Here is a 72,089-nt window from a genome sequence, read left to right as displayed (position 1 = left end):
AAGAAGTAACGAAGTAGATGAACAATTATCTCCATTTTGCATATCCATAATGTAAAAATCAGCCGGAAAGATTAACTGATTCACTTGAACTAACACGTCCTCCACGACTCCCTTCGGATATATATTGGACTTGTTTGACAATTGAATAGTAATCTTTGCCTCTTTTAAAGGTCCAAGATTCAAATAATCATAACCATCGGCTGACATAACACTTATGGATGTTCCCAAAGCAAGCAAAGCACGCTCGAATCTTCGTTTACCAATAGTAATTGTCATTGTGAAGCCACCCGTATCTTCACACTTTGCAGACATCTTCTTTAGTAACATATCTGTAGCACTTTCCCCCACCTGAGTAATTTGATTAGCAATCAACTTATCCTTCCTTGTATACAAATTCTTCAAAACCTTGGCATACCTGGGTACAATTCTGATGGCCTCAATAAATTGAATGTTGATTTGTATCTTGCTGAAAATATCCATGATCTCCTTGTCTTGAGCTTGATTCTTTGATTTGGAAAAACGACTAGGGAAAGGAGGTGGTATGGTAAAAGTGGGAACCGTGTCCTTAGGTTGGCCGGTTGAGGTTGGCTTTTCCTTTGGGACAGTTTCCTCCTCTACTTCCTTTTCGACTTCGTTATTAACCACTTCTTATTGCTTTGGATCTTCGTTTGTTTCCCACTTCTTAAAGTCACTGCACTGAGATGCTCTCTTGGATTCACAAAAGGTTGTGATGGCAATTATGTTGATGTTTGTGCTTTTAGTGAATTCATATCGGTTTCCAATTTCCCAATCTGTACTTGCAAGTCTTTAACGACAGCATCATTCTTTTGTTGATATAGTAGGTTTTGTTGAAATACAACCTTTTGCTCTTTGGACGTTTCATATTTATTTAGCATCATAACTTTCATCATCTATTTTAAACTAGAGCTTTGATTCTGTTGTTGAGGTTGTGGCTGAAATTGTTGTTGAAAACCACTTTGTCTCGCATATGGATTAGGAGATGCAGCTTTCTTGTTGGCATAACTGAAATTAGGATGATCTTTCCAACTTGGATTGTAAGTATTAGAATATGGATCATACCTTGTCCTAGGATTAGGGAATAAAGCATTAACCTCGGCCTCCTCTTTATATAGTGGAGCTACTACAGAAGTTATGCGATGAATCCCCTTCTCAATTGTACTTAACTGGTGATCTGTATTCGGAGACTCCCCCATCTCGCTAACCCTTCTGACATTTGAGTCATGTCTTGTATAAAACTGTTGTGCATTTGAGGCCATACTCTCAATCAGACTAGTTTCTTGCGAGATTGTCTTCTCAGTGAGTGAACCACCGGCTGATGCATCAATCAAATTCCTATGTTATGGAAGTAATCATTCGTAGAAGTATTGAATAATAAGTGTTGAGGATATATCGTGGTGAGGGCACCTCGCCAGCAACCTCTTGTATCTCTCCCAGTATTCATAAAGGGATTCCCCAGTAATCTGTAAAATATCACTAATCTCTTTACGATCAGCAGCCGCCTTAGAAGCAGGAAAGTACTTCTCCAGAAATAGCTTTTTCATCTCAATCCATGTTGTAATACTCACTGGAGGAAGGTAATACAACCATTCTTCTGTTGAGTCCATTAATGAGAACAAAAAATCTTGTAGCATAGCCATGTCTCTGTCTTCAACTCCTTGCCTTAGACTTGTCATCTTGTGTTGAAATACTTGAAGACGACGGTTCGGATCTTCACCAGGATGTCCCTTGAACTTAGGTAGATGATGAAGTAGATTCGACTTCAACTCCACTGGGTTAGTGATTGTAATGCACAGTGGTTGCGAATCTAAGCATGGAGATGTCAACTCTCCTAGCTTCCTCTCCACAGGTGGCGGTAGTGGATTATTGCCTCCGACCATCTCTGTTGTAGACGGTTCTGGTTGCAACTTCTTACTTGCTTTAAGTACCGTTCCTTTACGAGTTTGAATTCCGCACCTCTCGTAATTCCAATCCTTCGATGCCAGAGATTAATTACCTAAAACAAAAATCTAGAAAACAAAGTTAAAAACTGAAAAGAAAATCCAAAAACAAAATAAAACTAAAAAAAAACAACTAAAGCTACCGACTACCCCACGGCAGCGACGCCAAAATTTGATGCGTGTCGTGAATGCAATCAAATTAAATCAGTTATTTCCACACAATTAACTGGTAATATAATGGAAGCAAGGATCGTTCCCACGAAGAGCATGGAGTTTAGTTGTAAAAAAGGTCACAATTGGGGGGTTTTGTTTTTAGATTGTAAACAAAGTAAATAAAGCAATTGAAAATTGAGTTGCAAGAAATAGGGAGAAATATGATTAGGGAATCCTTCTTCGTTACTAAATAGTCATCAATGTAGCATATTCACTTATTCTTTATCATTCACAGATTATTATCAACCGTAGGAAAGCAGCTAGCGCAGTGTATCCTCAAAATTCCTTAAGTCACTGGACACCGAAGCGCTCGAATGCCAGATTCTATTCTATAAACCACCTAGAAGTAGCGCACTCTAAGTGTAATTTGGTCGAATGCTTTATATTTTGTGAATTTAGGTCAATCCTAGTAGTTGAACTCTTAGCGCAAGGTTCACTTTCTAGTGTTGTTTCTACTTGCGATTGCTCCACAGAATCCCTCTGCAAGGTTTCACAATTTCTACTCGTGTAGAGAATTATTCAATAATTACGGATATCCTAATTCTCTATTAGCATAAGGTTAACTAATAAACTAGTTCAGTTGGACACCTAAACAATTTATCAATCAAACATAAAATTAATTATTGTAAAAACAAACAATAATCATGTGAAGAGTTAAAATAGATTTATATGCAAAATTGAATCATATATTAGAACTTAGAATTTATCCCCAGTCACTAAGAAGTTTAGCTACTCATGGGATTAGTGAAACCCATAAGATACATATGATAAAAATAAGAGAAATAATTACGGTGATGAAAATAGCTCCAAAACCCTAGGTTTCTCCTCTTGTATTCTCCTCTCCAATGGCTTGATAAAAAGTTAAAAGATATCCTAAAAAATATTAGAAGAGTCTTTTATATAGTACCCAAACTGTAGGTGCGCACGTGTGCCAAATCCCGTGTCAAACAGATGCCAAAACATTGCGAAACTCGTGTAAAATAGAAAAACCCACGTCCAACAGCCTTTATAGGCTTCGCATGAACAGTAAAGCCCAGCCCAAATCAAAATTCTCAGCTTCAATTAGCTTGTCAGTTTCAGGAGACTGACAGCTTATTTTTTTCTTCTTATTACAGCCAGGATATTATGTCCGTGAGTTATCCTGTATCTTTTTCCCTTTCTTATATTGTAAATTTGTAATCACGGCTAGGACTTCCTAAACGCAACTTCTCCTAGATGTTTCGCTACTTTTTAACCAGTTTTACGGCTGAAACTTTCCAGCCGAAACTCTCCTGAGTTTCACTCCCAAATCTGTCACTCGAACTCCATCCAGACTCGACCTCATATTCGCCATACTTTGTTTGTTCTCACCTGCCGGCATTCTTCTGTATTCCTCCATATATCCATCACCGACAATTATAGCAGCAACTCCTCTCCATGTTCATCACATACGTCACCAAAGCCATTAAACTCGAGCTCTTCATTCCATTCTCTGTTCAACTCGATCTCATTGCCATCAACCATCTCGTAGATCTTCTTCTATCCTCCTTATCACTACTGTCCAGCAACGTCATCTTTATCAACTGTCCATAAGACCAACAGAAATCACTCGACCCAACTGCAGTTCTCGTCATTACTTCCATCTCACACTGGTTATTCTTCTTTGTTTTCTCTCGACTGCGGACAAGCATCACCATTCACATATAAACACAGCTTAGCTCCATGTCCATTGTTAAGCTCCTCCATCTTCAGCGTATCACTCACCATCCATGATTCAACCCCTTATCAGTCCTCCCATCGAACCTAGTCTCGATCTCCTCCTTCGAGTTCACCTTCATTACTGATTATCATCAGACCATTCCTTCTTCTTTACTGCCAGTTCGAACTGAGTTGATACCCTTCTCTGTGAAACAATGGCAGTAACCAGCTCTAACCACGAGCAACAACACCTTTGTCCGCATCGTCAATGGCTGCAGTTCCATGCGCTAACTCGAACTCTAAATCCAGCTCCAATCATCACAGCCACTCAACCACTCCTTCGTACTCTGCCATCACAGTTCGTCATCAACTCTGCATGAACCCTGAAATGGTCGTGATTGCATGATGAAGAAGATGATAGCGGCAACCCCTTATCCATCTAGCAGGTGCTCTTAGTATTTAGCTTCCAACTGTCAGTATTCCAAGACTGACAATTCAGTTTCTGCATCATTCTTCTTAAACTGTCAGTTACGGGGAACCGACAGCTTAACTTCTCGTTTCGCCCATAACTTCTTCATACATCGTCGGAATGACTCAATTATTTCTCCGTTTGCTTCGTCTTTTCGTCCTCTTTAAGGTGATAGTAAGAATTCCTAGTGTTGAACGAGTTCTATCTGGTCTTTGGCCCTGCTCCACTTGCGGCTAACTTCTTTTATTGCACAATTAAGTGCCAATTCACTTCTTTTGGATGATTCACCTAGCAAAACATAAATATATGCAAAATATGCACTTAACAATATCTTAGTACACTTCCAAAACCCAACAGAAATTCCCGGACCTATACCTTACGCAAGTACGCGTATGATGGATGTCGTAGGCTCAACAAATTAATAATCTTATTTCCACACAATTAATTGGTAATATAATGGAAGCAAGGATTGTTCCCACGAAGAGCAGTGAGTTTTAGTTGTCAAATTGTCACAAAGGGGGGTTTGTTTTAGATTTGAATAAAGTAAATAAAAGCAATTGAAAATACTAAATTGAGCGTACAATAACAAGTAAATCAATAAGGAGAGAGATATGATCGAGGAATCCTTCTTCGTTAATAAACTATTAATGAGTTAATATATTCATCTATTCGTCATTAATCATAGATTACCAACAACCGCAGAATAACAAGTACGCTTAGCTATTCCCAAAATTCCTTAAATCACTGGATAACAGGTTCACTTAGTTACCAAATTCTATTCGTCTGAACCACCTTGAGGTACGCTTACAAGATGTTATTTAGTCGAATGTTTCAGGGTTTGTGAATTTAGGTTGATCCTAGTAGTTAGACTCAGTACGCTCGGTTTACTTGCTAAGGTTGTGTTTACACGTGATCTCTTTACAGAATCCCTCTGCAAGGTTTCATGTTTTCTACTTGTGTAAGGAATTATTCAACAATTACGGATATCCTAACCCTCACTAGCAATAGATTAAACCAACAAATATATTCAGTTGGCCACCTAAACAATCTATCAATTAATCATAAGTATTTTAATAATAAACACAAACGATAATCATATGAAGAAATCAAAATAGATTCATATATTAAATCAAATCAAGTTTGCAACTAAGAATTCATCCTCAATCAATAGGTGTTTAGCTACTCATGGATGTAGAAACATCCATGATATACATATAAGAAAAGTTTAGAGATATCATTACGGTTGAAGAACCACTCCAAGCCTTACAATTTCGTGATATCTTAATGATGTTTCATTCATGACCTAATACCTCCTTATATAGGTTTACATTGCTTGGCCTTCACGTATTGAGTTCGGTTCAAGAACCCGACCCACAAATATGAAATAACGACCCCAAACGTGACCTTAGGCCTTCCAAGGTGTGAATACATGTTTTACTACTTGCTAAGTATGCCTACCAGTACGCATACTACAAAATCCAGCAGAAATTTTCGGAATTAAAGTATGCGTACCCGTTTGCGTACTTTACTGTCTTCGGTATTCGATAAAAAGCTTGTTTTGGCCACAACTTCTTCATCCGAACTCGGAATGACCTCATTCTTTTTTATCTTTCAATTATACTCAAGATGGTGATGATAAATACTTAATTTGAATGAGTTAAGATCGGTCTTTGGCCCTTCTCTTGATTTTGAGCGTTTTGCTTCTTTTCGTCGCACTTCTTCCACTTCTCTTAGACTTGGGAACTTGGATACTTGGAATACTTCTGTTCCTAGATCTTTTCAGCATTTTGTAGCTCCTTTTTGGATGATTCACCTAATAGAGGCAAATAAGAGCAAACAAGAGTAATAATACGAAAATATGCAATAATAATAGCTAAAACAAGTATGGAATGGACACTAAAATCATATGAATTACGCACTTATAAAATTCCCCCACACTTAGATTTTGCTATTCCTCGAGCAAACCGAATAAAACTAATCCTAAATACAACAACTCCATGTCGTTGAGAAAACGGTTAAACTGAGCATGTATAACAAGCATTTAAACCCCTAGGTGTCCCTAGTGGACGAGTTATAGTCTCGTGAGGGATTACAAGAGGTATACACACAAAACCTACAATTTCTCGCCTTGGAAGAATCACTAAGGATTCATAAAATAGTATCCAAATAATTAGCTTTCATAAGTTCTTTAGCTACAAACATCCTACATACTTCCAATCATCACATACAAGTAATTACTTACGTGTGACATTCAACCTGATTGCAAAACTCTACTAAGATAGTCATCGTAGTTGTTGCAATGTTTTCCACAACACTCACATACTGAAATCACGTGGATAGATAAGAAAATGGAAATAGAAAAGTGAAGTGCGCAAATGTTGATTGAAGTGAAAGATGTTACCCACAATACTTGTATGATTGTCGTCAAAGGATTCTTATTTATAGCGCAATAGTTGAGAGAAGCACTCATTTAACTCGACCACATGATTAGATACTCTAAGCGCATGTTCTTTTTCAGAAAGTATGTGATAGTTGCCTTGGATCTTGCGTTCCATGCTTGTTTACGCGACGGAGACAGGTACAACGTTTCACACATACTGCTATCTAAGCGTCAAGAACCTCATCAATAGTCTTTTTGACTTGCTATATAATGATGATATGATTTTTATTTTCATCGAATACATGATTACATATTCTAAGAGCATGTTCCTTTTCAACAAATACATGATAGTTGCCTTGGATCCTGCGTTCCACACTTGTTTCGGCGACGGAGACAGGGACAACGTTTCACACGTATTGCTATCCAAGTGTCGATAAATGAAGAGGACCTTATATATATATATTTATTTATTTTATTACTTTTTTTTCTGCTCACTCTTTTATGAGTGTAAGACAACTGTCTATGGGGATTTTATATACTCAACCAATGATTACCTTGCTACAACATCCGCGGTAGTATCAGGATCCCGCCAAATCACTTTAGAAAACATTTAACTGCAAAAATAAAAAGAAAGTGATTCAGTAGTGATTAATTGCGAGGATGACTCTTTCAAACGACTACCATAGCTGAGTTTCACATTCAATTATGAACGTATATATTTAAGGATTGTAGAATGATAAAGTGGAACTCAATCTATAGTTGTAAGAACTGTTTCAACCTTAAAAAGGTTTAGAGTGTCATCCTAAATAGCTCATAATTAACTCCAAAAAAAATGAAGTCTCAAGAATGCAATAAATCAAAGAGTATTATTTTTTTTACGTGCATATGCATATAGTATGATACTAAATGCTCCCCACACTTAAACTCAACATTGTCCTCAATGTTCAAAACCGAAAATTCTGATTTCTGACATAACAACCCTGAAAAACGCGAAAACTGTACCAATGGGTAGGGAATTAAGAAAAATATCCGAAATGAAAGTTGTTAACCTATTTCTTTTATATAAGATGTCAAAATTTTACAGTGTTTCGATAAAAGTTCTTACATTTATGGCCTCCGTACTGACTGACATGCAATCTGAAAAAGTTCTGGAAAAATACCAAAACTCAAATGTCCAGGCCAATCGCTCCAACTTAACAGACTCCAAATTCAGATTTTATTTTTGGAAAATAAAGGTGAGTCTTTCCTCTTTAAAAGTTAGGATCAACCACTCAAATCGGACTCCGTTTGAAGTCTCGAGAGCTATTTTCGTGACAAGTACGTAGTCAGAATTTTCTGACGAGATTTCGTCAAAACTTTCATTATAGATATAGGACTTTGTAAAATTTAAGATGGGAATGCAAGATATAATATGAAAAACTAAGAAAATTAAAAACAAAAGGGATATAGATACAAAACCGATGGGTTGCCCCCCATTTAGCGCTTAGTTTAATGTCCTCATCCCGACTTGGCATTCATTCCATTACTCCTCCAGAGGGAGCAAATCTTCAAGTCTTATTACTTCTACATTCTCCTTAGAGAAGTTTTCATAATAAGGATTCAAAATATGGCCGTTGACTTTGAAAATTATTCCAGTTTTCATACTAGTAATATCCACTGCACCATAAGGAAAAACATTAGTAACAACATACGGTCCAATCCATCTGGACCTTAGCTTCCCAGGAAATAATCGAAGATGAGTATTAAATAAAAGAACTTTTTGACCCACGATAAAACTCTTTCGAGAAATCATCTTGTCATGGAAAAGTTTCGTCTTTTCCTTGTATATACGAGAACTCTTGTAAGCATCATTGCGTATCTCCTGTAGCTTGTTTAGCTGTAACTTCCTTTGTTTCCCCGCATTGTCATAATCCATGTTTCACATCTTTATCGCCCAGTATGCCTTGTGTTCAAGTTCAACCGGAAGATGACAAGCTTTTCCATAAACCAACCGATATGGAGACATACCAATCATTGTTTTGTACGCCGTTCTATATGCCCAAAGTGCATCATTAATCTTATAACTTTTTCTGTGTAGTGTTCACGGTTTTCTTAAGAAGGGATTTAATCTCACGGTTCGAGATTTCGGCTTGCCCACTAGTTTGTGGGTGATACGGCGTACCAACCTTGTGTGTTATGTTGTACTTCTTGAGTAGAGCATGGAAGGATTTCTGAAAATGTGAGCCTATGTCACTGATAACCACTCTTGGTGCACCATGTCTAGAAAAAATATATTCCTTTACAAACTCACAAACAACTTGAGAATCATTAGTAGGGGTGTCTTTAGCTTCCACCCATTTTGAAACATAATCCACAACAAGAAGTATATAAAATTTTCCATTAGAATTGACAAAAGGGCCCATAAAATCAATTCCCCATACATCAAAAATTTCTACGGAAAGAATTGGTGTGAGTAGCATTTGATTTCGAGCACCTAGATTGCCCGTTCTTTGACATCTATCACAAGATTTGCAAAAAAAATATATGCATCCTCAAATAGGGTAGGCCAATAAAATCAAATTTCAAGTACTTTGAAAGTGGTACGTTTAGAACCAAAGTGACCACCACATGCATAAGTATGACAAAAAGTAAGAATAAATTGAAATTCAGAATTAGGTATGCACATGCGTATGATTTGATCAGAACCGTATTTCCACAAGTAGGGCTCATCCCACACATACTGCTTGGCTATTTTATTAAGCTTAAGCTTTTGAAAATTAGACATTGTACTAGGTACTTGTCTTGTAACCAAGTAGTTCACTATATCCGCGTACCAAGGTGTTGAATCTTCAGCTGAGAAAATTTGTTCGTCTGGAAAACGATCTTGTAAAGGAAGTTCTTCTTCGGAAACAACGAGTCTACTAAGGTGATCCGCAACTGTATTTTCAACACCTCTTTTATCCTTTATTTCATAATCAAATTCTTGCAATAATAGAATTCACCGTATAAGTCTTGGCTTAGCTTTTTTCTTCTTTAATAGGTACCTAAGTGATGCGTGATCAGAATACACAACCACTTTGGAACCCACCAAATAGGATCTAAATTTTTATAGTGAAAATACTATAGCCAAAAATTCTTTCTCGGTGGTGGAATAGTTGATTTTTGTGCTTTTAGTAAATTTACATCCATAGCCAATTGTCCCATCTGCATCCTCAAGTCCTTAATGGACATTTCATGTTGCTAGTGATTTTATTGAATTGTTTCCTTTAGACTCTGTATTGTAGATGCGACACCCTGCATGCTTTGTATTAACATGTTGAACTTATCATCGATAGAAGTTCCCTGCTCTTTAGCTTGTTGTGGTTGTTGTAAGTGTTGTTGAAAACCACCTTGTCTTTCATATGGATTGGGAGCTGATGCTGGCTTGTTAGTGTAACTAAAATTAGGATGATCTTTCCAACCAGGGTTATAAGTATTTGAGTATGGATCATATCTTGGCCTCTAATTAGGGAATAAACTATTTACCTCGGCCTCCTCATCGTATGGTGGAACGACTACTAAAGCTATACGATGAATTGCCTTTTCTATGGTGCTTAACCGGTGCTCTGTATTTGGAGAATCTCCAATCTCGCCCACTCTCCTGACATGTGAATCGTGCCTTGTATAAAATTGTTGTGCATTAGAAGCCATACTTTCTATCAAACTAGTTGCTTGCGAGATTATCTTCTCAGTGAGTGAACCACTAGCAGCTGCATCAATCAAATTACGTTGCTCTAGAATTAATCCTTCATAGAAGTATTAAATGATGAGTGTTGGGGATATGTTGTGATGGGGAAAGCTTGCCACTAACTTTTTGTACCTATCCCAGTATTTATAGAGAGACTCCCCAGTAATCTGAAGAATACCACTAATCTCTTTACGAACATACGTTAGCTTAGAAGCAGGAAAATACTTCTCTAAAAATAGACTTTTCACTTCAGTCCATGTTGTAATACTCCCTGGAGGAAGGTAACACAACGATTCTTCTGCTGAATCTATTAAAGAGAATGAGAAAGCTTGTAGTATTGTCGTATCACTGTCTTCGGTACTTTGCCTAAGACTTGTCATCTTCTGTTGAAATTTTCAAAGATGTCGAGTTCGGATCTTCACCTGGATGTCCTTTAAACTTCGGTAAATGGTGAAATAGATTCGGCTCCAGCTCCACTGGGTTAGTGATTGTCATACACAGTGGTTGCGAATCTAAGCATGGAGATGTCAACTTTCACAACTTTCTCTCCATAGGCGGAGGAGGTGGTGGTGGATTTGTGTCGTCTACCATCTCTTCTGAAGGAGGTTCTTGTTGCGTTTGCTAACGTGCTTGTAATACCGTTCCCTTACAAGTTTGAATACCACACCTCTGATAATCCAATCTTTCGGTGCCAGAGATTAAGTACCTGAAAATAAAAATCTAGAAAACGAAATTAAAAACTAACAAGAAATTCTAACAACAATAATAAAATTAAGACTAAAACAAATAACAACTAAAACCACCGACTTCTCCCCGGCAGCGGCGCCAAAGTTTGATGTGTGTCGTAGGCTCAACAAATTAATAAGCTTATTTCCATACAATTAACTGGTAGTATAATGGAAGCAAGGATCGTTCCCACGAAGAGCAGTGAGTTTTAGTTGTCAAATTGTCATAAAGTGGGGTTTGTTTTAGATTTGAATAAAGTAAATAAAAGCAATTAAAAATATTAAATTGTGTGCAATAGGGAGAGAGATATGATCGAGGAATCCTTCTTCGTTAATAAACTATCAATGAGTTAATATATTCATCTATTCGTCATTAATAATAGATTATCACCAACCGTAGAATAACAAGTATGCTTAGCTATTCCCAAAATTCCTTAAATCACTGGATAACAGGTTCTCTTAGTTACCAGATTTTATTCGTCTTAACCACCTTGAGGTACGCTTATAAGATGCAATTCAGTCGAATGTTTTAGGGTTTGCGAATTTAGGTTGATCCTAGTAGTTAGACTCATTACGCTCGGTCTACTTGCTAAGGTTGTGTTTACATGTGATCGCTTGACAGGATCCCTCTGCAAGGTTTCACGTTTTCTACTTGTGTAAGGAATTATTCAACAATTACGGATATCCTAACCCTCACTAGCAATATATTAAATCAACAAATATATTCAATTGGCCACCTAAACAGTCTATCAATTAATCATAAGTATTTTAATAGGAAACACAAACGATAATCATATGAAGAAATCAAAATAGATTCATATATTAAATAAAATCAAGTTTACAACTTAGAATTCATCCTCAATCAATAGGTGTTTAGCTACTCATGGATGTAGAAACATCCATGATATACATATAAGAAAAGTTTAGAGATATCGTTACGATTGAAGAACCGCTCTGAAACCCTAGCTTTCGAACCGTGTGATGTTTATCCTCTCCAAGCCTTACAATTTCGTGATCTCTTGATGATGTTTCATTCATGACCTAATACCTCCTTATATAGGTTTACATTGCTTGGCCTTCACGTATTTAGTTCGGTTCAAGAACCCGACCCAAAAATATGAAATAACTACCCCAAACGTGACCTTAGGCCTTCCAAGGTGTGAATACACGTTTTCCTACTTGCTAAGTATGCGTACCAGTACGCATACTACAAAATCCAGTAGAATTTTTCTGAATTAAATTATGCGTACCCGTTTGCACACTTTATTGTCTTCGATATTCGATAAAAATCTTGTTTTGGACACAACTTCTTCATCCAAACTCGGAATGACCTCATTCTTTTTGCATTCTTTTTATCTTTCAATTATCTTCAAGATGGTGATGATAAATACTTAATTTGAATGAGTTAAGATCGGTCTTTGGCCCTTCTCTTGATTTTGAGCGTTTTGCTTCTTTTCGTCGCACTTCTTCCACTTCTCTTGGACTTGGGCACTTGGATACTTGGAATACTTCTCTTCCAAGATATTTTCAGAACTTTGTATCTCCTTTTTGGATTATTCACCTAATAGAGGCAAATAAGAGCAAACAAGAGTAATAATACGAAATACGAAAATATGCAACAATAATAGCCAAAACATGTATGGAATGGACACTAAAATCATATGAATTATGCACTTATCAGCGTACCGGTATGTTTACTTGGTACCCGGAATTCCACAACCACAAGTACGCATACGGGTATGCATACCATAGTTCCGGTCATGGGTTACATATATGCAAGAATGCATACTATGTTCATAATCCAATAGTTCTAAACTCTATTTCAATCATTGAAACTTTCTTAGAGGATGACAATATCCGTTTTCACATACTATTAGCATCAAAGGAATTTTTAAGATATTAAAATAATCATAAAGAAACATTCCAAGTCTACACCAAATGATTGTATCACACAAACCATGTAAGATGTTACTCGACAATTTTCACATGATTATCTTTTGACTTTCGTCAAGAATATAAGATGAACTTGGTTGAAGCGAAAGCTTACCAACACATATTTCGAGAAATATGTAAGCGAGTTAAACTCAGCTCGAAATCTCAAATGTGCATAATCGAATACTATATAGTAATACGACTTTTATATCAATATAGGAGATAGAGTAGAAATTGACTTTCCAAGTGACATATGAGTTTTAGTCTCCATATACCTTTTGTTGATGAAGTTCCACAAAATCTCCTTAGTAGTTCTTCGTCTTCAATTGATGAACGTCGTGAAGTCTAATGCTCAACTACACAATCTATCCTAGTCCGAGATATTACTATAAGTAGATTAGAAATCAAGACTTATAGTTTTGATCACTAACATTGACAAACAAGCTTGAGATAGCGGCGCTTGCGAGTTCGACCGAGCAGTGCTCTAACGATTAGCTAGCATACCGGATACTTAACTAATACATGTTTCAGAGATATGTTTTGCTTGCTAGAAAAACCAAACAAAAGATTCTCAAACATTTTGGTTTAAGATCTCTCCTTGAGTATCAAGGAATATGTTAATAAAACATAAGATTTACGCACATGTTCAAATTACTCACTATGTAGACATCTTGAAATTTCTTATTTTACAAACCAAAATTCCAAAATCACTCAAACACTAAAGTGTGCATGACAATAAAAATCGGTTTTGCTTATGCGGATCGGTTCTATACCAATTTTTTTTTGTTATAGCAGCCATAAATCATATTTAATCTAGCAGCACAAAAACATGGCATGTGGCATTTTTAGGCATCACCTAACCGATTATTTTAACTACAGTTACATATGAACTAATTTTCAGCTGCCAAAAATATTCTGTGTATTTTTAAAGAGTATCTGGACATATCTTTACATTTGGCGACGATAGATGGAGATATACTTCTCTTGGCCGAGTATATTGCGTCTAAGAATATTTTATTTTCGATTTTATTTTTTGTTTTTTGAATTTGTGAAAATCAAACTGCATAATATCATACCTAATTGAAAATCAAAGAACATAATAATCATAAACTAGGTACTTTGATTGTTGTAGCTTTTAATTTGGTCTGTCAAAAAGTGAGGACTCGATGCCTCTTTAAAGTGTTGATACTGGTACAAGAGTTTTATCATATTCATTTTCAGATTACTCATCAAATGAAATATCATTCATAATAAATGTTGATTGTTTGTTATATATCTTTCAAGTTTTCGTACTGTATGCAACAATTCTGGAAGGGTATATCAAGATTTTAGACATGAACTCTAATCATATTCCTTTTAATCATCAATTCACAAGTGTGAATACAGAGCCATTTATATGAATAGGAAATACTACATTGTACAACTATGAGAGCTTAGTAACGATTTATGCATGTTTTCGACTGTGGTGCAATCCAAGCCAATGAAAAATTCATCTTGCTTAAGCTATAGGTCTATATGCCCATTTAAAGAATGACGGAAGCTAAAAAGAAAGGAAAGTTAGACAGTAATATGCAGCAGCTAAAAAATCGGTAGCTTATTAAAAATTTGCTTGAATATGTTTATATATAACTGTGGTTAAATGATGAGTTAGATGACATCATAAAATGCCGCATTATGCTCAACTATGGTGCTGCTATATCAAAAACATTTCCTTATATACCTTAGTTCCCAATACAGGTAGGGATCAGTTCTACCTTAGTTCCTCATATGGGTAATGATCGGTTCTACCATGGTTACCAACATAAGAAGGGATCGGTTCTACCATGATTCTCAATATAAAAAAATCGATCCTTCCTTATATCTTCATGAAAACCGTATCACCAATCCATCTGATTTTTTTCAACTACGAAACAAGTTTGCAAGTGTACTTCCTTATATTCATGTAATTAAACATAATTTTCTAGAAATGAAATCAATCCTAAGTTCATTTCACAATCTAGTAACAAGTTACAAAGATTATTCCTATGTCACACTTACGAAGTTCAAAAGATAAATGTTATAATCGTAAGTCGATGTACCAAGGTTGTAAAACAACTTGTATATTATTCCTTGACACGTTGATCATAATGAGATGATCAAGTCTTTAATACTAGAGCTTCATGTATATAAATTCGCATGTTATTTTTTCAATTTAAACAACTCGTAAGTAACGGTATGGAAATAGAAACAAGTCAAGTCCTATATTGCTAACCTCAAGTAGAAGGATGATGTCTTCATTGATGTAGATACGTCTTTAGAATCTTCAGGTCTTCGAAGTAATACTCGTATGACTTCTCAGTATAACCTAACGAAGTTGACTCTAGTAATCTAATAAAGTGATTGTTGAGTTATAATACTAAAATATACAAACAACCTTGATATTCCAACACCTGGTTTAACCGAGCAATGCTTTAACATTGTCATCCTCATAAAGAATGATTTAACGTGTAAAGTTTTTTGGGTGGTTGCGCCTCAAGTTCTCATCATTAATAAGATGCAAACTTATCAATTAAAAACCGATGAAGCAGAAGCTACAATTTATAATGTTGTATATTGATGCAAATCTCTATTGATATTGGGATCCACCGACCGCACACTGAGAGATAATTCTTGTTTTTATGGGATGGGCAATATTGTTGATGTGACGAGGTCTCGTGATAGCTTTTGTAAGGGATCATCGTTGAACCCTTGGATATGACATCTTAAATATACACATATCCCAAGAGAAAAATCAGAAAATAATAACATATTTGTTATTTTCTCTTATCGTTTTAAATTTTTATTGCTATATTATTTCGTTTGTTATATAATCCCTCTAACTAACCGATTTATTTTTCCACAATCGTATCAATGTCAGATGATATTTAAATATTTTATCTCAAGCTTGTTGGTGAGCTTTTCTCAGTAATGCTACTATATTGGGTATAGATAGGTTCGAGACTCGTGTTAGTGGGCATAGCATAAGGAAATGATTCCAAGTTGGGAACATCTACCGTGTGTATATAGAGATGGTTTCAAACCTATCACTCGCACGCTGCCCTAGACGGTCCCCCGTTATGGTTGTCGGGTAGCCCTTGAAGCATCGATCTCGTCTCGTTTCTATCTACCAAAAAACAAAAAAAAAAAAAAAAAGAAAAAAAATGTCACAGTTTGTTTGTTCCCATGGAATCAAAGGGGTTAAAAGTACTACATTCACGCAGTAAAACGCACTTTACAAGATTCTCTCATCTTTTACTCGGTCTTCCAACCAATGGTAAATCGAGTTAGAGATTTTATCTTACAAGTCTAAACCCTCAAGTACATCGGAATGGACTTTTTCACTTTTTTCTGCCTCACCTAATATTCTCACATCTCCCAGTTCACCTGGACGGCGGCGATTAAGGTTTTCCTTTTCTGCCGAATATGGATGTTGTGCAGGTATTTCAATTTTTTTGTGATCAATTGAAGAAAGAGTTTTTTTTGTTTATGATCAATTTGTTTATGATGCTGTGTGAATAAAGCGTAATGTCACAGTTTGTTTGTACCCATGGAATCAAAGGGGTTAAAAGTAGTACATTCACGCAGTAAAACGCACTTTACAAGATTCTCTCATTTTTTACTCAGTCTTCCAACCAATGGTAAATCGAGTTAGAGATTTTATCTTACAAGTCTAAACCCTCAAGTACATCGGAATTGACTTTTTCACTTTTTTCTGCCTCACCTAATATTCTCACATCTCCCAATTCACCTGGCCGGCGGCGATTAGGGTTTTTCTTTTCTGCCGAATATGGATGTTGTGCAGGTATTTCAATTTTTTTGTGATCAATTGAAGAAAGAGTTTTTTTTGTTTAGGATCAATTTGTTTATGATGTTGTGTGAATAAAGCGTAATGTCACAGTTTGTTTGTACCCATGGAATCAAAGGGGTTAAAAGTAGTACATTCACGCAGTAAAAACGCACTTTACAAGATTCTCTCATCTTTTACTCAGTCTTCCAACCAATGGTAAATCGAGTTAGAGATTTTATCTTACAAGTCTAAACCCTCAAGTACATCGGAATGGACTTTTTCACTTTTTTCTGCCTCACCTAATATTCTCACATCTCCCAATTCACCTGGTCGGCGGCGATTAGGGTTTTCCTTTTCTGCCGAATATGGATGTTGTGCAGGTATTTCAATTTTTTTGTGATCAATTGAAGAAAGAGTTTTTTTTGTTTATGATCAATTTGTTTATGATGCTGTGTGAATAAAGCGTAATGTCACAGTTTGTTTGTACCCATGGAATCAAAGGGGTTAAAAGTAGTACATTCATGCAGTAAAACGCACTTTACAAGATTCTCTCATCTTTTACTCAGTCTTCCAACCAATGGTAAATCGAGTTAGAGATTTTATCTTACAAGTCTAAACCCTCAAGTACATCGGAATTGACTTTTTCACTTTTTTCTGCCTCACCTAATATTCTCACATCTCCCAATTCACCTGGCCGGCGGCGATTAGGGTTTTTCTTTTCTGCCGAATATGGATGTTCTGCAGGTATTTCAATTTTTTTGTGATCAATTGAAGAAAGAGTTTTTTTTTGTTTATGATCAATTTGTTTATGATGCTGTGTGAATAAAGCGTAATGTCACAGTTTGTTTGTACCCATGGAATCAAGGGGTTAAAAGTAGTACATTCACGCAGTAAAACGCACTTTACAAGATTCTCTCATCTTTTACTCAGTCTTCCAACCAATGGTAAATCGAGTTAGAGATTTTATCTTACAATTCTAAACCCTCGAGTACATTGGAATGGACTTTTTCACTTTTTTCTGCCTCACCTAATATTCTCACATCTCCCAATTCACCTGGCCGACGGCGATTAGGGTTTTCCTTTTCTGCCGAATATGGATGTTCTGCGGGTATTTCAATTTTTTTGTGATTAATTGAAGAAAGAGTTTTTTTTGTTTATGATCAATTTGTTTATGATGCTGTGTGAATAAAGCGTTTTCCTTTATGCTCATCACATGTGGTACATGATCTATCTTTTCTTTTAAGTGATTATTTATTTGTTTATCCTTGGACTGTTTGCATATTAGGGTTCCATCACAAGAAAGAGGATTAAAATTACTCTGTTGCTAAAACTACAGTTTCATCTTTATTACTTAGTAATTCAGAAGAAAGAAACGCATACGTGTAGAGAGATAGCAGTTAAAGCATCGTCTTGTAACTTTCGCAATGATCCAGAAGAAAGAAATTCGTGTCTAGAGAGAGAGAGAGAGTAGTTAAAGCTCATCTTCAATACCAACCACCACCACCTCTGCATCGTAATCATGTGATAAGGTTCCACCACTAGTGACTTTTTTTCCACAGCTCCACCACCAGGGACCACCGCAATCACCACCACTCCTTATAATCTCAGTCTCTTTAATTCTAGGTATTCAATCGTAATCTGTATTCGATGAATCAAGATGTATCCGCCTCAACCACCGGGACTTATAGAGATGTTCTTCTTTTTATCTTCTTTTATCACCACCACCACCGTGTGTCTTATTTGTTGATGGATGGGTGTTGAGATGATGAATAGTGTTTACATAGGTGTTCGTGTTCATTGGCTCATATTCTTCCATCAACATAAAGATATATGTATGTATATATCACAGGAATTTTTATGTCAAAGACTTACTTTTATTCTAAAGAGGCTAGAACAAACATTTGCAAAGAAAGAAATATTGTAAGAAAAAGTGTTCATATACTGTATATATTTGTATCATCAATCATACAAATTGTGTTTTTGTATCATCAGATCGGATCTAATTATGAAGGTTTGGTCGTTCATACTTTGTGTCGGTGACGGCGGTCGTCGGCTTTATTCTGCGGCGACACCGGACGGAGCCTCTGTCGGCGCGTATCTTAACAAGAAAATGGAGTCATGCCTTTCCATTCTAACTTTTAGTGTGCTTGTATGTTTTCTTTTCTTGTTTAAATCTTTGGCATGAATTTTTATATTTTTTAGGGTAAGGCAGGACTCCTGATCAATGTATACTACCACCATTTTCTATTCAGTTCTTTTGGTTATATTCACTGTGACTTTCCATGGCTGCTAATGGAGTACCATATTGCTTGGGGGTGTACCAACCCCAAGGCAAATGCTTTTTCGTCCCATATGCATATTGGTACACCCCAGGTAAATCGGTATCCCCATTAGCAGTCTTGTGATTTTCTCAGGGTTGCTAAGCCCGTCAATAGGGATATTTCATTTGTTTAACTGCAAAATGATTAGCTAATCACAAGAGACATATTCTTTTGATTCATTGATGTTACTAATTTTATTATACTATAAGAAAATGTAGACATTTTGAGTACATATTTCAAGTGGAGAAATGATAGGTTGTGAAGATGAGACTTCCAATGGACATATACACACATTCTTTATTAGTCCATCAATCATATGTGGCAGGGTAGGGTACAAAACTTGTTTCAGACACTGTATGGTTTTATATCAAGCAGACATCTTATTTTGGAATCCATTCTTCCCCCTTTACTTTACTACTAGTATTAAGGTTTTATATCACAAGAAATAATTTTCACATCCCTTGAAATAGTGTAGAGTAGTTGATTCATACCTATTAAAAATGTTTTCCCAACAAACAAAAAGCCTTTCTTTTATCATGTTCTGCCTATTAATCCTATTAATTTTTTTTAATGGATTGTTTTGCGTTCTCCATCTCCCCATCTTCTTTTCGTCTATTCATCTGCTCAAGCTTTACATGTAAATACGCTCATATTATTAGGCTTTTGCCACTAGTATTGCTAAGTCAAACTCATGAAACGTTGAGCCTGTATTTATATATAAGCTGAAACATAAGTTTGGCTACCATTATTCTATGACTATCTCTTTCATTCTTTCTTCTTCGTGGAGTTGATTAAAATGTTATGATTGTTCCTTTAATCTTCTAGACAGAAAAAAAGAGTAGAGAGAATGGATTGTTGTGGTTTTGGTAAGTCAATTTTTCTGTGATATTTTTTCATTTTATTCTTCTTTTCTTTTTTGCTTAGAAAAATTTATATGATATAGGTAGAGGGATCGGGAGAGGGTGATCAGAACTGGCGGGCGCAGTAGCAAGAGGTGCATGCGACCATCCATCCAAAAGGGCCAAAGCCACTCCATAAGGTAAGATGTCCAAATGAGTGTTAGCTCCTCAGGAGGAAAAGTTTCTTAAGATCTAATTTTGTGATTAACTTGAGATTTGTGGCAAAGGTCCCATCACTTATCTTATATGAATTTTGTTTGGTACCCTGCAAGTAAATTAATGTAAATTAATACCCCATTTGCCACCATGTTTTTACCAGCCAAATATTGTTTTGGACCTTCAATGTGTTTTTTTTTTCTCTTTTTCTGGTAATCTTTAAAGAAAAATCCACGTATCAACCCATAAAATTGTCAGCAACTTGTCATTGAGTCATTCTGATGCACCTTTGGTTCTTCACGGGTGTGGTCAATCTACATAAAAGAACAAAACACCAACCCCCATAACTTGTTTTGGAAAGAGGATACCGTGTTTAAGCATTTCTGGATGTCAACTTGTTTTAAATCACAATCTATCTATTCCAATGTAAAGCTCACAATCAATATCTTACCATTTTGATTGAAAAACTGGGCACCCTTTACCCGACCAGCACTTTTTACACGTCTACAAATTGTTCTTATATTCATTTTTGTCCAATGAGTTTGTATATTGCACTTGGGTTCTATACATAAGGTTAATTTGTGAAATTGTTGAAGGTATAATGGTAAATCTTTAATTCGAGTGATTGCCTATCTATTAGCTATTTTGCACTATCACTCGATCATTGAGCTTACAATAACAACTGTTGTTTGTTCCATAGGGCAGATACAAGGTATATTGCAACGAGTAAGAGAGTTGAATTGGAGAGAAGTGACACTGCCCTATAGACTTAACCACTTACCAAAGTCAAATTGGAAGTCCATCGTTTTGCTCTTTTCAAAACCTTAAAGCAGCAAAACGGGAAGAAACCCGAAGGTTTGTCGAGATAGATAATAAAATCCCCAATCTCACCAATTTGCTACCGCTTATATGAATATTCTTTTGTTACAACCTAACTGATTGTCTATCCATTTTGTTTATGTTTAGTTGAATACAACAAATCGAATCATTGGTTGCCAAAAGAAGCTTGAAACTGTAAGTTCATTCGCTCAAGTAATTACGAGTTGATTTAAGTTTAAGTTGTTGGCTTTTTTGCGATTTATCATCAAATTCAGATTAGCTCAAGCTCATGTATGATTTGTGTATGTTAAGCCGGATCAGTAATAACCTGGATAATGATATGATTTATAGTTCAAATCCTATAATCTTGTTCATTGTTAATGCTAGATTCAACTAATCATTCTATGAGATGTCCTCGGTAGCCTAAAGATCACGAGTGTCTTTACAACTCATGATGGAATGGTTAGCCTTATCTGGTATGCCATGTATGTAGCCCCTTTATGTTCTAGGTGTAATTAGCTTTCATATAACCATATTACATGTGTATTACTTATCCAGTTTTCTAGTCCATTCTTTGAGATATCAATTTCATGAATTTGGGTAGGTTTTTGAAGTTTTGGAATGAAACTTTAGATTGTTTTTGTCACAGGAGTTCAAAGATTACGTCTTCAAGGTCATGGGAGGTTGTGACAAGCATGGTTACTCAAGGAGTCTCGACTCCCGGATGAATTCGACTCTTGTTGTACATAGGTGAGTGGTTATGGCTTTGTGCCTTTTGTATTTTTTAAAATTGACTTGGCCTCAAAACAATGGATGTTGAGGTTCAGAGCCTTGCCAGATATATGTAAACCTGTCAAGGAATTTGTTTAAGTGTACATCCTCTACATGTTAGAGCTAGAGTAGGCTAGTATAGAGACTTTTCTTAAATCACTTTTGACTTTCCTAGGTGCCTAGGTTACTAACCTGGACTCTCACCACAAAGTGGAGGAATGTGTACATTAAGGCCCAAATGTTTTATTCATTTTTTAACTAGGAAAGGCCCGAATTTGCCAACTCCCCGAGCTATCATTAGTAGTCACATGGGATCCCTCTACTGAGTAGCTCTTTGACATCTCTAAAAAAACCCTAAATCTCTTAAAACTCCTTGCGAGATTTCTCTGTTCTTCTTGTCATAATCTTTATTTTTTCTTGTAATAATCATTTCCAAGCTATCTTAGTAGTCACATGGGATCCCTCTACTGAGTAGCCCTTTCACATCTCTAAGAAAACCCTAAAACTCTTAACAAACCATACAAATTTCTCAGTTCTTCTTGTGATAATCATTACTTGTCAATGGCATCGTCAATTCTGCTTAGATCAGCTCGATCTGGTTCGAGATTTGTAAGCTTTTCTCTCTCCTTTTTTCCTTTTTTGTTCAAAATGTTTGATACTATGTTTCAGTAATGATTTGCTAGGGGTTTTCTGTATGGGTTTCTCTTAGATTTAATCAGTTGTGTTTGATTTAGCTGTATAATGTTGTTTCTCTTCTTGAAATGATAGTGTACCTTATTTTGCTAACTAGGGTTTTCTGTTTCAATTTTATTATTGATTTTGGTTATTTCTTGTTGATTTTGGTTTTTTTTCCAAAATGTAGCTCCCTGCTGCAACAACTTGGCCTGCTAGAATTGGGAGTTTCCCCAGATTTTTAGGTTTGTTCGGTACCCTTTGGTTTCAATTATGAATTTCTTCTTTGTTATCAACTACTTCTGCTCATTATTTATTGTATGTCATGTTTATGCGCAGCTCCGAAGGTTCCGATATTGATGTCATTGGCATTGATTTTGGAACTACTAACTCATGTGTCTCGGTCTTTGAAGGAAAGGTAAGTTCAGATCTTCTTGCAGTCTGTTCGCATCTATGTTTTTATTCTGTCTTCTAATGCAATTGGTCAGACTATTCTTCGATTCTCTGTTTACACCGATCAAGTCTTAGTATGTAATGTTACTAGTTTGAGTATTATGTTCACTTGTACATGAGGAAGTTCTTGATATTCTGGAACACAGAGCAGAGGCATGTTGTCTTCCTTCCTACTACATATAAATGGATAAACGGATTAGGAGATATCTATGAAACAAAGACTTCTTAGTATTTTCTTACTGTAATTTTCCTGCTTTCTGGTAACTCTATCCTGCTAATATACGATCAACTAGACATCTTGCTTCAACTCGTTTGCTGCTGAAATTTTTAGTTTCTGAAGAGAATCATTCTTGCAGAATGTACAATAGAGTTTCTGCTAAATGTAGATTGTCAAATGACTCAAATCCATGCATCTTTCTTAGTTGGAACAAGTGCAAAAGTGTGGGAGCACTGCAGAATATGGTTAGTTCAAGTAGAAATGAACTATTTCCTTTCGATTTCAGTCAGTGCTTCCAAAGATGTTGGGGTTATGAGTTGTCTCATATTTTAGTCTAAGATTATGTGAAAAAAATTCTTTCTCACTCTTACAGGCGAGTATCATCCAGCTTTTAGAATTGGTTTATCTTCCGTATACTTGTAAAATTCTGTGTTAGTTAGGGGGCTGTATTTAATTCGTTTGCAAAAGTGTAAAATAATACAAAATTTATGCCACTCTTTCCAGATTTCTTGCAGTTGACAAACCTCTTTTGATGTATGTACAGGGTGCAAAGGTATAAAGAACTCCGAGGGATCTAGTTCTATACCGTCAGTCGTTGCCTTCGGTTCTAGTGGAGAATGTCTTGTGGGTGTTCCCGCAAAACTTCAGGCGTTGACGAACCCGAATGGTACAATATTTGGCCTGAAACACATTATTGGCTGATGCTATGACGACCGCCTAGCTCGCATAAATGTGCCGTACCAGATTATTATGGCCCCAAATGAGGATGCGTGGGTGTATCTGAACGGTAAGGCATATCCACCCAGTGAGCTTTGCTCCTATCTGCTCCAGAACTTAAAGGAAACTGCAAACGACTATCTTGAAAAGGATGTTACAAAAGCCGTAATCACGGTACCGGCCTATTTTAATGATGCGCAAAGACGGGCAATAGTGAATGCAGGACGCCTCGCTGGTTTTGATGTTCTAAAGATAATCAGCGAGCCATATGCAGCTGGTCTTTCGTATGGTGTAAACATAAAAGAGGATGGTCATGTAGCAGTTGTTCATTTTGGTGGCGGAACCCTGATGGTTTACATTCTTGAGATGTCTCACGGTGTTATCGAGGTAAATGCACTACTCTGGATATGGTGTTTCTTGTGCTTCAATGTCAGTCTTTTTGTGATATTTTTTGTGCTTTAATACTCCATCTTGTTCCTTGAAGTTGTGCATCATGTGATCCACTTCCTGCATATAGACAAGAAAACCCAGAAAACGATAATGTGAACTTAGCACATGCCAGCTTTTTATGTAATAAAACCCTGTCCACTGAAGCACAAAGTATACAAGGAAATGAGATCCAGCGGTCCAGCCTAAGACCCTAAACACGTTAGTGTTGAAATAAGGGTCAGTACAAACCCTTTCCATGGTCTTGTGATAAACATCAGACACTACCATTGTACTAGATGGTTAGAGCCAATCAAAAATTAGTCCATTTAGTTATAGATGTGCTAGCTCAAAACATAGTTCTATGAAATTCAACCATCCTGAATATCAGGATAATCAAAAACTAAGTTGGAACATTTGATATGCTGTACTATGTAACAAACAAAACAAGTGGATCAATGTTGTGAGAAACAACTGTAAATATGAATAAGGATCACTCACATTAGTATTGCTGAGCTCTCTCTAGAATGTAAAAACCCATACAATCCCCTTTGAACAAAGGTCCGACATGCCATTATGTAATGGGTTGTTCGTTTTGTTACTTCAGTTGAGCTGCTCTAATAAGCTTTATAAAAGACCAGATTAAACGTAGTTTAGTCTTGACAACCTATATTTTCTAGAATTAATTGCTTGAACCTGAGAGAGTATGATGTAGTTTTCGATGAACCCCGTTGGACCTTTTGCTTTGTAAAGTGCAGGGATTTCCCTGCAACTGGAACACTGACTTACTTTTCTAGCTATTTTAACTGGTTTACTGGCTCTGCTCCCCACAGATAAAAGCTGCCAGTGGTGATGCATTGGGTGGTGAAAATTTTGATAATATCCTGTTGGGTTACTTGGTCACTGAATTTGAGAAAACCGAGTCTATCAATCTGTCTACCAATAAACTGGCTCTTGGGAGGCTGAGAGAAGCGGCCGAGAAAGCAAAAATTGAACTGTCAACAACAATGGAAGCTGAGATCCACCTGCCTTCGATTACAGCTGATGCGTCAGGAGATAAGCACTTGCACATCACATTGAGTAGGTCAAAGTTGGAATCACTTTTTAGTGATTTTATTGAAAATATCAAGAAAAACTGCCAAATATGTTTGAAGCAAGCTGATGTGGCTGCGAAGGACATTGCTGAAGTTCTTCTTGTGGGAAGCATGACAAAAGTACCCAAGGTGCAAGAGGTAGTAACCGAAATTTTTGGAAAGAGCCCAAGTCAAGGGGTTAATCCCGATGAAGCTGTTGCTTTGGGTGCTGCAATTGAGGGTGGTATCCTAAGTAAAGATTTGAAAGTGGATGTGGATTGGGGATTGAGAGGAGCGGTGACTGATATAACAACACAAGGTTCTGTATGCACTTGCTGGGCGATTGGGGTAAAAGCTGCAGTGGAGGGTATTTTTTTTATCATAAATGGGATTCTAAATAATTTCTCTTCTCAGCAAATTGTGGACTGCGCAGGACCAGATGGTGTTGAAGGAGCACCACAAGAAAGAGCCTATAACTACTTTATGACTGATGGGGTTTGTTTAGATGCTGAGTATCCCTATACCGGTGCCCGTCAAGATTGTGTCGGTATTAAGTCTTCAAGAGTATTTATAGACAGCTTCGGTAGAGTCGGATATGGAAACAAGGATCTCATTGCTGCTGTTAAGGAACAACCATTAACAGCAGGGCTCAGTGGATCCTTTGTGCAATCTCCGGTATATCAAAGTTACAAGGGTGGCCCATATTTTGGGGATAACTATGATTTCACTACCGACGCCTTGCCACACCTAGTGTGCATTATCGGGAGTGAAGTTAATTATCGGGAGTGAAGTTATTGAACGCCAGAAATTTCTCAAAATCAAAGAGTCCAGAGGAAAGGATTGGGGTGATGAAGGGATCCTACACTTAGCTATGAGCCGAGACTTCTATTTTGGACTAGGAGATGTAAATATGAGTGTGCTATCCAATCATTCACGGGTAATGATAAGTTTTCAGATTGTTTTACTTTCTTTCATTTCCTTGTTTGTTATCGATCTTCAGAATTTGGATTTATTTCTTTATTTTCTTTTAACAGGGATAAGGCAGTATACCTCTCTGATACACAGATATCAAAGCTAAAAGAAGCTTTCATCCGATTTGACGAAGATGGTGATGATCTTTTAGAAACCAATGTATTAGGCAGAGTGATGACATATTTGGGGAAAACTCTTCCTGAAGCTGAACTCCAGGAAATGATAACTGAAGCTGGTACTGGGCAAAATGAAACCATTGGTTTTCCTAGATTCAGGAATATGATTGCGAGAAAACTTAAGTACACTGTAATTGCGGAGCTGGAGGATTTATTCAAGAGAGTTGACACGGATCATGATGGTTTTATCTCAGCATCAGAGTTTTTGATGCTCATGAATGGTGTGGATGAAACCGTGATCCAGGCGTTGTTCCAAGAAGCTGACACGGATGAAGATGGTCAGCTCAACTGCGAGGAGTTTGTCAGGTTGATGCAACCCAAGTGAAAGATCATCACGCTTTGGCCAAGGGTAATCTAGAACAGCCGTCTGGGGTAAACAGCCGCTAAGTGAAGCAGCTGTTTTTGAGATTTTTGGCACCTCTATACGAGAGAGTTGGGTGTTGAAAGATTTGCAGCGTTTAGATCGTCTATTTTCTTTGCAGTTTTCTGATTATCTGTGCTTTGACAACTGTTTTTATGGTACTGGAATTTTATGCATCATTTTGGGGAAATGGTTTTGAATTTCTTGCTATGAGAGTTTACTTCCAATGCTTTCTATCTGCGCCTGAAGTACATTTATTTGCATTTTGCTTTATTTTACGATTCCAGGAGAAGTACATGGTCTTCAGTATGTATGAGTTTAGACTGCATCATGTCTGGAATGGTGACTTGTTAAGTTATGCATGCTATATTCAGTCATTCATACATCTGCATGAGCATATAGTTGTATTCTGAAGTGGAGAACTCTGGTGAAAGTAGAGAACTCTGTATGGATTGTTAATTATGGTGAAAGTATCTTCTGGTTTCTTTCAGAGGAGGAGGGGTTTTGACTTTTCCAGGATACAGAATGCACCTTTTGCTTCACAACTTAAGAACAACGTTTGTGTGTGCATTTTGAAACAAGTCCTGTAATTTCTTTACGCCTATTGACTTTCTCATGCAATGTTACATTGCAGTATTTCTATATTACATTCTTGAATTCGTATTTGAGTTCCTCGAAAGCATAAGATTGACTGTTGGTTGCTAATCTTCTTGGGAAGAACACAGCAGGATTTCTTTCTCCATTTTTTATTCATGGACTACATCACGAGCTTAAGTAGCCTCAAACCCTGTAACTTATCTCTCTAGATGCTGGGGGTTCATGAGGTGATCTTCCGTCATGAAACGTTCAATCGCTGTTTGTTATGTCGCCCAACCATAATTAACATGGAAAGTGGCTAGACATGGCACACGAGGACCTCATCAAAACCTTAATTGCAGCACATAAGAATTGCATATGTCCGCGTTTGCTTTCAAATGAGTGATCTCTTTATCATTACCTTTTGAAGCAAAAATGTGAATGGAACACATACCTTAGAATTCTGCAAATTTAAACCACATTTTGGAGTGCTAATCAAATATCCTTGTCCTACCATGATCAAGAGAGTTAAATTTTGGATGCGGAAAGGATCAGCGGGACACCACCATATATGCTGTGCTGCAACAAACTGTTCAGAAGCATTCAGTTACTAAATGGTTGCATAAATCGGTGGGTGGTTAGAAATCATTTCCCTGCATCAAGGAATTGTCCGGCCGACATATGAATGACCCCACGAAATCATTTTCCGGAAATTGCAACAACTGCAGATGTTCATTCTAAACCACTTGAAACTCAATCCAAGTAAAGGAATCGAGAATAAAACAGTTCGGGTTTTATCTGCCTAAGGAAAACAAAAAACAAGAAAAGAAACACCTCTCAAAAAAAAGGAATTTGGATCCCCGATAACTGTTTTTTCATGGCGCACTCTTATTTTGTCCGATTTTCCATCAGTTGTTTCCGAAGTTGTATTGCATATGAGACATCAGCAACTTGAAAGAGATGATTATCTATCTGAGCTCATCGAGGGAACAACTTGGAGTAGCCCGCAACAATTTTAATTAACCTTGCCAACATTCTGTTGAACACCGTATTTTTCAGGCTTTGACAGCCCCTACGTTGAAAGCCTGTCGAGCATTGAGGAACCGAAATAGGAAAGCATAAACCACTCGTCATCCCAGATGTCTTCCATTCTTATGCGCTATAAAAATTCGATCTTACTATTTACGAAGAACAGGACCGGACGGTGTGGAACTATGTTTTGCATGCAAAGGTGAAAAACTTGGACTAGATCACCTTGGTAAGCATTGTCCACATAAGATAGTGGAGTGCGGACTGACGAAGAGTGTCAATGCTCTAGTATGTTATTCAATGTACGTCTCCAACTCTACCAGTCTCCCGGTCATTATGCTTGTACGAATATATTTATCGATGTGGTGTGGAATAAGACACCACAAGAAGGTCAAAGGCGGAGGCAGTTTTGGCCATTCTGCTTCTGAACCAAATACTTCTACAGAAGTCCAAATGCCCCCACAAATGATGCTGCAGGAGTCTCGTATTCTAAAGTTTGACCAACTTGTGGCCCATCCTCGGGACCACATCTCCTCTTGTACACCATACAAGGCTGATGCGTTAAAGGCAACCAAATGCTGTGTATACAAGGCTGATGCGTTCAAGGCTCATTGGCCATATTTCAGCGATATGCAATGTCCACTGAACTCATGAAACTTTCAAACAAACAAAAAAACAGAACTCGTCTACTCTCAGGGTACTAGTCTAAGACTGACACTGGTAGCCAGGTATTGCACAACAAATTTTATAGAAAAAAGGTCTGAAACCCAATACTAGAATTTACAGCCAGAGAAGATGCAATCAAGTTTCAACAAAGAGTTCCATTTCAAGACCTACTACTGCTATTACTAAACTACTACTACTCGTCCAACAGCAGAATACATCAAAATAAATAACTAGAAACTTCCCACACTCATATTAAGACCAAACACAGCAATACCAGCAGCTACGACCTGGTTAGTTAATTAGCTTTCTGATCCATGCACTCGGGTATACCAGCTATAACCTGGTTAGGTTTCTTCGGATAGGTCTTCCACGAACTACTTCCAAACTCATCAAGAGTCAAATCTTCAAAAGGGGTTAATCCACAAATGGTGGGAGAGCCGCTTTTGTTATGTTGGTTGATGAACCGAGCAGTGCCCTTAAAAATACCAAACCTCTCTCTAAAAGCTTTGGGGTCTTCCAGATCAAAATGGTTGTGTTCATTATACGCGAGCCACTTCACAAACAGGGTATGGAGCTTAGCCTCAGAATTGACAACATCATCGTTTATTACCTTTAGATATGTTTAATAAAAGATCATTAATATACAAGTAAGATGAGGAAAAAAGAGAAAAGCAAAGTTTAACACATCTTCATATGCAGCTTTTACCTTCACGTAGCTTAGCACGTTTTAGTTCACGGAACTTATCCTCCGACTTGTGGCAGCACTTGCATGATGTTGCACCTCGCTGTGCTGCTGTAGCATTAATTGGCGGCTGCATGGTAAATGAAATAAGTTTAGTTTCCCTACAAGTCCTAGAGAACTCCAACACCATATAATATATATAACTCGGAATGACTTGACAGCAACAAAATGGTTGCTTTAGTTGTTCACATAAAAGAAAACATGACCAACAAACAAAAAATTGATATCAAAATCGTCTAACCACTGCCACGAGCAATAACCAACAGGCAAATACACTAACAAAAATGAAATTATAAGAGAAAGAACCAATATCAAATAACTAGACCATTCAACATCTCCCCGATCCTAAATCAAACCATAAAAATCACCTAAAATTTACATTTAAAAAAATTAAAAATTAGGATGCATTTAAGGGCCATAAAAGGTCAAAATAACCAATATCAAACAATTGTGCGCTAAGTAACAAAAGGTTGAAGTTAATAGCAAAATAAGGTACACCCACAGTATCCATATTTTTTCTTTTTTTTTTGCTCGATTCCCACAGTATCCATATCATGAAGAGGAAGAACATCATACATGCAACTACCATCTTATCACTAAATTAAAAGAGGAAAATCAGAGAAATCTCATGGATCTAACAGAAAATCCTATTAAACATACTGGTGGGCGATTAATATCATCATAAAAAAACACATAATCGAAATCACTTTTCAACAAAACATTAAAAGATGATACCACAAATCAGAGACAAATATAAACTTACACAGGATCTTTTAGCTCTCCAAATAGCTAGAACATCTCTAAGAACTTTCGATCGCGCCGCCTCCATTAGCAAAGAAGAATTTCAGCAGAAGATCTAAGCGAATGTGTTTGATGTTAAGGTTTCTTTGACCGAAGAAAAGGGCAAGAGGTTCCTCTAATAATTAATTGATATAAGAGGTGGTAGAAGTTTCTGGTCCCTTTTTGAGAGGGGTTTCCAATGATAACGAGGTCATGCGCTTAAATTACTCATTCTGAATCTAAACCGTAAGATTGTTTTTTCTGATTTTTATGCGCCCCGGCTAGGATGCGGCCCCTTTCTTTTTCTAACACGTATATAAACTTAAACCCTGTCCCCTCTAAATCCCCGCAAAACATTCCCCTTTTGAGAAAAAAATAGGAAATTAATTAAAAAAAAGTTAGTTAAATACTTTTTTAACCAATAGGCAAATACATTAACACAAATGAAATCATAGGAGAAAGAACCAATATCAAATAACTACAACATTCAACATCTCCCCCGATCCTAAATCAAACCATAAAAATCACCTAAAATTTCCAACATTTAAAAAAATTAAAAATTAGGATGCATTTAAGGGCCATAAAAGGTCAAAATAACCAATATCAAACAATTGTGTGCTAAGTAACAAAAGGTTGAAGTTAATAGCAAAATAAGGTACACCCACAATATCCATATATTTTTTTTTTTTTTGCTCGATTCCCACAGTATCCATATCATGAAGAGGAAGAACATCATACATGCAACTACCATCCTATCACTAAATTAGAAGAGAAAAATCAAAGAAATCTCATGGATCTAAAAGAAAATCCTATTAAACATACTGGTGGGCGATTAATATCATCATAGAAAAACACATAATCGAAATCACTTTTCAACAAAACATTAAAAGATGATACCACAAATCAGAGACAAATATAAACTTACACAGGATCTTTTAGCTCTCCAAATAGCTAGAACATCTCTAAGAACTTTCGATCGCGCCGCCTCCATTAGCAAAGAAGAATTTCAGCAGAAAATCTAAGCGAATGTGTTTGATGTTAAGGTTTCTTTGACCGAAGAAAAGGGCAAGAGGTTCCTCTAATAATTAATTGATATAAGAGGTGGTAGAAGTTTCTGGTCCCTTTTTGAGGGGGGGTTTCCAATGATAACGAGGTCATGCGCTTAAATTACTCATTCTGAATCTAAACCGTAAGATTGTTTTTTCTGATTTTTATGCGCCCCGGCTAGGATGCGGCCCCTTTCTTTTTCTAACACGTATATAAACTTAAACCCTGTCCCCTCTAAATCCCCGCAAAACATTCCCCTTTTGAGAAAAAAATAGGAAATTAATTAAAAAAAAGTTAGTTAAATACTTTTTTAACCAATAGGCAAATACACTAACACAAATGAAATCATAGGAGAAAGAACCAGTATCAAATAACTACAACATTCAACATCTCCCCCGATCCTAAATCAAACCATAAAAATCACCTAAAATTTCCAACATTTAAAAATTTAAAAATTAGGATGCATTTAAGATCCATAAAAGGTCAAAATAACCAATATCAAACAATTGTGCGCTAAGTAACAAAAGGTTGAAGCTAATAGCAAAATAAGGTACACCCACAGTATCCATATCTTTTCTTTTTTTTTTTTGCTCGATTCCCACAGTATCCATATCATGAAGAGGAAGAACATCATACATGCAACTGCCATCCTATCACTAAATTAGAAGAGAAAAATCAGAGAAATCTCATGGATCTAACAGAAAATCCTATTAAACATACTGGTGGGCGATTAATATCATCATAAAAAAACACATAATCGAAATCACTTTTCAACAAAACATTAAAAGATGACACCACAAATCAAAGACAAATATAAACTTACACAGGATCTTTTAGCTCTCCAAATAGCTAGAACATCTCTAAGAACTTTCGATCGCGCCTCCTCCATTAGCAAAGAAGAATTTCAGCAGAAGATTTAAGGAAATGTGTTTGATGTTAGGGTTTCTTTGACCGAAGAAAATGGCAAGAGGTTCCTCTAATAATTAATTGATATAAGAGGTGGTAGAAGTTTCTGGTCCCTTTTTGAGAGGGGTTTCCAATGATAACGAGGTCATGCGCTTAAATTACTCATTTTGAATCTAAACCGTAAGATTGTTTTTTCTGATTTTTATGCGCCCCGGCTAGGATGCGGCCCCTTTCTTTTTCTAACACGTATATAAACTTAAACCCTGTCCCCTCTAAATCCCCGCAAAACATTCCCCTTTTGAGAAAAAAATAGGAAATTAATTAAAAAAAAGTTAGTTAAATACTTTTTTAACCAATAGGCAAATACACTAACACAAATGAAATCATAAGAGAAAGAACCAATATCAAATAACTACAACATTCAACATCTCCCCCGATCCTAAATCAAACCATAAAAATCACCTAAAATTTCCAACATTTAAAAAAATTAAAAATTAGGATGCATTTAAGGGCCATAATAGGTCAAAATAACCAATATCAAACAATTGTGCGCTAAGTAACAAAAGGTTGAAGTTAATAGCAAAATAAGGTACACCCACAATATCCATATCTTTTCTTTTTTTTTTACTCGATTCCCACAGTATCCATATCATGAAGAGGAAGAACATCATACATGCACTACCATCCTATCACTAAATTAGAAGAGAAAAATCAGAGAAATCTCATGGATCTAACAGAAAATCCTATTAAACATACTGGTGGGCGATTAATATCATCATAAAAAAAACACATAATCGAAATCACTTTTCAACAAAACATTAAAAGATGATACCACAAATCAGAGACAAATATAAACTTACACAAGATCTTTTAGCTCTCCAAATAGCTATAACATCTCTAAGAACCGAGCAGTGCCCTTAAAAATACCAAACCTCTCTCTAAAAGCTTTGGGGTCTTCCAGATCAAAATGGTTGTGTTCATTATACGCGAGCCACTTCACAAACATGGTATGGAGCTTGGCCTCAGAATTGACAACATCATCGTTTATTACCTTTAGATATGTTTAATGAGAGATCATTAATATACAAGTAAGATGAGGAAAAGGAGAAAAGCAAAGATTAACACATCTTCATATGCAGCTTTTACCTTCACGTAGCTTAGCACGTTCTAGTTCACGGAACTTATCCTCCGGCTTGTGGCAGCACTTGCATGATGTTGCAGCTCGCTGTGCTGCTGTAGCATTAATTGGCGGCTGCATGGTAAAGGAAATAAGTTTAGTTTCCCTACAGGTCCTAGAGAACTCCAACACCATATAATATATATAACTCACAATGACTTGACAACAACAAAATGGTTCCTTTAGTTGTTCACATAAAAGAAAACATGACCAACAAACAAAAAATTGATATCAAAATCGTCTAACCACTGCCACGGGCAATAACCAACAGGAAAATACACTAACACAAATGAAATTATAGGAGAAAAAACCAATATCAAATAACTAGACCATTCAACATCTCCCCCGATCCTAAATCAAACCATAAAAATCACCTAAAATTTCCAACATTTAAAAAAATTAAAAATTAGGATGCATTTAAGGGACATACAAGGTCAAAATAACCAATATCAAACAATTGTGTGCTAAGTAACAAAAGGTTGAAGTTAATAGCAAAATAAGGTACACCCACAATATCCATATTTTTTTTTTTTGCTCGATTCCCACAGTATCCATATCATGAAGAAGAAAAACATCATACATGCAACTACTATCCTATCACTAAATTATAAGAGAAAAATCAGAGAAATCTCATGGATCTAAAAGAAAATCCTATTAAACATACTGGTGGGCGATTAATATCATCATAGAAAAACACATAATCGAAATCACTTTTCAACAAAACATTAAAAGATGATACCACAAATCAGAGACAAATATAAACTTACACAGGATCTTTTAGCTCTCCAAATAGCTAGAACATCTCTAAGAACTTTCGATCGCGCCGCCTCCATTAGCAAAGAAGAATTTCAGCAGAAGATCTAAGCGAATGTGTTTGATGTTAAGGTTTCTTTGACCGAAGAAAAGGGCAAGAGGTTCCTCTAATAATTAATTGATATAAGAGGTGGTAGAAGTTTCTGGTCCCTTTTTGAGGGGGGGTTTCCAATGATAACGAGGTCATGCGCTTAAATTACTCATTCTGAATCTAAACCGTAAGATTGTTTTTTCTGATTTTTATGCGCCCCGGCTAGGATGCGGCCCCTTTCTTTTTCTAACACGTATATAAACTTAAACCCTGTCCCCTCTAAATCCCCGCAAAACATTCCCCTTTTGAGAAAAAAATAGGAAATTAATTAAAAAAAAGTTAGTTAAATACTTTTTTAACCAATAGGCAAATACACTAACACAAATGAAATCATAGGAGAAAGAACCAGTATCAAATAACTACAACATTCAACATCTCCCCCGATCCTAAATCAAACCATAAAAATCACCTAAAATTTCCAACATTTAAAAATTTAAAAATTAGGATGCATTTAAGAGCCATAAAAGGTCAAAATAACCAATATCAAACAATTGTGCGCTAAGTAACAAAAGGTTGAAGCTAATAGCAAAATAACGTACACCCACAGTATCCATATCTTTTTTTTTTTTTTTGCTCGATTCCCACAGTATCCATATCATGAAGAGGAAGAACATCATACATGCAACTACCATCCTATCACTAAATTAGAAGAGAAAAATCAGAGAAATCTCATGGATCTAACAGAAAATCCTATTAAACATACTGGTGGGCGATTAATATCATCATAAAAAAACACATAATCGAAATCACTTTTCAACAAAACATTAAAAGATGATACCACAAATCAGAGACAAATATAAACTTACACAGGATATTTTAGCTCTCCAAATAGCTAGAACATCTCTAAGAACTTTCGATCGCGCCGCCTCTATTAGCAAAGAAGAATTTCAGCAGAAGATCCAAGCGAATGTGTTTGATGTTAGGGTTTCTTTGACCGAAGAAAAGGGAAAGAGGTTCCTCTGATAATTAATTGATATAAGAGGTGGTAGAAGTTTCTGGTCCCTTTTTGAGGGGGGTTTCCAATGATAACGAGGTCATGCGCTTAAATTACTCATTCTGAATCTAAACCGTAAGATTTTTTTTTCTGATTTTTATACGCCCCGGCTAGGATGCGGCCCCTTTCTTTTTCTAACACGTATATAAACTTAAACCCTGTCCCCTCTAAATCCCCGCACAACATTCCCCTTTTGAGAAAAAAATAGGAAATTAATTAAAAAAAAGTTAGTTAAATACTTTTTTAACCAATAGGCAAATACACTAACACGAATGAAATCATAGGAGAAAAAACCAATATCAAATAACTACAACATTCAACATCTCCCCCGATCCTAAATCAAACCATAAAAATCACCTAAAATTTCCAACATTTAAAAAAATTAAAAATTAGGATGCATTTAAGGGCCATAAAAGTTCAAAATAACCAATATCAAACAATTGTGTGCTAAGTAACAAAAGGTTGAAGTTAATAGCAAAATAAGGTACACCCACAATATCCATATCTTTTTTTTTTTTGCTCGATTCCCACAGTATCCATATCATGAAGAGGAAGAACATCATACATGCAACTACTATCCTATCACTAAATTATAAGAGAAAAATCAGAGAAATCTCATGGATCTAAAAGAAAATCCTATTAAACATACTGGTGGGCGATTAATATCATCATAAAAAAACACATAATCGAAATCACTTTTCAACAAAACATTAAAATATGATACCACAAATCAGAGACAAATATAAACTTACACAGGATATTTTAGCTCTCCAAATAGCTAGAACATCTCTAAGAACTTTCGATCGCGCCGCCTCTATTAGCAAAGAAGAATTTCAGCAGAAGATCCAAGCGAATGTGTTTGATGTTAGGGTTTCTTTGACCGAAGAAAAGGGAAAGAGGTTCCTCTGATAATTAATTGATATAAGAGGTGGTAGAAGTTTCTGGTCCCTTTTTGAGGGGGGTTTCCAATGATAACGAGGTCATGCGCTTAAATTACTCATTCTGAATCTAAACCGTAAGATTTTTTTTTCTGATTTTTATGCGCCCCGGCTAGGATGCGGCCCCTTTCTTTTTCTAACACGTATATAAACTTAAACCCTGTCCCCTCTAAATCCCCGCACAACATTCCCCTTTTGAGAAAAAAATAGGAAATTAATTAAAAAAAAGTTAGTTAAATACTTTTTTAACCAATAGGCAAATACACTAACACGAATGAAATCATAGGAGAAAGAACCAGTATCAAATAACTACAACATTCAACATCTCCCCCGATCCTAAATCAAACCATAAAAATCACCTAAAATTTCCAACATTTAAAAAAATTAAAAATTAGGATGCATTTAAGGGCCATAAAAGGTCAAAATAACCAATATCAAACAATTGTGCGCTAAGTAACAAAAGGTTGAAGTTAATATCAAAATAAGATACACCCACAATATCCATATCTTTTCTTTTTTTTTTTGCTCGATTCCCACAGTATCCATATCATGAAGAGGAAGAACATCATACATGCAACTACCATCCTATCACTAAATTAGAAGAGAAAAATCAGAGAAATCTCATGGATCTAAAAGAAAATCCTATTAAACATACTAGTGGGCGATTAATATCATCATAAAAAAACACATAATCGAAATCACTTTTCAACAAAACATTAAAAGATGATACCACAAATCAGAGACAAATATAAACTTACACAGGATCTTTTAGCTCTCCAAATAGCTAGAAAATCTCTAAGAACTTTCGATCGCGCCGCCTCCATTAGCAAAGAAGAATTTCAGCAGAAGATCTAAGCGAATGTGTTTGATGTTAGGGTTTATTTGACTGAAGAAAAGGGCAAGAGGTTCATTTAATAATTAATTGATATAAGAGGTGGTAGAAGTTTCTGGTCCCTTTTTGAGGGGGGTTTCCAATGATAACGAGGCCATGCGCTTAAATTACTCATTCTGAATCTAAACCGTAAGATTGTTTTTCTGATTTTTATGCGCCCCGGTAGGATGCGACCCCTTTCTTTTTCTAACACGTATATAAACTTAAACCCTGTACCCTCTAAATCCCCGCAAAACATTCCCCTTTTGAGAAAAAATAGGAAATTAATTAAAAAAAAGTTAGTTAAATACTTTTGTAATAAAAGTGTTTTTCACTTTATTTTTCACAAAATTGGTTAAAAAGACCAAAATCAACAATTCCTGGGTTAAATGGACAGTTAGATTTTGATACTGTTTAAATGGTCAAAAATGTAAAAATAGTCAGGATGTAACCAGTTTCATCGTGCCCATTTTCAAATATTTTTTCTTATTTTTAATTTACACAGGATGTATCCAGTTTCATCCTTGCTATTTTTTAAATTTAAGCTACAATTTTTTTTGGCCATTTCACCCAAACTATTTTGTACTCATCCATTTGAACCGTAATTTAAAAATATTTGGACAAATGACCCATTTTTCGTTTATTTTTTACTCTATATACGTGTCAAAAAAAGAAAAGGGGCCACATACTTAGAGTATGCGGCCCGACCACATCGTAGCCGCCCGCTGCCGTCAAGATACAAATTCTTGTTGTGTTGGTGCCATCGGATCCGCATAGCAACGCGTGAAATACATACACGAAGCCAAGTAGCCAGCTATGCCATGTCTATTTTGCCGCACCCCAGTGTGGGCACGTACCGGATTCGAGCGGTTTTAGCCTCACCAACATCCAATGGACTGATTGAACTTGGTACGGATAATCTAGGCTAATAACTATATTCTATATTTAAATTAAAAAAATTTTAACTAGCAGAAGCAACTTTGAACCGCCATAAAATCTAAAGATTTATAGGTCATGACATATAAAGCCTCCACGTTGAATGGTAAGAAAACCCCTGCTTATTATTGGGTGAAATATGTTTTTTTTGAATTTTGTGAAATGAGCGTTATTGTGAAGACACTTAGCAACATATAATTGATTTAAAAATTACAAACTCAAAAGAAAAACTTAACTTAACGTGTTTGAAATTTTATGAAAGTCCAAATTCGACTCCGAAGTTAAGTACCTACCAAATTAAGACTCTTTTTTCTTTCAAATTAGTACATACAAAAAAAAGAAAAGAAAAACTCACATATTTCACGCAAAAATAAAAGAAAAAAATAGTATACCAAATAAATAAATAAAAGGAAAAAAAATAAATATCTGCGAACATAAAAGGAAAAATTTAATAAAATCCGCACATAGCTCATATATTTTCTCCGCTTATCTGTAATGTATTCGCCTCGCCACACCAAATCAAAAATACAGCGTCCTGGGGCGAGGCGAAACCCCACGCACACCAAGTTAAAAAAAATGCTTGGTACGTAGCACGAGCATAAATCTAATTTACATAACAACAATATTTGAAACTTAATGTTCTTGACAATGAAAGCTCACATGTGGACGATAATGGAACCCGAGTTTCAGATTGGTTGAAAAGGAGAGTTTGGACATTAGTTTAGCTACTTCGGATGAACACTTGGAATATCCTGATTGGGAAAAATATTTTAGGGTGACGGAAACCATTTTCGTAAGAAGTAGTTATAATTAAAGAAAATTGCACTTCGTTTCATAGCAGACCAAGTTTTCATGTGTGGGTGATATTCACTTTATCTCACTGGTCGGAAATTTATTTATAATCAACTAACGACTCAAAATTTATCACATAAAAGCAAGTGCTATGCGATAAAATCATAGAAAATTTTAGATTTTAATTCGTTCAAAACGAAAGAAAGTCTAGCCAAAAGAGCGCACATATGATACTTTGTGTCCCTTTTCTTTTCACTTTAGTTTCTTATGGCAAATTGTTTGTGGTTTTTTTTATCCATTTTAGTTTCATAGGTAAACTGTTTGCCATTTTTTTCTCCACATGATTACCAATATGTCGTATAGTAAAGATTTTCACCCAATCGGCTGAAAAAGAGGATGATTGAGCTTGAGATGAAAGAGGGTTTCCATGTACCCGTAATAGGACCAAATTTGATCAAGTCTTTCATTTTGAAAGAGATTCTCAACCCCATAGTCCTTATTCTAAACAGATTAAAGGCAAGTTGGTATTGATGTGAGTTTTAAAAGTGTTTTTCTGTTGTGATGTGTTGGGCGTTGTTGTGATGTGCTGGGAAAGTAAAGCGGCATGTCGTTTAATGAACTATAATTTAAAAAGCCGTGAAATTAACAAACTGTAAATTCTGTTTGGTAGATTAGTATTTTAAAGTGCTGGTGATGTAGTTAATGACGAAAATAGACATGTTTTAAAATTAGTTTTAAAAGCATTGCAATTATAATAACTTATATTTTAATTCTAATATATATTTCACAAAATATATCATAATATTTATTATATTATTTTATACTAAATTTTATCATTTAATAAAGAATTTTATGATTATGATTTACAAAAAGGGCTAAAATACCCTCTTTTATATAGTGTATATACGAAAAGGGCTAACCATTATTAAAAATAAATAAATAAACTCTACTACCCGCCACCACTGTCCACCGCCAACCACCACCACCACTGTCCACCGCCGCCCGCCACCACCAACCACCACCACCGCCAACCACCACTGTCCAACCCCGCTAACCACCAACCACCACCGCCGCCAACCACCACAATTGTCCACCACCGCCAACCACCACCAACCACCGCCGCCGCTAACCAACACCACCAATATCCACCACCACCGCCACCAATCACACCGCCGTCGTAAATAACCGCCGCCGTCAACCACCACCGCCGCCGCCAACCACCACCACTACCATGTGGAGTCAACTAACAAAAGTTGTGTCCATATCGGAGCCAACTAGCTCAAGTTGTCTCCAATAAATAGTGTCCATACCGGAGGCAACTAGCTTAAGTTGTCTCCAAAAATGGAGGCAACTAGCTCAAGTTTTTTCCGATAAATAGTGTACAAGAACAAGTTGCAAAACAAAATGGAGCCAACTAACTCAAGTTGTCTCCGAATCTGAGGCAACTAGATCAAGTTGTCTTCAAAACTGGAAGCAACTTTCTCAAGTTGCCCCCAAATCTAGAGTCAAAACTTTCTCAACTTTCTCAAGTTGCTTCTTGCAGTCCCGCTACTACCTACATCAAACTCAGTCATTTCAAATGTTGTAATCCACCAGACCCTTATGAAATCCTTTTCTTCACCTGCCTAAATTACCACCAGGAACCAACTGCTCAACCTCATACCAGAATTAATATCATCATCTCTTTCTTCCCTGACCTAAATCACCACCAGGAACCAATTAGAACAGCAGCTGCAGCACCATCAAAACTCTATGTAGACATCAATGACATCATTCTTCACTTTAACTCGGGTACAATACTTCTTATGGAAACGCAACATCAACTTTTACCACCAGGCCCATTCGACTTCATCCATTCCTACACCATTCAATCCCACTGCATTCACCCTGCGAATTCTTGAGTCACAGCCAACCAACAACTTCTTACTAGACCCTTCATTGCATTGCTTCAGTTCAGCAAAGCCATTCCAATTCAACCACCCACAGCACAACCAATTCTCCTCTAACTAACTCCTTGTCCTAAACCATAGCAGCAACAACAACTTACACTACTGCCATCTAACCTTGTAACAACTCATTATCACCAACTGCAGCTGCAACAACAACTTACGCTACTGCCATCTAACCTTGTAACAACTCATTACCACCAACTGCAGCTGCAACAACAACTTACACTACTGCCATCTAACCTTGTAACAACTCATTACCACCAACTGCAGCTGCAACAACTTCTTCTCACTCTTTGCAGAAGAAACCACCAATTTCAGCTCTCCACCCGCTATTTCCTGATCCGTTCAATCATTTCAACCACCAACTTCATAGCATCACACTATTACCACTGATAAGACCACATGTTTTTCGCTGCCAAACAATTACTACATCATCTCCATAGCTATCCTGCAGCAACTCAAATCCATTTCTAATCCATTTATTCACCATCTAACAATACCAATTCCACATCAACTTAGCAGCAACTTCATACCCTTGAATCTCCTCCTCAACCACACTGTAATATGTAGCTTCAATCCCATATGCAATTCATTGTCAGTACTTCAACCAAATCTTGACTCATTCTCAAATTCAGTCATTTAATTCACTGTAGACAACCACCAACATTTCCTCTCCTTCACTGATTTCTAGGGTTTGAAATCAAAACAACACAATATGTTTGAATCACCCAACTTCTCATTCAAATCCTTGTTCTATTCCGTTCTCAATTTCAGCACAAAACCAACTTCAACAGCTCAATCTATCACACATCTCTACCTTAAATTCCAATTCAAGCAAACCATGGCTCCAAAGACACTTCAATTCAACATAAACCCATGTCTTATCCATTTGTATAAGCTTTGAAACTCCATTTATTGATCTCCTTCATCAATGCTTCAATCAACACCCCCATATTCAAACTCTTCTCAGATCGATGGCAGCGAGTATTCTTTTACTGGAAACAACAACCCTAGAAAAATTGGTTTCTTTTCTTCGAAATTTTATCGCAAAACAAAGATTGAGACGAGATAGTTGTAGATCAATGCTTTAATCACGAAACAAGTTAGAAAAATCGATATGAAATCGATGAAATTAGGTTTTCGAAACCTCATAAATGTTTTCTGAAAACAATTTTTAAAACGAAAGATTTCTAATCACTGTATGATAGTGGTGGCGGACGTAACGGAGATGGTGGTGCTGGTTCTGGCAGAAACTATCGAGATAATAATGGTGGTGGACGCGACGGAGATGGTGGTGGTGGGAACCAATGTAGTTAATATCGGATATCGGTTTATCTCGGCCAGGACCGATACACCGGTACGACTTTATATCGGGGATATTATCGTTCAAATATCGGTATAATATCGGTTCCAAATTTAGAGACTATAATTTTATAGCTACCATCAATTTTATCAAAAAACACAAGAGTAACTTCAATAGCTTTAAAGTTCACTACCTAAAATGATAAATAAACAAGTTCTAACTAGAAACAGGAGAGTAACTTCAATAACTTAAAAGTTTACTGCCTAAAACGGTAATTAAACAAGTTAAAAGTTCAAACCAAAAACAGGAGAGTAACTTCAACAACTTTAAAGTTTACTACCTAAAATGGTAATTAAACAAGGATATTACAGTCTTATTCAAAATCATACGAGCCACTATGGATATCATCATCTTCAGTAACTCCATTAGCTCCATCAAGTACTCCATAATCCGTGTCTAGCATCAATTGATCAGTATCATATCCATCATACTCAGACTCGGTTGGGTAAGTAGATTTATTTCGAGAGCTACATGCACCTCTGGCCGACTTTCTTCACCAAGAATATCTTGCAAATCATCCAAAGTTACATTATCACCTTCTACCGCCAAGTCTTCCAAGTTCTGTGGATCCAACCATTCATCATGTTCATCAAGACAAATATGATCACGAAATATCCCCGATATATCGGCCGATACGGCTAATATCGGACGATATTATCGCCAAGATATCGTATCGCCGATACAATGCTTATCCTATCGCTCCAAGGCCGATATCCGAAATATTCCCGATATATCGGCCGATACGGCCGATATTGACTACACTGGTGGGAACGATTAAAATTTCTTGAAATCTGAGAAAGTAAAAAGAAGGAAAGTTGGAGAGAAGGTCAACCAAGGAATCATATAAATTATATTTTTGTTACAAATTTCGATTTTGTCATGGGGGTATTTTTAAAGCTCCATAAGGGTAGTTGTCCAAAGTCCGTTGAAATGAAAATGAAGGGCAATTATAACATTCCCACTGTCATTAAAACATTTGGCGGGTAAAGTCTTGAAATTTTAGGAAATTCAAATTTCAGATGAAATATCGCGCCATTATTTCCCCCCAACCTAAAACTTATCCCTCTATTTTCATCTCTCTCTTTCACTATTTGTTTTCCGCGAGAAGTTTCTTCACCCAAAGCTTAGTTTCCCCGAGAAGTTTCATTCACCTACTTAAGTTATATCTAGAGAAGGGTTTTTTTATCTTCACTTATCTCACATCTAGAAACCCTAACTGTAAAAAATGGAGGCGTTAGTTCATTTAGAGAAGATGGGTAGAGAGTTAAAATGCCCAATCTGGTTAGTGATTTCTGTTTTTGTTTTGGGGTTTCAAAACCCCATTTCTTTAATCAATATGAAAAACCCCTAAATAGATTTGAATCCATTTATCTGATTTTGCTTGTTCTTCTTGCAGCTTGGGTTTATTGAAATCAGCAGTTTCTCTCACCTGCAATCATTTGTTTTGCGAGTAAGTATTCGATTTGGCTATTATATGTCTGCTTCTGATTATAAGATTAGGGTTTTATTTGAAGGGGATGTGTCTAATTTTTTGTTTGTTTTTTCTTATTTCAGTTTATGTATTAAGAAAACTATGAAATCGGACTCTCATTGTCCGGTGTGTAAAGTTCCATTCGGACGAAGAGGTGCGTTTGATTATCTTATTTCATTTTGTTCTGTAACATTTTGTTCTGTGAAGCCCCCAAATTTTGTTTTGTAACATTTTAATAAAACCCTAGAAATTGGTGGTTTGTAATAGTTGGGTTGTTTTAGTTCATGGATGATGGATCTTGTTTAGACCTGTACCCCAATCTCACTGCATAATTTTTGTTGTTGGTAGAGGTTCGTTCGGCTCCGAATATGGATAACTTGGTTAGTATTTATAAGAGCATGGAAGTTGCTTCAGGAATCAATACACTAGCCAGTCAAACTACACCACCAACTGATGGATCAGGTAAAATGATTGAACAACCCCTTTCCGGTTACTAGCTTCGCGCTAACATTGCAAAATTATAATTTTACGCCAGTTGCTCAAGAATTCGTGTTTCGTAAATTATGCCTTTTCATTAGTTTGATGTGCTATGTGTTTCTAATTGTCATTTTGTTTTCTGCGCGTAGATGGAATTGTTTGTGCACAGAATAAACCTCAGTATGCTGCCCATTCTGATAGTCCACAAACTCGAGGCAAAGGAAAGAAGAAGAGGAAATTCAAAGGGAAAACTTCAAAAGATTGCGATACTGCTGACAATGTATCTCAACCAAGCCAAGAACCTACCTTTCCGGCAAAGAAAAGGGTTCAAGTTCCACAATGCCTTTTATCTGAAACCCCAATGAGGTCTGAGAACTTTGCAGTTGGAAGACTTGATGAAATTTCTGAAGATGGACCTGGGAGTAGCTTATTTAAATCGAAAGGGAAATCCTTTTCTAATGACAAAGGGGAGCCTGCATTTGTGCCCTTCTTTTGGTTGAGAGAAGATAATCCTTACGAAGATGTAGAGAAACCAAGTGGTCAGCTGATGACCTCTGATGATTCCAAAGATACTCCACGAAAAATTCCTAGCTTCAGTGATCTAAAAGATTCTGATGACGAGAGCCCTACTAAATCCATCGGAAATGTACGTCTCTCTTTTACTTTTTACATAAAAAGATAACTTAGACTGAATTTGAAGGGCTGGTTGAACATCTTACTCACCATTTAGTTACATACATGCTCATAAACTTGATTTGGCTCAACATAAACAACTGAACAGTAGCTGTTTCATTAAAGTACCTATTTGTATAATGAATCCTGAATTTGGTTTCTTGCACAAAAAATTGGCATGGGATTTGATGAATAATGATGCTATGTTGCTTGATTCAGGGTGAAGAGAAAACCGAATCCAAAATTCCAGACCTTTTTGACAGTGAGATGTTTGAGTGGACACAGAGACCTTGCTCCCCTGAGCTTTTTTCAACACCTGAGAAAACTAAGGTGCTATATTTTAATTACAATTTGTCATACAGTTGTGTTATAGTCAAATAGTCAGCTCCAGTTTCATGCAATTTTCCATTTAAACTGAAATTTAAACGAAATGCAGGCTGGATACAAAGAACTGAACACAATTGAAGATGGTGAATGCGTGGTAGCTTCCCCAACTCAGGGTGCACCTACTGGTGAAGCTGTTGCTTCAGAAACAGTGAAAGCCGTCAACTGTGAGCAAGCAAATGAGAACATAGATGAGAAACTTGCACCTGTAAAAGCAAAAAGTTCCAAAAATCGGAACAAAAGTAAGAAATCCAAAAGAAAGAGCAAAAGAAACACGGGGATTGCTAAAGAGAAGTGTGCAAAGATTTCTACTGATGAGGTTCTTGGAGATGTTTGCATTGATCTGGGTGAAGTAGGTGAAGTCTCAAATGAATCAGTTAAATGTGCCACTAACAGCACTGCTACAAATGTGAGAAACAAAATTTGCAGTAAGAACAAGAAGGCTAGATTCAACAGTTTCGATGCTAACAAAGTAACAGATGAATTACATGAAGCGATTGAAGCAAACAGTGAGAATCATGCTACTAAGGAAACTGCTACCAGATCGCCTACGTCATTGGATGACCAACATACAAAGTCAATTCACAAAAACAGTGAGAAAATAAAGAAGCTCGACATTCAACTCAAACGAACTAATGCTAGAAGTTTGAAAAACAAAACCGTAGCTGCTGCTGCGGTAGAGGTGGTAGAAGAAGTTCAAAAGAATGAAAACCAAGAGAATGGCAAAGCAAACACGAAATCGCCTGCTCAGACCGACCTACAAGTTGATCCTCCTAGGACGTCTGAATTGGAGGAGAGAGCTAGAAACAAGCCCAGGAACGCCAAAATCTTAGGCAAGAGAAATTGTGCTAGAGAATTTGGAAATCAGAAAAGATTGAATTTCACTGATGATAGTGCGAAAGGTGTATCTGGTGGTGAAGTTGCAGTTGCTTCTAGCAAGGTTGTTGATCCTTCAAAAACATCCGAGTTGGAGAAGAGAACCACTGACAAACACAGGGACACCAAAATTGTAGGTGACAAGAGCTGCATGCAAGAGTTGAGAGAAGGGAAGAGAGTGAAGTTTTCTACTGATAATTGTGTGAAGACAGGAGCTGTGGGGAAAGTTCTGGATGAGTCTAACAAAGCTGTTGCGAAGGAAAATCAAACCAGTAAACAATTGCAGGAGAATTCTGATAATGCAAGCAGAACTAAAAAAGTCCTTTCTGCGTCTAAGGCTATGTTACTACAGAAATGTGAGAATGTTCCTGTTAAAATCCAAGAGTCGAGAGAAGGGAAGAGAGTGAAGTTTTCTACTGATAATTGTGTGAAGACAGGATCTGTGGGGAAAGTTCTGGATGAGTCTAACAAAGCTGTTGCGAAGGAAAATCAAACCAGTAAACAATTGCAGGAGAGTTCTGATAATTCAAGCAGAACTAGAAAAGTCCTTTGTGCGTCTAAGGCTATGTCACTTCAGAAATGTGAGAATGTTCCTGTTAAAATCCAGTGTGCATTTTGCCAATCATCTACCGAGTCAGAGGTACGCACAGTTCATATCATATCCCAGCCTGTTTCTTTTTGTTTAAAGTTTCAATTTTCCTCATTTATTTCAGGCATTGAAACCATTTTTGAAACTTATTAGTTACTCTTGCTCAATATGAGAATCATTATCATTTACAGGCTACAGGGAAGATGTTGCACTATGTTAATGGCAAGCCAGTAGCTGATTACAACAAGGGGTCTCACGTCATACACTCCCACTCAAATTGCACTGAATGGTACGAAATCTCCTAAAAAAACGTTATAAGCTTGTAACATCTCTCTCTCTGAACTTACCCTTATGCTAATTTGTTGTGCGTGCTGTACATTGTCATAGTAATTACTGCATGGTTAAGTTAATTGTTCCACATTTATTACTATGTCTCATCCTGATCTTGGCTCTGAACTTGTACATTATGGGCATTTCTAATTACCAAGTGCATAATCTTTCCAAATATAAATTGCAGGGCGCCAAATGTATACTTTGAAAAGGATACCGCAGTCAATCTTGGAACTGAAGTAGCAAGAAGCAAAAGGATTAAGTGTAGTTGCTGTGGAATCAAAGGGGCATCTCTTGGGTGCTACGAGAATAGCTGTCGCAAGAGCTTTCATGTTCCTTGCGCAAAGATGGTTCCTCAGTGTCGATGGGATACTGTAAGTAGAGAATTTGTAGTAGAGAATTTGCTATATATGAATAGGGATCTTATATTTGTTTATTTATTTCCGAACAACAGGAGAACTTTGTGCTGCTATGCCCTATTCATTCATCTTCCAAATTGCCTAACGAAGTCGCAGGATCCGTAGGTCAAAGAAGAAAGATATCCATTCCAAAAACAGGGTACTTTAAAATCTTCTTCATATGATTCTTTATTAGTCTGTCTTATGGACCATACTCTTGACGCAGTTGTAAATTCTTTATCATGATTCCATTCTGATCCTATCGCCACTTTTAATTTGGTTCCTTGTATGTATCTGTTTATATTTGACAATTCAGAGAAACTGATCCATTTATATTTGGCTATTCAGAGAAAGTGAAGTTCGAGAAGCACAAGTGGTGGTTCAGCATGGTCTTAATACTAGCCAAGCATGGAAAACTCTTGGTTCCTCAAAAAAGTGGGTTCTTTGTTGCTCAGGCCTCACAGATGAAGAGAAGGTAAACAAAATGACAAATACCTCGGCGTTTTCTTCTATTATGTTTTGCAACTATTATTAACACTGGGAACTACAGGAAATTGTTTCTGAGTTCACAAGGATTACCGGTGTCCCAGTATCAAAGACTTTTGGCACTAATGTTACTCATATCATTGCTTCAACTGATACGAGTGGAGCATGCAAAAGAACCCTAAAATTCTTGCTGGGCATCTTAGATGGGAAATGGATACTGAATATTGATTGTAAGCATGCTATGAACACAAATCACCTATTATTAGTTTGAACCAAGTACTATGTAAAAAAGCCAGTGAAACACTTTTATCCATTGCTAATAGATATGTGCTGAATAAATGTTCATCAGGGATTAAAGCTTGCTTACAAGCCATGGAGCCTGTTGCTGAGGAGCAATATGAAGTCAAAGTTGATATCCATGGAATCGAGGACGGGCCTCGACTAGGAAGACTACGAGTCCAGAAAAAGGTTTGTCTTTTTGTTCTTACTGTAATTGCTAATTTACTAGTCTGTATCGGTAACTAGTAGATAATTTTTACAAAAGAAATCTACATGACTCTGAAATACCATGGTACATAACTGTGAAATCCAAGATGGCGAGGTTTTTTTTCTTCTTTTTCTGGCTTCACTTTACTAAACTTTTACATGTTGGATTTATCTGCAGCAACCAAAGCTTTTCAGTCGGTTGAACTTCTACTTCTTTGGAGAATTTGTGCCTTCTTACAAAGGAGACCTTCAAAATCTTGTTGCAGCTGCTGGAGGAACTGTTTTACACAGGAAACCCATCAAGGGAGACCTAGGCTTATCATCGTCTGATTCATCTACGTCAACCTTCATAATTTACAGCCTTGACGTACCTGATGAGTGCGACCCCAGGAGAAAGAGTACGATCTGTAATCGCAGGAAGGATGAAGCTCGTGCTTTGGCAGGTTCCAGTGGAACAAAATTTGCTGGCCATCCATGGTTGTTGGATTCCATTGCTGCATGCAAGTTGCAGCGTCTAACTTAAGAAGAGTGTCTGCTAAATTTGCTTTCTTTACCCTCTAGTTTCCTGGTTTAATCTGTATATAAATAACTTGAGGTAGCATCTATGATCTGGTTTTGACTTCAGTATATTGATAAAGTAAATATTACTTGCTAGGAGTTGTAGAAGAGGTTTTCTTTGCATATTACTCATTCCTTGTTTATTAGTAAAAGATTTCAATCATGCCCATCATGCGCACAGGACCTGGTTATGGGATGCGTATTCTCGAAAGGCATCTCATACCAATTTGTATAGTCTCATCCATGAATGGGCTTTTGATGGCTGAGTAAAGGGGTAGGTGATAGGCCTCAGAAATGTTTTCATTGGCTATTCTAAGCTAAGTTGTTTATATATAGCAAAGTTCAAACTAATAAGAACCAGGGGAAAACAAGTAACATAAACCAACTGATTTTATCTGAAATTGCGGAAAATAATTATTGGTACACCATGCTAACCAAATAATCTACAACAACCAAGAGAAAGTGAAACAAATGCATAGATTCTACAGCTGAAGAAAGAAATAACTTAGATTAGACAGACAATTTCTTTTTACTGCTCCTCTCTTTCTCTCCATTAACCTTGTCTAATTATCCTATCTTCAAACTTCGGTTGACGTTTTTCATTTGAAACCCCGATTCACTGGATTTTTCGAAACGTTGGAGGCAGTATGAGCAAGGGTCGTACGAACTCATCACCGGATTTAACACCTCTTGCAACTAATCTGGACAATTGCGATCCTTCATTAATCTTACAAGGTAATACATATTAGGCTTATTTATTTATAGACCTGGTTAAAGTTAAACTCATCATTTCTGGTTTTTAGTTGCAATCCTTCGTTAATAAGAGGTGATACATATTATTTTATTTATAGACCTGGTTAAAGTTAAGGTGATACATATCATTTTATTTATAGACCTGGTTAAAGTTAATTAATTAAACTCATCATTTCTGGTTTTAGTTTTTCATGCATGATTAATGTGAAATAAGTGTATGGCTTCCGACTCAAAACCAATTGACAATGAGTGGAGTGGTCCATAAAACTTAAATTATATAGATGATCTAGGTTAAGGGTCTAAGCAATGTGGAACTATTCCTTCGCAATCAAATGTCCTATGATGTGTAGGTTTGGCAGCGAATGTAAAGTTGCTATTGAAACTAATTGAAGATCACAATGAAGCGTGCACGAAAGACTTTGATGACCGCAAAATGCAAAGAGTTGCAAGCATGATCACAATTCTGGATGAAGTTAAAACTCGAATTCAAAAATCACAAAATTTTGGCATTAAGAAAAGAGAAGCGGCACTACGACGATGCAATACGGAACTTAGAGCTAACCGTGGATCATCGCCAAATCGGAGACTATTGCATGAACCTTCAACAGATGAAAAAGAAACCCTGAAAAGAGAGCTCAATGCATGCACAATGGCAGGAAAAAGTTTAGAAAGGATGTTTTTAGGATTGGGAAAAGAGAAGGAAATAATGGCAGCCGAACTTGCAAGGAAAACTCACGAACTAAACGCAATTGAGGAGCATGTGAACGATCTTAAAGTTCAAAACGAGTCATTGTTAGCTAAACTACAGGCTTGCGCTGTCGAACACAAAGGAAGAAACCAGTCTGGAGAAGGAGATCATCATAATATCACTAAAGAGGACAATGTAGACTTAGAAAAGCGTAATAAGACACTTTCGGAGAATCTTATCAAGTCATTAGATGGATATCGATCCTTAAAAAGAAGATTAAGAGAGGCACATGAAGAGAAAGAGAGGGTGAATGAGAAAATGGAGAAGATGTCTCAAGCTGAAATCGGTTTAAACCGCATAGTTGGTCTACAACAATCCATTGCCGAGCTAAAGGAAAATTCACCAGTAAAAATCGAATACGAGTTATCTGCATTGGAAGATATATTTCGATGCTTTAAAACATCAAAAATCACAAATAATGGAGCAAATAAATGCGACAAAAGCCTCAAGAATAATTATGGCTAACAATTATTTTTTCTTTCATGGAGTCATTTTTGTCTTAGAAAAAGGTAGGAGCCTAGGAGGTCAAGGAATTTACACAGGACAAAAATCCTAGGATTTTTTAGAAGAGAAGAAAATTTTCACAGAACTTTTGTACTCCCTCCGTACCTATTATATAGGCGGAATATTGTATTTTCCTTGTACCATTAGATAGACGGAGTGACAATTTCAAGATAACTTTTAACCACTTTACCCCTATTTATGTTGCTTGGTTATCCTCATAATTGAGTTTATGTCTCTAGCATAGGGATTATAATAAAGGGTAAAACAGGAAAAGTCATGAATATTTATGAAATCAAAAAGAAATTCTTAATCCAAGAGATTTTAACTATCTGCCTATATATATGGTACGGAGGGAGTACTCGTTAATAAAGGAAAGAATTATAATTAATTTGATTTCCAAATCTCGTTGTAAACTGGTTACCATATGTTTGATATGATATTGTAATATTCTTTAATCAGGTAGATTGTATGGTTTTTGTATACACATAATGCATCTCTCAACACATGTCTAAAGATCTACACGTGGAAGACATGTGGACCACTACATCAAGGTACGATACCACGTATCGATACCCAAAAGTTGCCTATCCTTTACACGTGTAACCCGTCAAGACGATCTGATAGTTGCAATCCCAGGGGCACTGAAATAACGAACCCCTGAGAAGCATGCAAGAATGCCCTAAGGATTTCTTTACCCGATCTCGAGGAGAAACCAAGATCGACGATGGGGATTAAATGGACTGACATGGGTGTGATAGGGGCTGCAGACAGCTAACTGTCGCATGCAGACAACCCAACCACCCACATTAAATTCCCTAACCATAGGATACGTGTCAAGTTATCTGTGGAAGAGAGGGCTTCGATCCAGTGGTATCAACAACAGTCGCTGGGGGCATCCGTTCGGAACGAAGACATCAGCGGGACTGACAGGGAGAACAAGAAGATAAGGTTTCAACGGTTCCTGACAAGGGACCCCACGTATTTTCCCTATAAATACCCTTCTCCACCAAGAGAGAAGGGGTCGACCAATCTGTAATAGTTAGGAGAGAACTAGGAGAGAGAAATAGGAAGAGTAAGTATGATTCCCATTTCCTCTGTCATCGTATTTCACTTAAAGTCATCCGACTTCATTTGTAACCCTTCAACATATAGTGAAACTCAATACCCCGTGGATACAGGCCTTAGTGCTGAACCACGTAAATCTCTGTGTTATTTACATTCCAGTACCGTATTTATGTTTTATTACTTGTATCTAGCTTTGTCATGCTTCGTAACTCTGTAGGATGAATGATTTAACTTTATCTCGACTAGACAATGACGAGTCCGAAGACTCTGAGTCGATGAGTCACCGTGTTTATTCTATTTATAACCATCATATTTTGCATATTATCTTTCATTTATGAAGGCGAACATTGTTTGTGGACACGTGGATGCCATCGTGATTTATGTGTTCACAATCTGGCGCTATAAACAGGGACTTCTGTCCCGGTAAAAGATTTATCTTTCCTGTGATTTTTGAGCACCTGGTGCTATTCCTCGTGAAATAGTATCTTGGAAAATTTATTCTAACTTCGTTAGGGCCATTTTCAAAAGCCATAGCACCTCTAAAAATAGTTTTGCGCCGATTTTTCTACAAACTTCATTTTGGACTTGTAAAACAGCAGATCTGTCTTCTTGGGGTATTAGCACCGCGGATCTGTCATCTTTGTTCTTTCAAAACAACGGATCTGTCGACTTTGAGTATTAAAACTGCAGATCCGGTACCTTTGGTGTTTAAAACAAGCAGATCTACCAACCATTAATGTTAAAACCGCGGATCTGTCATCTTTGTCCTTTTAAAACAACGGATTTGTCGACTTTGAGTGTTAAAACCGCAGATCCGGTACCTTTGCTGTTTAAAACAAGCAGATCTACCAACCATTAATGTTAAAACCGCAGATCTGTCATCTTTGGGTGTTAAAACCACATTTAGAACTTTCCCTCTTGCGTTATTTTTAGACTTCACGACGAGTCGAGGGTATCAAGAAGATCCAATACCTCTGAAGAGGGGAATAATAGCTGGAACATCTTTTTCACACCTTCGGTGTCGTGATCGTCCACACCTAAGTTTAACTTTGCTAACAAAACCATTGTGGTTCCCTTTCCTTCGACTATTTGTCGTCTTTTGCAGAGATTTAACATGGAAAAAGTCAAAGAGGTAGGAAAAGGTAAGGCTTCATCGAAAGAAACACCGAGGACCACACCAGTTGTGAACCGCAATAAGCAGAAGGGTGAGAAGGCGAAGACAACAACCTAGAAGGTGGACACAGTAGAGATCACCTCACCAATAAATGCCAGCACGATAGCGGCGGCAGCGGTCAAAGCCATAACAACACAAGCTGATACGACCAAGGTAGCAGCGGGATCTCGCGTTCATGAGCAACGCGAAGGGTTTGTAGAATCAATGATGCATCTGTCATCCTTCGGAATACCGCAGACAAATGATCAGAATCAGACCATTCCAACCACTCAGCCTTTGCTAACGATGAATCAACCCATCCCACCACAAGGGGAACTACCAATGAGGACGACCGACCCTCCTGCCCCTCAAATCCATACAATCGATGAAGATCGAACCATGGTTTTTGGAGGGCAGGGACAGGTTGGGACCCCTAACGAAGGATCGAATCACTTCCCCCAATTGATGGCAGAACTCGAGAAGCTAAAGAAGAGTCAGAGGACATACGCAGAGGCAGTGGCATTGTTGGCTAGAGAAAACTAGGAGCTCAAAGACAAGATGGCTCAGAGTTTAGGAGCGGCGAACCAACATGGCGAAGCTAATTCAAAGGCACCTGAGCCAAATCATGATCGAAGAATGGTCGTAACAAACGAAGCCAATCCCGAGCCTTTGAACCGATCCTCAGACCGGGATTATGTCCCCGAAGATTCAGATTACTTTGACAGTAATGACCGAAGAGCGTGACAATCCACAGCAATAGATGACCACCACCGTGCAATGGAGGATCTTCATGCTGAGATGATGGCCGAGATCAAACAGCTAAAAGCAAAGCAAGGAGGTGGAAGATTAGAGGAAGTTATGAGAGAAGCTAATACTACTCCTCTAGTCCCAAGCTTAGCCAAAGCTGAAATCCCCAAGAAATGTCTGATTCCAGCATTTGAATGCTATGATGGATCCAGTGATCCCGCGGCTCACCTTCGGTATTATAATTGTATGTTAGCCCGGTGGTATCAGAACGATGTGGTCCTTTGCAGATATTTCCCTTCGAGCTTGAAGGGATCGACTCTATCTTGGTTTGATAACCTGCCTCCCAACTCCATCAATTCGTATGAGCAACTTACTGAAAAGTTCTTAAGAACTTACATGTATAACAAGGTTGTCCACGCTGGGATGGACAAATTATTCTCATTGGCCATCAGATACAAGGAGACGACCAGGGAATACACTGATAGATGGCATAAAATATGCCAAGCTATAGGTAATGTAGACCCGGTGGTCAGCATTAACTGCTACAAATGGGGATTAGATAGGATGAGCCCGCTGTTTGTCGAGATTCATGGGAGCGTGCCCACGACTGAAGGAGATCTTCGAGTGATCATCGAGAAACACTCTAGGTTGGAAGAAATCCAGCGAGAGAATCCAAGGGCCCAGACTCAAAGACCTCATCGAACTAACTCCGTAGAGCAGACCAGCGGATCGAAAAGGGGAAGTTCAATCGAACACCCAAACGAAGATAGGAGAGGGATAAGAGAAGATCGTTGGAACGATGATCGAAAGTTCGAAGATCAAGTTTACACGAAGCTAAATACAAGTTATGCTCGAATCTTAAAATAAATTAAGGGTCGAGAAAACTTGGAATGGCCATGGTCAAAAAGAAAACAACCCCCAAGATCTGAAAAATCGAAGGAATACTGCGATTACCACTGTTTCAATGGGCACCATACTGAGAAGTGCAAGAAATTGAAGATAATGATCCAAAAGCTTATCGAAAACGGAAACCTTAAGCAATACATAAGGAAGGAAGAAGCAGATGATAGGTCAAAACGAAGCAAGCAAGTTCAATTGCCCGAAGGCAATCGAACACTGAACACCATTTCATGTTCGGAAGCCACGGGACCGTCACTAACAACGCAGATTGGGAAAAGGTTGAGAAAGCAGTTTGAAGACTACTGCGAGATGTATAAAATCGATGGGGTAGAAATAGACGATCATGAGCAATGGATGGATGCACCAATAACTTTCAAGGCAGACGATGTGGAAGAAGACATGAAAGATTAGAATGATCCCTTGGTCCTCACACTGCCTGTAGCAGGGTGAAACATCAAGAAAATTCTCATTGACGGAGGAAGTTCAGTCAATGTCTTGTTCTATTATACGTTCAAATGAATGGAGCTAAACGATGAGCAGCTGATATATTCGTATCACACCATTTATGTATTCAATAGGGCTCCCACGAAACCATTGGAGATATTGTTCTGCAAATAGATGCGGGACCGATGAAGATAGACACCCGTTTCAGCGTAGTAGATGCTCCTTCCCCCTACAGTGCTATCATCAGAAGAAGATGGGTGCACAAGCTCAAAGGGATAGCATCAACTTATCACCAATGTCTTAGATTCCCATCATCCGAAGGGGTAATGGAGATAAAGGGTGACCAGGTTACCTCGGGAATGCCAAGCTATGCAAAACCAGCTCAATAACGAGCTAGATGAGCAACGAAAATCCCGTAGAAGTCGGAACAAAGAAGTTGCTAAGGAAAAAGCAATTAATATTTACCTCGAAGAGATCTCAGGAAAAAGCCTGACAAAGGGGGGCGACGTTCAATGCGCTGAGGCAAGTACCTCAGCAGACAAGGCGGTTGAGGAGCTTACCAAATAGCAATTAAAGAATGTCCCTCTCCTAGGGGAACCGAAGCCTACATTTACGTCTTTGGAACCTGCTAAGAAAATCAACATAGGGACAGAGGGAGATCCGAAGATGATCAAGATAGGTACTTTAATGGACAAGGAAAGGGAGATAGCCCTAATCAAACTTCTCACAAAATACGCGGATGTCTTCGCATGGAAATTAGGAGATATGTCAGGAATAGATCCAAAGATAATTCAACATGAGCTCCGTATAGGCACATCTCCCTTCAGGCAGAAGGTGCACAAGATAGCCCCGGAGTATCATCAACCCATCGAGAAAGAGCTCCACAAGCTACTAGAAGCAGGATTCATCAAGGAAGTGAAATACCCCACATGGATTTCGAACATGGTCATCCTGCCGAAGAAGAACGGAGGGGTGAGAATTTGCATCGACTTCACCAACCTCAATAAGGCCTGCCCTAAGGACAGTTATTCACTCCCTAGCATCGACCAAATGGTCGAAGCTGTGGAAGGATACGAAGAGCTGTCCTTCATGGACGGTTACTCAGGATACAACCAGGTTTTCCTGGCAGAAGAAGATCAACAACACACATCATTCTACAGCCCTCACGACCTCTATTTTTATACAAGGATGCCCTTCGGACTGAGAAATGCAGGGGCAACATATCAGAGGATGGTTGACGCTATCTTCAAACCATGGATAGGGAATACGCTGGAGGTCTACGTAGATGATATGCTGGTCAAAAGTAAGTTGCGCAAGGATCATCACCAAGACTTGAGAGACATCTTCGAAGCTATGAGGAAACACAACATGAAAGTAAACCCAGAGAAGTGTACGTTCGATATTACTTCAGGGAAATTCCTTGGATACCTAGTAACAAAAAGGGGAATCGAGGTCGACCCGGACAAAATCCAAGCCATCGTGGAAATGCCATCCCCGAAGAACTTGAAAGAAGTCCAAAAACTCAATGGATCCCTAGCAGCGCTAGGGAGATTCATCTCAAGATCGTCAGATAAATGCAAACCTTTCTTCAAAATCCTCAAGAAGGGATGCAAATTCGAGTGGACCCCTGAATGTGAAGAAGCTTTCCAAAAAATTAAGGAGTATCTGGCGACAATCCCCATCCTCCAGTAGACGGATCCCGATGAAGTATTGGCCCTTTATATAGCTGCAACAGAAGATGCGGTCAGCGCAGTGTTAATTAAAACTAATACGAAGATAGAGCAGCCAATTTACTATGTCAGCAAGACCCTTAACCCGGTGGAACGGAATTACACGAAGATCAAGCATCTCATTTTGGCATTAGTATGGGCAACCCAAAAGTTGAGAACTTATTTCTTGACCCATTATGTTCGTGTCCCCTGCAAAGCACCGTTAGAAGCTGTTCTCAAGAGCGCTTGGAAATTTGGAAAGATAGCAAAATGAAGCACACATCTTGATCAATTCAACATAATCCATGAGGTCCAACATTCCCAGAAATCTCAAGTCTTAGCAGATTTCCTAGCGGACCTACCTCTGGGTAATGACGAGGAAGTCCAAGGCATACCAGAAACCGAAGATGGAAAAGACCCAGTCGATATTCTGGAACCTACAAACCAAAGACAATAGGAAGTATTCGTTGAAGGATCCAGAAATCTGGAAGGTGCTGGCATAGGCATCGTAATCACCAGCCCCACCGGAGAAAGGATCGTGCATGCGCTGAGGCTAGAATTCAAGGGGCACACCAACAACATCGTCGAATACGAGGCTGTGGTACATGCTCTTCGTTTAATAATATAAATGGGCTTAACCGAGGTACGCTTGAAGAGTGACTCACAGCTGGTCATACGGAAAATCGGGCTAGAATACAATGTCTACGATGAAACCCTTTCAGCGTATATGGCATTAGTCCAGGCACTGGCAGCCCAGATACCGAACATCAAATTTCGGCATCTATGCAGAAAGGAACTCAGACATGCCGATGCCTTGGCATACATATCATCTATGTTGAAAAATGAGAGCGTGAAAGCAATCAAAGTAACCAGGGTATACGAACCTTCCATCATTCCTCAGCAATCCTTCGCTACACATCGTGAAGACGACGTATGAGAGAATATTGCTGAGGATGATGTAGGGGAGGATATCGCCGATGATTTCATGGAGGATGACATCGTAACAAAAGCAAACGAGGATGAGGATTTTACCAAGGAAAAATATTGGATATCTGAGATTCATCTTTACCTTAAAGAAGGTACTCTATCTACAGATCTGAAACAAGCCAGGAAAATACAATACAAAGCAGGAAGATATGACCTCCGTGACGGGGTCCTATATAAAAAATATTTCCTCGAGCCATTACTACGATGCGTGTCAAGACAAGAAGGGCACCTTATTCTGAAAGAGATCCATTATGGAGATGCAGGAAATCATAGCGGAATGAGATCGTTATCGGACAAGGCGAAAATGCAGGGGTATTACTGGCCGCACATGATAAGAGATGCAGCCAGGATGGATAGAAGATGTGAAGAATGTCAACGTTTTTCCAAAAAGATCCATCCTCCCGCAAAAAAGTTGAATTCCGTAGACAGTCCTTGGCCTTTCTCCAAATGGGGAATAGACATCGTTGGACCCCTGATTGAAGGGTCAGGGAAAAGACGATTCTTAATCGTAGCCACGGACTACTTCAGTAAGTGGGTGGAGGCCAAGGCTCTGGCTAGAATCCGCGACTCAGACGTGTTCACCTCCATCTTCCAAAATATCATTTGCAAGTTTGGTATCCCGGCGGAAATTGTCTCCGACAATGGAAAGCAATTGCAAGGGAAGAACATAGACATGCTCTTCGATACTTTCAAAATCAGGAAGAACAAGTCAACACCAATCTATCCCCAGAGCAACGGGCAGGCCGAAGCCACAAACAAGACTATCTCCCTCATCCTCAAGAAACAATTGGATGAACAAAAGAAACGCTGGTGTGAACAACTACACAACGTTTTATGGGCCTACCGAACCACACGTCGGTCCGCCACCGGTGAATCTCCTTTCCTCCTTACCTATGGGGCCGAAGCGGTCATACCAACGAAAATTCTTATGCCAACCACGAAGACCGAGGCATGAGAAAAGAATATCACCACTGACATGATGTTAGAAAGGCTAGATGACTTGGAGGAAAGAAGGGAAGCAGCGTTACAAATGATGGAAAACTACCAGCAAAGATTAGCAAGGGAGTACAATAAAAAGGTTAAGCTTATGAATTTCGTAGAAGGGCAGTATGTGCTGAGAACTATACCCCAATACCAGCGAGAGAAAAAGTGGGGTAAACTAGCACCAACATGAGGAGGACCATTTGTTATACATGACATCGCAGGAAACGGGTCGTACTACCTGCGTAACCTCAAAGGAGAAGTCCTCAGACACCCTTGGAATGTTAAATATCTCAATCCATACTATCCATAATGCAGTGCAGCTCTGCACCTGCGTGAAGAGTACCAGAAGAAGAAAGTAGCGTATCCGCTCCACATGTTTCCATCTCTGGACGAGGAGTAGCAGTCCTCGATCTATCAATCAAAACAATCTAACTTTTTGCAAAGTCTATCTATTGGGGAAAGTATTCACTTACAATCTCTCAGGACCCCCTATAAGTGTTTATAAGTGTAAGACCATGGGGGAGGCATCCGGCAGAAAGAGATACCCAACCAATTTTAAGGCAGCGGTTTAGCGGAATGGGTGCTTGTAAATATTTCAATAACACACCACATACCCGGGGACGCTGCCTCGACCCCACCGTCTGGGAATCCTATGGCCCAAGATTAGCCAGCGGGGGACATGTCTCAAGATGACCACGAAGGTGCACACCTTTGGCATCACAATCAAACACATTTATCAGTTAAATTTAACTAGCTAAGTATCTAAAACAATAACTGACCTAATGTTGCAGGAAGGAGGGAAATTGTAAATATACCAAAAAAGCGATGATCTATTCCATAAAAGTTGATTACAAGATCGAGGAAAGCGCAAGAAAACAATAATATATCCAAAAAATGGCCCGAATCCAAGTAATCAACAAAGATCAACTTTCTATAACGGAAAAAAAAAACTATTTTCCCTTAGATGACTCAGCGTGGTCAGCGGGATTCTTCTTCTGAGACGAAGGAACACTCCCACCCGAAGAAGGACCAGAGGAGAAAGTCAAGGGTTCAGGCATGGATCGACGAGGATAGTTCTTGACAATATTATAATCCCTTAGGAGGCCTTGCTCGACCCTTTTCAAAACTTTGTTGACCTCCTCAGCCAACTAACAGCGAGCCTTGTGACCAATAACAGTAGCCAGAAGCTCAGATTGGGACAATGAAGAAGTCAACTGGGCCACTTCCTTAGCTGCTTCCTTTGCCGCCTCATCATGAGACCCAGCTAAACCTTTGTAATACGGTGTCTGGCTCTCCTGTTGCACTAGGGAAGATTGATCCTTTTCAAGCTTTGCATTTGCAGCGACAAGCTGTCCCTCGAGCTCTACACAAGGAAAGAACGCAACATATAAGGAATCAGAGATACAAGTTTACTCACCAAAAAATAAACATATACCTCCGACTCTAGCCGAAGATGTCTCTAAATCATACACAACAACATCGCGGCCTTCAGCGAGAAAATCGAACTCATCGGATATTTTCTTATAATCCAACTGAAGATTTTAGAGAGTATATCGACTCTCATCTAACTCTACCTGCTTCATAGAATCCTTGTAACGAAGGTGATTAACTTCATCATTCATTTTTTCTATCCCTTTATTAAGCCTATACATATTCATCTCGAGATTCCTTTCAGACTCAACCATACGAGCAACGTCCGCTCGAGAAGCAGTCAAAGTATTGCTAAGGGCATGGGCTTCGGCCCTAGCATCGTATCTCTCTTGAACGAGCTGCTGTATATAACTGGTAACCTCAGGATCATGAGAAGAGCGAGCTTGACGTAGCTCCCCTTCTAACTTCTCTACCTTGGCCGCTAAGCTAGAGGCATGTTCGGTTGCCTCACGAAGATTCCCACGAAGGGTGATAAGACTATTCTGCATATCAATAATTTGGGTTCTCTTAACCCGCGATCCTGCTAACAGCTTGTTATGCTCGTCGGCCCGAGCGTTCCACTTAGTGGCTTCGCTCTTAATCTTCTCCACTAACTATTTGATACGAGAGGCTTGCCGAACCCCCTCCTTCCGAAGCCATATCAACTCTCGATTGTCACCCGTTGGAGATAGGGCGGGGACTCAGACAGAACACTAAGAAGACTAAGGAAGAAGACGAAGAGAAGGTAGTGGAGAAAAACAAACCTTTAACAGACGAAGAGCCCTTACGAGCTTCCTCCAACTCGCTGCGAGCGAGGGCCAAATCCAGTCGAAGCTGCTCTTCCTTAGCGCCCATTTGCTCTTTCCCTTTCAATCTATTCTTCAAATCCTGAATCTCTTTATCTTTAGCAGAGATGAGAGACTCAGCGGTGCTCAACTCCTCTTCTCGATGACGAAGTTTGGCCTCAAGCTTAAGGGCCTTTGCCCTGAAAAACTGGTACAGAGTATGATTGCAATACTCACTCGTCATCATCTGATTAAGAAAAGAATGAGCGAGAGTAGAATTCAAATCTTATGCTCAAAAAACATAAACAATGATCTATCATAAATCTAGAGAACACACCTCGAGTACACGCTGCTGAGGAAAACCGTATTGATAGCCATCGGCGATGGCCATCATCTCAGCAACCGCAGAAGGAGGATCGACCAGAAGACTCGAATAAGAACCTCTTAAATCCTTGTACCACACTTTTGCAACCTTCTCTTCAGAAGTCATCTGCATCATCTGACGGGTAAACGCATCGGACTTCTTCTCACCAGGAACCAACGACGCAGGGTGGGACACGAACATCAACTTCCTCTTCATCATCCAATCAAGGATGACATCATCACCTTCAAGCATCAGCAATTGAGGAAATTCCTCTGAGGATGATTCGACGGTTGTACCGTCGATAACAACTCCTTTTCCTGTATCAGGATTCTTCATAGCTTCAAAAGTCTTCCGAGCATTCCTCTCCTTGTCAGCAAGAGCTTCTCCATCTTCGCCCTCAGAACTGTCTTCCTCCTAAACGGTCTTGTCACCCGCACCAACGAGTTCACCACCAACCCCATCACCAAGGACATCCCAATCATCATTGGGAGAAAGAAGAGAGAAATCCTCTGCCAAGCCCATGGCAGCTCCCATGTCAACCGTCCCACCCGAAGAGTAAATCCTTCCAAAAGAGAACTCTTGGGTGGATACATGCATCGAAGATTGAGGACCTTCTCCATCATTTCCTTGACTGGGGGGGGGGGGGGTAAAACCAAGGCCTCTACCAGGGGCAACTTCTTGCTCCACACCTCCCCCAGCGAAAACCTCATGTTCTTTGGCACCTTCGCCAGGAGCAACTTCTTTTTCAACAGAACCTTCACCAACGTGCGTGTGCTCTTCGTGCTTATGAGGGGAAGTGTCAGTAAGCTCTTCACCATCGGATAGATCCTCAATGAATTCTTCGTTCACTGGACTGTTCACCTCATCGGGCATTTCCGGCTCTTTAGCAACAACGGTGGAGGATTGAACGGGTCCAAGCTTTTTCTTCTTCGTTGCCTAGAATTCAATATGAAGTTAGTTCGATGAGTTTTTCTCCTCACTTTGACTAAAATGTCAAATTCAACAGAAAAGGGGAAAATAGCCTAACAATAAACCATACCTTGACGGAAGCGGAACTCTTCGAAGGAAGAGCAACATCAGAACTCTCCTCCTCATCCGCATCAGCAACATTGCAGGCATATTCAAAGTTCATGCCCTCAAAATTTAATCGCCAAGGACAAAAATCACCATAGCGAGGAGGGGGGGGGGGGGGGGAGCTTCACGAGGTTTACTACTAATAACGGGACACCAATCACGTGGACCAGGTATCCAAACGTAAGCCCAAGGACCGATAACCTCAAGAATGGTAGCATGCCACTCATAATCATGATCACGTTGGATCCTCTCACGATTAGGAAAAAGCTTTCGCTGGTCTGACCCTTCGGTACCAGGAACATATTTCATCTTGGTACCACACACTTCGCTTAAAAGACGAACACCACAACTAGGTACCGTAATTGTACGAATACCAACACTCCAAGGCTTGCGGTTCCTCCCATTAACATAATCTCCGAAGCAGCTATTAAAGTTCTCAGGAGTATACCATTCCCGCTCAGCTGGGTTAGGAACGTAGCAAGTCATCATTGTTTGCCCCTTACTTCGGAGATAGCACTCCTTGAGTGCACGAAGATAATTCTCTGTCATCTGCACCATGGAACGACAGTGTGTAGAAGAAGTGGAACCCTCACGATTAGACAAGGCGTCGTAGTAGAAAGAATCGCCAGATTTGTACAAAGGCAACATCAACCCAGCTTCGAAGGCCCCCACCGTAGTAAGCAGATGATACTCATCGTACTTATAACTCGATATCATCTCAAAATTAAGATCATCATCAGGAGCATAAAATCTAACATCAAAGCGTTCAAGCTCATGCTTCGATTTAAAGGCCTCAAGATCTATGTTCTTGAAAGTTACCTTCTTTCTGCAACGGAGATACTCCGTATTAAGGGAAGGGCCTCGGAATATTCGTCTTGATCTGGAGAAGACCCTTTCGGGGGATTTAAGTCTGAAGATTTTCTCTTAGTTGGCGGGTTCTTTGATGAGACAATCTTTGAAACACCGCCTCTAATGGTCTTCCCTCTCATCGGAACGGTCGGAGGGGGGAGGCATCGTATTAGGAGCAACTGAGCGAAGAGGTTAGATATTCAGTGGCGGCTCAGCGGGATGTTGAGAAGTAGGTGGCGCTGCTGTTGGCCCAGCCGGTTGAGTAGCCGGGGGACGGCTAACAGCGTACCTAGACCCCTCTCTTGATCCCATTTCTTAACAGAGGAAGCTATGGAACTTGGGGCAGAAGAGGTCCTATGGGCACGAAAATCTGGATGTGAAGACCTAGCTGGACCTCCTACGGGCGGAGATATATCTGGGCTCCTAGGAGGAGCCCTATGAGGGCTCGGCGGTGGAGTCTGGTATGGAGCCCGGTGACGATCGTCCATGTCTACAAAGGGGCACGGAAACAACACGAATATTAAAACGAAAGAAACGGTAAGGATCAAAAAGTGAACTTTGTGGTTTTTATGAGCTCATCATGAACATCATCTGAAAACCCTAAAATCCATAACAAACGGAGAACCCTGGATTATTTACAAACATAAGAAATAAGTTCGAAGAGTGAGGAGTTCATAGGTTTAGTGATGAAGAACAGGGGCAAGTATATATACTTTCGTATATTTGTTCTTCATCACAAAACCAAGAACACAGCAGCAGAAAAACAAAGCAAACACAATTAAAAGAAAAGGATAAAACCCTGTACCTGCACTTCAAACTTACGGAGGCGAGTAATGGAGAAAATAAAACAGCTACAAACAACAAAACTTTGGAAGATCCGAGGATGTTCTGCCTCTAGTAGCGCCAGCAGTAAAGATCTAGAGAACAAAATGAAAGAACAGAAGAAGATGATGAAGAGTCAGGGAGAATAAAGAGTTAAAGACTGGCAGAAGAAAGAGAAAAAATGTGAATTTATGTCAAAATTAACATTCTCTCCCCCCTTTATAGCACCAATAATAATGAAACCGACCCATGAATCGAGAAGAAGTTATTACAAGGGCGTGAGGAACGTGCCCTTAAATCTAGGGGAAGTTATTGAAGAGAGATGGGAAGATTATGACGACAGTTGTCTTCTAACTTTGACTAACCCCCACATTAGAAGAAAAGGGGCAAATTGTATACACATAATCCATCTCTCGACACATGTCCAAAGATCTACACGTGGAAGGCATGTGGACCACTACATCAAGGTACGATACCACGTATCGATACCCAAAAGTCGCCTATCCTTTACACGTGTAACCCGTCAAGACGATCTGATAGTTGCAATCCCAGGGGCACTGAAATAACGAACCCCTGAGAATCATGGAAGAATACCCTAAGGATTGCTTTACCCGATCTCGAGGAGAACCCAAGATCGACGATGGGGATTAAATGGACTGACATGGGTGTGATAAGGGCTGCAGACAACTAACTGTCGCGTGCAGACGACCCAACCACCCACATTAAATTCCCTAACCATAGGGTACGTGTCAAGTTATCTGTGGAAGAGAGGGCTTCGATCCAGCGGTATCAACAACAGTCGCTGGGGGCATCGGTTTGGAACGAAGACATCAGCGGGACTGACACAGAGAACAAGAAGATAAGGTTTCAACGGTCCTTGACAAGGGACCCCACATATTTTCCCTATAAATACCATTCTCCACCAAGAGAGAAGGGGTCGACCAATCTGTAATAGTTATGAGAGAACTAGGAGAGAGAAATAGGAAGAGTAAGTATGATTCCCATTTCCTCTGTCATCGTATTTCACTTAAAGTCATCCGACTTCATTTGTAACCCTTCAACATATAGTGAAACTCAATACCCCGTGGATGTAGGCCTTAGTGCTGAACCACATAAATCTCTGTGTTATTTACATTCCAGTACCGTATTTATGTTTTATTACTTGTATCTAGCTTTGTCATGCTTCGTAACTCTGCAGGATGAATGATTTAACTTTATCTCGACTAGACAATGACGAGTCTAAAGACTCTGAGTCAATGAGTCACCGTGTTTATTCTATTTATAACCATCATATTTTGCATATTGTCTTTCATTAATGAATGCGAACATTGTTTGTGGACACGTGGATGCCATCGTGATTTATGTGTTCGCAGTTTTCGTCCGAAACTTATCATTTTCAATGCATGGGCTTAAGATTGTATTTTTTAGCTAAAAATCCTATGGATATTTTTTCGCCAGGAAAGTAAAATAAGCCAATGTTCTTTTAAAGATCTTTCACAAGTGCAAGTTCAACAAATCACCAGAGAACACAATGCAAAGACAGATTCTTTGGCAAAAACAACTATGATTTGTAGCCGCCGACAGATGTCCAAAAATATATATGCAGTAACAAGTCCACAAACCGTCTTTATATAATGTATTAAATAGTCCTGAAATTGCTAATATTTTGTATTACAATCATAATTTAGAAAATGAAGTGATGGGGGTACGAGTACCCCATAATCTTTTCGATATCAACCTATTACAGACACATCATGTGTAATCTAATACAAACACGAAATTTCAAGAAGATTACTTAAACAAGATGTACACTTGGTATATAGCATAAGTTCAAAATCTAACCAATCTATGCCATCAAACCAAGTGTTGGTTAACGTATAACGTTGTTACTTTAATTATAACTACAACAATAATTGTAATGCGGAAAGCAAATAAAGGCACACAACAAGATTTTGTTAACGAGGAAAACTATATGGCAGACCCCGGGACCTAGTTCAGTTTTAAACACTCTCATAGTTGAGACGCTATAGTAATTGACTGCAACAACTTCGTATAGTTGAGACTAAGTAAACTAACTCCTAGTTACTCAGTTTCTTCAGCATTCCTGCACCTACAACCAATATGGTCTACACAAGTGAATCCTATGATAGATCACTATCTCAAGTCGCTTCACCCATTGTGAAGACTTCAACAACTCAACTCCTCTGAATCATAATCCGAAACACTAAAGGACTAACCTGTTTCAGTAACCTCTCTATCAATCTGAGCCTCTCAGGAAATTAATTAGAGATAAGTTTGAGTATAAGGTTCTTTCGTTCAATAAATATACTTTCTCGGTTCACAGATTAACTTAAGACTATTGGAATAGTCAATTTTAGTTTACAAACTATCAAAATAGATCTCTAAGAGAAACAACTAGTTAGATTGCCGATCTATACAACAAGTTTTAAAGTCTGTTCAAGATTAAAAGTTTGTCGGATCCCAGTAAATAAACTGTGCAAGATGTATCACAAAGATAAAAATACCAATAAAAAAAAATCTTCTAGTCTTGTGTAACACCCCGAATTTTTAGCATGACGCATGCTCAAAGATGCGCTATGGCATGATATGAAGCTTCATCTCAAGCTTCTGTTGCGTTAAGAGGAACACTGGCCTATAGACAATATTGCATAATCATTGTGCATCATGCCAGAGAGGGCTACCCGAGCCAATATTGCACAATCATTGTGCACTACGCCAAAGTGAATGTTGCACAATCATTGTGCAACAGACAGAACGAGTGGTGCGCAATCATTGTGCAATAGACAGAAGGAGTGGTGCGCAATCATTATGCAACAGACAGAACGAGTGGTGCGCAATCATTGTGTATTACAAAGCAGAACTCGACAATCGTTGTCAGTCATTCAGAAGTACATGGCAACGACCATAAATGGTGAAGCAGGCATCTCAATCCACTCCCCTTTTCTAAGTTGTAGAAATTGCAAGTTAGCATATATAGGGAGGAGTAGTTGGTTAAAGGTGCATAAGCGGACCTTGCACCAAGTAAGCTGCATAGCCTATCCGAAAGAGTATAATTGTGCGTAAGCCTCATTTATAGCTGTGTAGCCTTGCAAATAGGGCATTTGATGCTTAGGCATCACTATGCCATATCGCGGACCCTCTAATGTGCAACCTTTGTGCATTTTGACGAAACGACCTATACGGACTAGGCCATTACGTACAATTATTGCTTGGCAGCGGCCTTGCAAACGAGTTTGGCTTAAGTTGATGTGCCTTCGTGGATGAACTAGGGTCTGTGCTTGATACCTTTAGAGTAAGGAAGGGTAAGTAGGCAGCCGCAATGAGTTGCGACATTTTCGTTCGAGCACTTTGTCGCTCATATCATTTAATTGCGAGATGATTGTGACATATTGACCCCTCATAACATCTAAGCTCGGTGATGCGATGTAAGAGATGATTGTGGCCAAACTGGATGAGGCAAGTTGCATTCCATTCCTTTGATGCTCATACTTCATATCAAGGCGTTCGACATAGGCTAAAAACCCGACTATCCTAATTTAGTTCAAGACGGGTCTAAATTGATTGAAAACGGACCAATGATCAAGACGTGATCTATGCATCACGGTCTTGGAATTTTTGCTAAATTTCATCGTTTAGGGCCTAAAAAAGCAGTTTTAAGAAAGTTTTTGTTTTCTTAATAAACTCTTTGCGGAACAAGGGTAAGTTGGAACGGAGTGGAAGCTAATTTAGCTGCATCATGCTCCATGAGCATGCTTGCAAGGGAAAATGAACGTGCATTTGTCTAGTTTTAAGGCCGGTAAGTAGCGAAATAATGGCATATCGAGGAAGATATGGCCTGCACGCCCAGGCGTTCCAGGAGAACTTTCCGGTCCGTCACAGTTGGTATCAGAACAAGTTCCAAGAAAACTCTAGGGATTGTGAGTGATGGACTCGTCAACTTTGTGCGAGAAGTGTTAGTAACTGCCAAGTTAGTTATTTTGGCGAATCGAGTTGAACTTGTTCAAGTACTGTGAGTTTGCCCTGCCTAAGTGGCACCCCACTTACGAGTGGAAATTCGAAAGGCCGTCTGGGATAGTGGGTAGACAATGGGACTGATCATCCCCACACGTTGGCAACCGGCCAATGGTGTGCGTTGTCAGGTTCGGCTAACATCCCACTTACGAGTGACAAACTGGATGACCGTCAGGGACAATGGGCAACTGGATTCTGTTCCATACAATACTGTGCTAATAGTTTTTCATTTCGATGACATTTTCAACCTTGTGAACTTTAGGGACTCCTGAGTGTGTGGTATGAGACGCCCACTTAGGATATCTGCTTGAGATATCCTTTTGGCAATTGGAAAATTGAGATTCTTGGTAACGTTGTGGGCACTTGAGGATCCATGGGAAGGCTGTATGAGACGGTTGCTCAGAAGGTCTAAATTGATTTTCACAACAACTTGAATAAACCCGTGATTTTTGAGCATCTGGTATGGGAATTTTGTTCAGGAATCCAAACCGAAGAGTTTTTCCACAATAGTTTTCGTTTTGAATTTCGGGGACGAGATTCTTTAAAGGGGTGAATGATGTAAACCTCGAATTTTTAGCATGGTGCATGCTCAAAGATGTGCCATGGCATGAGATGAAGCTTCATCTCAAGCTTCTGTTGCGTTAAGAGGAACATTGGCCTAGAGCCAATATTGCACAATCATTGTGCATCAGTCCGAAGAGGGCTGACGGAGCCAATATTGCATAATCATTGTGCAATACGCCAAAGTGAATGTTGCACAATCATTGTGCAAAAAATAGAACGAGTGGTGTGTAATCGTTGTGAATTACAGACAGAACGAGTGGTGCACAATCATTGTGTATTACAGAACAGAACGAGTGATGCACAATCATTGTGTATTACAGAACAGAACTCGACAATCATTGTCGGTCACTCAGAAGTACATGTAAATGGCCATGAATAGTGAAGCACGCATGTCAATCCGATCCCATTTTCAAAGTTGTAGAAATTGCAAGTTAACATATATTGGGAGGGGTAGTTGGTTGAACGTGCATAAGCGAACCATGAACCAAGTAAGCTTCATAGCTTAGCCGAAAGAGTATAAGTGATGCGTAAGCCTCATTTATAGCTGCTTAGCCTAACAGATAAGGCATTTGATCCATAGGCATCACTATGCCATGTCGCGGACCCGATAATGCGCAACATTTGTGCATTTTGATGAAATGGCCTATACGGACTAGGCCATTACCATTATTGCTTGGCAGAGGCCTTGTAAACGAGTTTGGCTTAAGTTGCTGTCCCTTCGTGGATGAACTACGGTCTGTGCTTGATCCCTTTAGAGTAGGGAAGGGTACGTAGGCAGCCGCAATGAGTTGCAGCATTGCCGGTCTAGCACTTTGTCGCCCATATCATCTAATTGCGATATGATTGACATATTGGACCCTCATATCATCTAAGATCGGTGATGCGATGCAAGAGATTATTGTGGCCAAACTTGATGAGGGAAGTTGCATTCCATTCCTTGGATGCTCATACTTCCTATCAAGGCGTTCGACATAGGCTAAAAACTCAAGTGTCGTAATTTAGCTTAAGACGTGTCTAAATTAATTAGAAACATACCAATGATCAAGACGTGCTACGCATCACGGTCTTCGAATTTTAGATAAATTCCATCGTTTAGGGCCTCAAAAGGCCGTTTTAATAAAGTTTTTGTTTTCTTAATAAACCCTTTGCGGAACAAGGGTAAGTTGGAACGGTGTGGAAGCTAATTTGGCTACACATGCTCCACGAGCATGCTTGCAATGGAAAACGAACGTGCATTTGCCTAGTTTTAAGGCCCGGTAAGTAGCGACATAATGACGCATCGGGGAAGATATCCGGTCCGTCACATCTTGAATCTTCAAAGTAAATGAATAAACGACTTGATTCTAGGTAATGAACGAAACACTATCTAAACTTTCTTAAATTCATTTTTTTTATTAATTTTATTTTTAGATTGATATTTTTTTTTGATGCCGAAGAGTTTTATAATCACCTAATAACTTTACCAATGTATTACAATGTTATCTGCCTAAAGCTCCAGGTTATGTGTCTATTTTGAATTAAGATGTTTAGAATTTATTTTTGAGCACTGCTCGGTTGAACCCACCAAGCATTGGTATGTCAAGATTGGTTGTCATATTTAGTTCCAAAACTCGAGTCGCTTGATATGTAAACTACAGTCAACTTCGATAGGTTAGACTAGAAATGATAGAAGTATTGTGCTCCAGTTACTCACAAAGATCTGAAGATGGATTGAAGACAACAAAGACATCATCCTTCAGCTTGAGGTTAGTAACTATGACTTGACTTGTTCCATATCTATCTTGTGTCTTTCAAAAATTTTAGATTGAAAACATAACATGCAAAATTATATTTTGATGATCAAAGTGTAAAGGAATTTATTGAATTACGAAGTATAATGTTTATCTGTTGAACTTCGTAGATATGACATCAATATAATCTTTTGGATGCTATTATGATTATGTACGGGTATGAGGTGAAGATTTCATCCTAGGAAACAATATTTTACATTCGTTTAAAGGAAGTAAATTCATAAACTTGTTTTGTGAATCGAAATAGAAATCACTAGGCTTATTGGTATTGTTACTCATTGCATATCTTTTGAACTACCAATATGTGTGATTAGTATAACCGCTCATGATTATTTATGTTCTTGGTAAAACTATTCACAAGGCCTGACTTTTGTATTGGTATGACTTTTTATTAGTGAAACCGATCTTAAGTAATCACCTGAGATGGTATGATCGATTTGTTGTAATTGGTATGACCAACTCTAGGCAAAGGGGAACCGATCCTAGTAAGAGGTACAACTGGTAGGCCTCAAAGATGGGTATATAAAAATGAAGCGAAGTGAAACGCGGGCCTACAGTAATACCGCAAGTGCACGGTCGTCGGTTATAGCTCGTGCAAGTACGGGTCGATCCAAAGAGACTGGGTGTGTTTGGAGTTCTCTAGCTATTTTGGGCTCTAATTTGTTGTTGGTTAACTATGAAGCCTTTTGGGCTTTGGGCTTAGGGTACCTTTGGATTATAGGCTTGTTTGATAATGAAGTGAACTGAGCTTGGGCTCAGTTGGTCTTGAAGTGTACTGGGCTTTGAATGTCAATGGGCTTTGAGTACCCTTGACAGTGAACTGGGCCTTTGGTGGACTGAATTAGGCTTTTGCCTTAAACCTGAATTGGACTGGGCCTTTAATTGAGTTCAGGCTTTGATTGAATCAGGCTTTTACTTTAAAAGTGACCTGGGCCTTTGTAATGACTGAGAACTGGGCTTGGTAACCTAATGATGAGCTGGGCTTGTGCTGTGAGCCAAACTCAGTTGCAGCAGCAGCAGTGGCTGTAGCACAGGGCAAGAGAAGCAAGCTGGAGCAGCAGCAGGAGAAGTTGAAGTAGCAGGAGAAAATAGCAAACAAAATGAAGGACA

General features: G+C 38.4%; 4 protein-coding genes and 1 long non-coding RNA gene across 19 annotated transcripts; 4 read left to right on the top strand and 1 right to left on the bottom strand.

The window, feature by feature from the left end:
• Positions 1–18,158: 18,158 nt before the first annotated feature.
• LOC113285073 (heat shock 70 kDa protein, mitochondrial-like) lies at positions 18,159–27,108 on the top strand. Of its 12 annotated transcripts, none has more exons than XM_026534203.1 (11): positions 18,159–18,488; positions 18,858–19,014; positions 20,130–20,225; positions 20,942–21,096; positions 21,208–21,255; positions 21,710–21,810; positions 22,694–22,746; positions 22,840–22,921; positions 23,718–24,277; positions 25,150–26,326; positions 26,424–27,108. In XM_026534203.1, the coding sequence occupies exons 9-10, from the start codon at positions 23,924–23,926 to the stop codon at positions 26,176–26,178; spliced, it is 1,383 nt and encodes a 460-aa protein (XP_026389988.1). In that variant the 5' UTR covers positions 18,159–18,488; positions 18,858–19,014; positions 20,130–20,225; positions 20,942–21,096; positions 21,208–21,255; positions 21,710–21,810; positions 22,694–22,746; positions 22,840–22,921; positions 23,718–23,923; the 3' UTR covers positions 26,179–26,326; positions 26,424–27,108. The 12 variants fall into 12 exon arrangements, with proteins under 12 accessions (XP_026389988.1, XP_026389986.1, XP_026389985.1 ...); XM_026534201.1 differs by having other exon boundaries at positions 18,159–18,697; XM_026534200.1 differs by having other exon boundaries at positions 18,159–18,785.
• Positions 26,300–26,862, top strand: LOC113299787 (calmodulin-1-like). The gene is made up of 2 exons (XM_026548907.1): positions 26,300–26,303; positions 26,390–26,862. The coding sequence occupies exons 1-2, from the start codon at positions 26,300–26,302 to the stop codon at positions 26,860–26,862; spliced, it is 477 nt and encodes a 158-aa protein (XP_026404692.1).
• A 2,126-nt stretch (positions 27,109–29,234) lies between the features above and the next one.
• Positions 29,235–35,644, bottom strand: LOC113328411. 4 transcript variants are annotated; one of them, XR_003349393.1, is made up of 9 exons: positions 35,532–35,644; positions 34,589–34,967; positions 33,791–33,896; positions 33,505–33,695; positions 32,562–32,939; positions 31,617–31,995; positions 30,675–31,052; positions 29,876–29,981; positions 29,235–29,779 (listed from the first exon to the last, which is right to left on the bottom strand). It is a non-coding gene; the product is annotated as an uncharacterized LOC113328411 (long non-coding RNA). The 4 variants fall into 4 exon arrangements; XR_003349394.1 differs by lacking the exon at positions 34,589–34,967 and having other exon boundaries at positions 35,532–35,611; XR_003349389.1 differs by lacking the exon at positions 35,532–35,644 and having other exon boundaries at positions 34,589–35,109.
• Positions 35,645–43,681: 8,037 nt separating this feature from the next.
• LOC113285057 (protein BREAST CANCER SUSCEPTIBILITY 1 homolog) lies at positions 43,682–49,403 on the top strand. The gene is made up of 14 exons (XM_026534197.1): positions 43,682–43,849; positions 43,965–44,018; positions 44,123–44,193; positions 44,388–44,501; positions 44,666–45,162; positions 45,408–45,518; positions 45,625–47,088; positions 47,229–47,326; positions 47,555–47,741; positions 47,822–47,925; positions 48,114–48,240; positions 48,316–48,481; positions 48,601–48,719; positions 48,916–49,403. Exons 1-14 carry the CDS (start codon positions 43,794–43,796, stop codon positions 49,258–49,260), a joined length of 3,513 nt encoding a protein of 1,170 aa, XP_026389982.1. The 5' UTR covers positions 43,682–43,793; the 3' UTR covers positions 49,261–49,403.
• Positions 49,404–49,713: 310 nt separating this feature from the next.
• On the top strand, positions 49,714–51,573 carry LOC113328400. The gene is made up of 2 exons (XM_026575518.1): positions 49,714–50,030; positions 50,399–51,573. Exons 1-2 carry the CDS (start codon positions 49,943–49,945, stop codon positions 51,259–51,261), a joined length of 951 nt encoding a protein of 316 aa, XP_026431303.1. The 5' UTR covers positions 49,714–49,942; the 3' UTR covers positions 51,262–51,573.
• Positions 51,574–72,089: the final 20,516 nt, after the last annotated feature.

This window comes from Papaver somniferum, chromosome 1 (genome assembly GCF_003573695.1).
Source record: "Papaver somniferum cultivar HN1 chromosome 1, ASM357369v1, whole genome shotgun sequence".
NCBI lineage: Eukaryota > Viridiplantae > Streptophyta > Magnoliopsida > Ranunculales > Papaveraceae > Papaver > Papaver somniferum.
This window is presented reverse-complemented; position numbering and strand designations above follow the sequence as displayed.

Excerpts from the sequence above, each read along its gene's own strand:
- LOC113285073 (XM_026534203.1), top strand. The coding sequence starts at position 23,924 with ATGGCCCCAAATGAGGATGCGTGGGTGTATCTGAACGGTAAGGCATAT. Across the intron at positions 24,278-25,149 it reads TGTCTCACGGTGTTATCGAG|ATAAAAGCTGCCAGTGGTGA; the intron begins GTAAATGCACTA and ends TGCTCCCCACAG.
- LOC113285057 (XM_026534197.1), top strand. The coding sequence starts at position 43,794 with ATGGAGGCGTTAGTTCATTTAGAGAAGATGGGTAGAGAGTTAAAATGC. Across the intron at positions 44,019-44,122 it reads TGCAATCATTTGTTTTGCGA|TTTATGTATTAAGAAAACTA; the intron begins GTAAGTATTCGA and ends TTCTTATTTCAG. Across the intron at positions 48,482-48,600 it reads ATGGATACTGAATATTGATT|GGATTAAAGCTTGCTTACAA; the intron begins GTAAGCATGCTA and ends AATGTTCATCAG.
- LOC113328400 (XM_026575518.1), top strand. The coding sequence starts at position 49,943 with ATGAGCAAGGGTCGTACGAACTCATCACCGGATTTAACACCTCTTGCA. Across the intron at positions 50,031-50,398 it reads TCCTTCATTAATCTTACAAG|GTTTGGCAGCGAATGTAAAG; the intron begins GTAATACATATT and ends TATGATGTGTAG.